This window comes from Lontra canadensis, unplaced genomic scaffold, assembly GCF_010015895.1.
Source record: "Lontra canadensis isolate GAN:19392208 unplaced genomic scaffold, GSC_riverotter_1.0 scaffold65, whole genome shotgun sequence".
NCBI lineage: Eukaryota > Metazoa > Chordata > Mammalia > Carnivora > Mustelidae > Lontra > Lontra canadensis.
In genome coordinates, this window is record NW_022631059.1 from 10493471 (window position 1) to 10554418 (window position 60948).

Consider the following 60948-nt stretch of genomic DNA (forward strand, 5'->3'; position numbering starts at 1 on the left):
TCCCCCAAAGAGGCTATAAAAAGGCAGGGGGAGTGGTACGGGGGGCTGGATCTTGTTTTCACAACGGCAAACATGAAGCTGTGTTCTGCCTGGGGTCATGGGTGCCCGGCTCTCCTGCAGGCAGAAAGCCTGCGACCCTTGTGCGTGTAAGAGCATGTCAGACGCAAACATGTCATCCTTGACATCTGGTAACATTTTAGGCGTCTTGACTTGGGCTTACAAATTGAAAAAAGGTCCATTAAGGTGTGATCTATTTGTCATCGAGACAATGCTATTGAATGCTCACAAAGTGATTCACTCTGCTGGGTCCACAAACCCCGACTCCTTGGGCCAGACCTGGCGAAGGCATTTGCAGGAAGGATGAAGCTGTTTCTCTGACAGCCAGGGGAGAGCGGGGGCCTAGTGCGCCGGAATGGAGGCTGACAAAGAGAAATGAGCGGCTGCCAGATGATGTATGGCCGTTTACCTTTTAACACGTCTGTGTTGCGGCCATGGAAATAACTTGCTTTGGCTAATGGGAGATGTGTGCAATCAGGAGTCTCTCAAAGCCATGAGCTTGGAGCCATGAGGAAGGATTATAATTTCCAACAACTGGGGCTTTGAGGCCTTAGGAATTGTATGCTCTGTCGGCATAGAGAGCCAGGAGCCTTCTCCAAGCCAGTGAGCAAGTTGGAGGCCCCTGGGCAGATCAGGGGCTCCCTAGGAACAAAGCCAGCCTGCAGAACTTTGCCCCCCCACCCCAGAGGGGTGGGATGGGGGATGTTAAGAGTTGAGAGAGTGGCTAGCAAGTGTGTAGGAGCCAGCCACATCACAGAGAGCATTGCCCCAAAGCCAGACCTGCCTGGGTTCAAATCCTGCCTCTCCCAACGACCAGCCAGGCCTTAGACAGCCCCTCCGTAAAACAGGGATTCTAAAAGAACCTACACTGGAGGTGTACGGGGATTTCCTGAGCTAGTGGCACAGAGAGAGTTCTCAAGAATGCTAATCATTGTTATCATGCTGGGTTGCTGGGGTACAGAGAAGAGCCAGTCAGGACAAGAGAGAAGCAGCGCTGTGCCTTCTGGCTGTGGGTCTAGGGGCAGGCTCCTAACTTGCTGCACGCACCCGGTACAGGAGGTTTCTCCCAGTTTTTGCCCCTCGGGGCAATCGGGAAACCAGTAATAATGTTGGCTGTCACCCAGCTCGGCCAGCCAATGTGCCCAGAATCCAAGAAGTGGGATTAGCTTGAGTAGGGAGGACCCAGGAGGAGGGCTAGGGCTAGAGCTAGAGTTACCATGAGTCACCACCTGCTACAGGTGGGCTGTCTGTGGACTGCCAGTCAGTGTGCGTGCCTGCAGACATTAAGGGTCTGATTCATGCTCCCAGCTCAGCAGTGAAAAGAGGACAGACAACAGCCATGTGGTCCCTGTGCCCCTTCTGCCCAAGTGGCTCCAACCCCAGATGAGACGGGGGATAGATGTGTGCATCTCTGGGCCCTTAAAACTGCGGAGATAGTTAAGAGGTGGCCATCACAGCGGGGCCAGCTCAGATTTGGGGATCAGAAAGACCTGGGGCAGGGAAGGCTGGACATGCCTCCAAGTAGAAAGTTTGTTCTGACTTGAAGTCAGGCATCTGTTACCCTGTGAGGGCTGAAGGCTGACCCTCGCCGCCCCAACCCCCAATCCCCATCTCCCTCAGGACTGACTGCCCAGGAGCAGTGGCCAGCTCATGGTACTCGTCCCAGCTGGCTGCGGTTGTCCCACGAGGGTCAGTTTCTAGAGCTATCAGATGCTGTGGCTGCCGGCTTGTTTGTCTCCACAGCACCAAGCCTGGCCAGCTTTTGGGCAACAGCAGCTCCATGGAGAACACAGTCCACGAAGGAGGGACAGCGGAACCCCGAGTGGGGATGGCTAGGTGGCGGGTAAAAGATGCTGGGCACCCGGACCGCAGGCAGATCTGAGCACTGGTCCTTTATTTTAAGTGAGCTCTCCACCCAGTGTGGAGCCTGAACTTACAACCCCCGGATCAAGATTTGCAGGCTCCACGGACAGAGCCAGCCAGGCACCCCTGAGCACTGGTCTGGGTCCCCAGGAGAAACCCACTGGGACAAAGTGAGGGTAGAGGTGGGGCTTCACATTGGGGAGGGACCTTCCTGGGGGACCCGGCAGAGCACTTGGCCTTGTGGCAGCTACTCAGTGAGGACTCCCCCCAGCCTCTCTCTGCCCGACCCCTCGGGCTTCATTTCCTGATTCTGTGATCTCACTGCTCCAGCCAGCTGTCCCATTCCTTCATTTGTTCATTTTCCGTCCTCACAATGAGCCCAGAAGGTGGGGGTGCACCAGTTATGCCACTTCCGAGATCGAGGGACACACATGAATTTAAGCAGCTGGGTCGGGGCACAGAGCTAACAAGGGGCTGGATTAGTTATCCGCCGCTGCGTGACACATGTCCCCACAACTAAATGCCTTAAAACAACACAGGTCTCTGATCTTACAGTTTCGGCAGGTCGGGGTAGAGGCGCGGCGGCCGGGTCCTCTACTTCGGGCTCTGTCACAGGCAAGGCAAGGTGTCCGTGGGGCTCCACTCGTCTCAACATTGAGAGGCAGGATCCGCTACCCGGTTCGCTCAGAAGTGCAGGAGTCACTTCTTGCGGTGGTGGCCCTCCGTTCCCGACCACGGGACCCTTCTCCGGCATGGCCGGTCGCTTTGGCCAAGCGAGCCCGCCGGGAAGGTGCCTGCGAGAGGGGGCATGTGCGCATGCGCGGGAGCGTGTGCGTGCACGTATGTGCGTGCGTGTGCACATGCGCACAGGTGCCTAGCGTGCGGGTGTGCGTGCGTGCAGGTGTCTGTGGACGCGGATGAGTCACCGATGGTGGAGGTGGCGTCACTTTCTATTAAAGCAAGTCGCTGGGTCCGCTGGCCCCGAGGAGGAGAGCGCGAAGGTCAGGCGGCGGGAGCCCTGTCCGCCCCCCTCCCCGGAGGAAGCCGGGAAGAGCACCCCCTCCCCTGTCCCAGACCCGCGCCGCCGGTCCGCCACTGCCCAGTCAGGAGTGAACGGCACCCTCACTTCTTCACGGGGTGTTTGTGCAGCGCCTAGTGCATTTCGGACAGGGGCGGTTCTGTCCCCAGCAGCCGCATGCTGGTGACGGACCTTGAGGCTGCATCTTTACCCACAGCATCATGTGCCTCTGCAAGGGGGGGAAAAAAGTCTTCATTATTTCCTGTAACTGAGCTGAGATTTCTCACAAACCCTAGTCCCAGGGCAACAAGGAAGAGCACTCGATTTAGTCTAATCTGGTCAATTTAATCTGACCCAGTGCTTGAGCTCTTTAGGAAATGTTCTGTCTCAGATATCCTTCTGCTCCATCCTTAGCCCTGCCAAGGTGGCATAGGGTCTGGAGACCCGAGGCTCGCTGGTGGAGCGGGTCGGTGTCTCTAGCCATTCTGTTGCCCAGGATCACTACAGGCCTTTCTGGCACTTGGGACTGAAGCTGGCGGCTAGAAAAACACACGCTCTGGGCCCGGAGCCCTGCCTGGCTGACTTGTCTCTTCACTGGCTCAGAGCCCTTGTCTCCACTGCATCTGACCCTGCTGGGGCTGTCAACCCCTCCTAACACAGGGTCCCCCCTATGAAAAGGGACATCCTGGGTCCTATCCCAGCCATGGGAGGAACCCGTGTAGCCAGGGAAAGTCCAACATTGGGGAAAGTTTCCTTTCAACCTGGAGCATCTGCACTGTCCCCCCAACTTAAACTGGTGGGCAGTGGTCCCAATGCAGCTTCCGCCTCAGGTCTCCAGAGGGTCACTGCAAACCCCTGCCTTTGGAGCAGGTTTTCCTTGTATTGAACAAACAAACAAACACAATATAAATAAATAATAACATGAAATAGAAGTAGCTGATACTTAGAATGCTTGTAAATGCCAGAGTCTACACTAAGCATTTCACACACTTACACACATTCATAACAACTCTCTGAGAAAGTTCTTCGAGTCCCATTTTACAGCATGTGGAGACAGGGACACAGAGATGTGAAATAATTTGCTCCCGGTCCAAGAGTTCTTAAGTGACAGAGCTGGGATTTGAACCCAGGTAGCCCCTGCATCCCTTCTCTGCACCACCACCCTCCTCTATGCCCCTGTGCTCTCTGTGTGGAAGTGAAGAGAGGAGAAACAGAATGTCCTTCCTTCTTCCACACATGTTCTCCTTCTGCCCTAGGTAGCAACCCTGAGGTCGTGGGTGAAGGGAGACCTCTATTTTCTTGATGGTTTGGGAAAATATTGTGCTTTTGCTATGTTTGTTGGCACCTAAAGGACTTTAAGAAAAAAAAAAAAAGGTTTTCTCATGGTGGTGAGTTTTAAGTCTACTGTTTTGTGGCAAAATTTGATTTCATTAGATCGTGGCAACTGAATATTGCCACGATCCTGCTGTTTGTTCCTCTATACGAATACACATTTTCCCCAGCGGATGGATATCTGAGGACGAAGGGGAAGGAGTGTTTACCCAGAGAGGCATGGAGGAAAGTACAGTCCTATTTTTCACACTATAACTTGTTACAGAAATTATCACACAATTAGAGTCGTGGCAAGTGTGCTGAAGGAGAAACTTCCAGAGCAATGAGTGTGTTTAACAATTGCCTTTGTCTATTAAAAAAATATATCTAAAAAAAAAAAGAAAAAACAATTGCCTTAGTCTGTTCAGGTACTGTGACAAAGTACCATGGACTCAGTGGTCAGAGTCTTCCATCACAGCTCAGTCCCTATCGGCAGATTCTGGGACATGGGCAGAGGGCCAGCCTTGGATTCCCCACCCGGGGAAGAAAGGGCCATCCCTCACCTCAGAAAGGATGAGGCGGCTGGGTGTCCAGAGTGTGAGCAGGCATGTGGTCAAGGCTTGCTGTCAGGACCCCCCAAGGCTGAATGATGCCAAAGTTCTGAGATTGCTTACTCTCCATTGCTCTCTCTCCTCCATCCTCCTTCATTCCCGCCCTGGTCTAAGCTGATCTAAAGGAGAGAACCACGAATACTGATGCTATAACCGCCGCGGACTATGTCAGGCTGTCCGAGCACTCGAGTGTCAGATTCTCAGAGGTAGCCCCACACAGTGGGTGGTATTATCATTTGCATTTTATGGAAAGCCGAGGCTCAGAGAGGTGAAGCAACTTGTCCACGATGACACAGCAAGAATGCGGCAGCCTCGGTTTTGTCCCCAGGTCTGTCTGACATCAAAGCCTTTGCTAGGCTTCCATTGCTGTTGTGCCTTCCAGGTTCCTGAATGGAGGTGAGGGGTGGGGGGAGAAAAGAATTTGCTCCCCCCCCACCCCCCCAAAAATAAAAAACTTCCAAGAGCCAGACTCCGGAAACGCCCAGAGCTGTTAGTTCCCTGTCGTGGTCCCTGCCTTCCCCTCACCATGGAGGAGCCAGGCCAGGAAGCTGAGCTGCGCGCAGATATGTGAAAACTTAGAGCAGACACCTTCTGAAATGTTCTAGAACAAGCAGGGAAGTTTCCTCTGGGAACAAGGTGGAGACGTTCCAGTCCATTTAACTGGAGGAGACGAGGTGGGCCGGAGGGACATTAATGTTGCTAGTTGGTGGTTAATGCTCTCTCCCGAGGGTGCTTATGATTTATGCCCAGGTTTTTAAACAAACTTCAACCAAGCTAGAGTCAGTGTCCCAGGAAGCTAAGGAGAAATCATTCATGGAGACGACACTTTGAGGGGGATAAAAGGATATCCCAGACAACTTGCCTCCTTTTAGACTCTGCTTGTCCAAAGCAGAGGCTGTCTTATCACAGGGATCCCTTGCAGGTGTTTCCCAGGTCTCTGCATTTGAAGAAACTGGCATCTTTTCTCTGCATTCTAGGCCTCTTGCCTTGGCTGGATCAAATGGGAACAAAAACAAAGTTCCAAATGTTCTCACTGTCATACTAGCCAAACCCTTTTTTTAGTTCTCTGTGCCTCAGGACTCTGTGAGTTATAAGTGATGAAAGCCCAGCGGAAAAAAAGAGAATGTGTTGGCTCCTATAACTTAAAAATCTAGAATTAGATTTCACGTCAGGTATGGCTGGATCCAGTGGGGCGGTTGAGAGTTGGGGATCATAGGACTGATTTTCAGTGAGCTAAGCTGGTGGAGATCGCCTTAGCTGAGCCTGTCACAGTGGCTATAAGGATTTGGGGGTCCGAAGGGGCCTCCACGGTGGGCACTGACAAGGGGTAAGGGAGCATTCACCATGAGATGCCTGTGGTGCTGTTAGAATAAGGTCAAATCAACAGAGAGATCTTGAGTTTTGTGTGATCCCAGGAGACCTTAAGACTGAGCCATTTCAAGCTTTGAGGAACTTTACAGAGCACCTGGGTTGGGGAGGCAACTCTATGACAAGTATACCATCCTTCTCATCCTTCAGTTCATGGAAGACGTTGCAAATTGACCACAGCACTTCTTCCTAGTGAGCCCCAATACAGCCTCAGAATCCATCTCAACTACACTGGAACCAACCTCCATCCACCAGTTGGTGTTAGAACATGAGCCAAGATTGATCTGCAATTTCTCTTCTCAGCCCATGGAGACAAGAAAACAGAAGGTCTGAGGTTTGGTTCGCCCAGTGTCATGTGGGAACTCAGTGACCGGCCCTCCTAATGCTCGGGCAGCCTCCTCTCCTGTGTCATTCTCCTGATTCTAGCCTAGAGGGGAGGTCTGTCCCTTAGTGGAGATTTCCACTCTGCACAGCTGCTGCACAGGGAAAACAAACAGACCTGAATTCAGGGAAAGGCAGAGAACTTAGCCGCTGACCTCTCTCGCCGCGTGCTGTCTGGAGCTGAGTGCAGCACGGGGGAGCCGGGCAGGGTAAGTTGGGGGACCCACTGGTCCATCCACAGACATCTTAGTGGGCTTTTGGAGGCCCCACCTTAAATGCAGTAAACCCGGGTAACGTGCTCTACTAGGCTGACGTTCTCCAGTGGGGGTGATGCTGAAGTTACTCCCTTTGGGGGTGGGGGCAGGGTTGTCTTGGGCGGGGACACATGGCTGGCAACCAGTTTAGGAAAGCCAGAAAGTAGAGAGAAAGCCCCGACATTGCTATTACTCGCCAGAGGTGCCCCCCAGACCAGCTGACGATTTGACTGGAGGAAGGTAGGGGTGTCCTGACCCCAAGGAGTCTATCGTGACATATGTGATATATGGACTTAATGGTTGTAGTGGGCCGACATGGGGCTCGCCGTGCACCTCTCACAAAGCCTAGAGCTTTGCATCAGTTAATTCAGATTCACAAGACAATCCTATAGAATAGGTGGAGTTATTGCCTGGGAACAGACATGGAACCAGAGGCTTGGAGGGAGGGGACAGAGCTCCCCATGGCCACGCTTGAGTAAGGGCAGATCCAGGCTTGAGGTCAGGTCTGCCTGAGCCCAGTTTTGAGAGCTGCACTCCTTGGGCGAGCAACTGTCATGAAAGGGAACAGAATAGAGTATTCGAGTCACTGGAGAGCCATTAAGCACATCACTCCCCACAGCAGCTCGCTCCGTGCAAGGTGCTGGGTGGGAACGGAGAAGCCCGTGGGATCCCTGCCCTCATATCATTCCCGGAAAGGGTGGGGTGTGCACTTGGGAGAATGTCACCACCGAGGCTGAAGAGCAGAAGTAAATGCCTGTTCACGACTCTCCCTGCTGAGCTCATGGCCCGCAGATGGGTGCAGTCCACAGTCTGGAAACTTCTGGGCTATGACAAGCCCCTAGTGTGCAGGTGGGAAAACAGAGGTTCAAAATGAATCAACATCCCCCCACGTTACACAGCCAGTGAGCAAGGAGGACAGGACGCCAATCTGGTGCCACTGACTCGTCTGGGGGCCCGTGAAAACCAGTAAGAACCGAACAGTGGAAGTGGAAGGGCCCCTGAGAGGAGGAGCCTGGATGGAGAACCCGCCACAGGTGCTGGTCCCGATGCCTACAGCCGTTTCACCCCCGCTCCCCCAGGGTGGGGGCGCCGTGATTGTGACAGCACCCATGATGTCCCCTACCCGGGCTTAAACCCGAGCCCAGCGCCTGCCTGGCCCTTGGGAAGCCCCCAGTTTCACAGATGGGGCCAATTATGGTTGGAAATTCATCTTTAATTTCTCTGGCTTGCTCCTTCTCTGGGGGGTCTGGTCCTCATCAGGGCAGCCTGTCTGACGACAGAAGCAGATGTTCCCAGGTAGGCCGGACACACCCACGCCTCTGGTGGGTCTGGCAGAGGCCGGAAGGAGAGTCAAGGTTGTGGCTAATCCTCTCCCTCATCAGCAGTCAGCTCCCCGGAGCCCCTGGGGAGGCCGTGGAGCGGCTGCTGATTGCAGAACCAGCTGCAAGGGAAATGTGCGGACAGATGTGGCCACAGTCTCAGAGCTTCACTGCGGTGAACTGGAAATGGTACCGCATGCGGAGCCATCAGACGCCAGCGTGGATCCCAGGGCCACCACTGGCTGCTAAGCCCGTTTGCCTCAAAGAGACCCATCTTATCCCCAGCAGCGCCTTTAGTCCTGGGTCACTGCCTATCCAGTGAAGGCTACTTGTCCCTATTATTGGCTAACCTCACTGTGGACAACAGCTGTACTGTGGGGGCCCAAGGGAAACGGAAGACATATTTCTGCCCCAGCCCCAGACCCAGCCCACTCTCCCAGGCCCCTGACCTGCCCTCAGCCTCAGGAGTTCCTGGCTTCACCCTTTGTCCAGGACCTTCAGAGAGATTCTGATAACAGTAGCTCTGAGGCTGAGAAGGGGTTGTCTTGAGGACAGCATGTCCCTGCAGCCAAGTTCTAACCTCCCGGCCCCTCCTTGGAGTGTTTCAGACCAGAGAAGGGGAACTCGTCACTCGGGACGTGCAGGGACACTGCTCTGAGTCCTAAACTCTGCCAAAGTGCTTCTGCCTGCCTGGTTCTGCTTTGGTGTGGTCTGTTGGGTTCTGTGTCTTAAATCTACTCTGACAATTTCAGGTAAAAATAGGACACCTTGAGAGGTTATAGAGCTGCTCCTTTTGGTCATAAAAAATAAAAGTTCAGAAAACCTTAACAAAAGTAATTTGAACAAAGATTTTGTTGGCTCATGTAATGGAAAAGTCAGTGGTAATGTGGGTTTCAGGTAAAGTTTGATCCAGCCACTCAACACTCTGGGAGCCAGAGTGCCACAACACCTACCCCTTTTCTACATACATCTGTGTGCTTATGCCCCCAGAATGGCCACCCCATTCCAAATATCCCTAACCTTTCAGCTCAAGTATCTACACCAACTGGAGTGCTCTTCCATGTCTCTTGGTTTACATTCCTGCAGGAGGGAATCTGATGTCCAGGTTCATCCTTCCTGGCCAGGCACCAGAAGTTTTATGTTTCTGGCCAGTGAGTGAATCATTTCTCCGGGGTCCAGTGTCCCAGGCTTGTTCAGATAGTGGTGGCTAGACCACAAGGGGCACATGTCTGTCCCACCTCAGTAGAGGCAGGATGTCCGAGAAGGGGTCCTGGACCAGTCAGCCATCCTGATACCTTCCAGAGAAGTGGCAACTCAGCCCCAGCAAATTCCTCCCTGAATTGGAGATGATCCAAGCACTCTAATTTTGTTCTTAATTAATAACTTCAAGAAAACTTTAAGTTTGGTTCTGGTTAGAATTTCTTTGCCTCACTGTTTCCTGAGGCTCTGTTTCTGCTTCTTTCAGGAGGAGAAATTCAGACTCAGGCTCTGTGACATGTCTCTGCTATCAGTGAGTCCCGGGTCACCCTAGGAGTGCCACGGACAGGAGGTAGGGTGACTTCTCCAAACAAATCTGCATTATTTTATTACTTTCATACCAGGAAAGAGGCTTCATCTTCAAAACAATGTACTCACGTCATCGATTAGGCTGGAAGAACTTGTTTGGCCAAATTTAGAAGCCACAAGAAGGTCAGAGAATAAATTTAGAACTGAACTCTGAACCTTGAGGGCCCGTCGGTCATGGTTAACTTTTCCTGCCACCTTGAGTTGGATTGGTTTCCCTCTGACTCCTGTGTCCACAGAATTCCACCTAGGCCTGGCTCTTCTGCTTATAAGCTGTGTGACTCTAGGAATGTGTTTAACCTCTCTGAGCCTTCCTTTCACTATCTTTTAAAGAATGGAGGAGGGGGGGCATTGGTAATAAAAACATCTACCTTACAGGATGTTAGGAAGATTGATTAAGACTTTTTGTTCTAGGAAAATATACATAACATAAAATTTCCCACCTTACCCATTTTTAAGTGTACGGTTCAGGGCATTAAGCACATTCACGTTGCTGTTCAACCATCACCACCATCCACCTCCAGAACATCTTCATCTCCTCCAACTGAAACTCTGTCCCCATTAAACACTAACTCCTCGATCCCTCTCCCCCAAGCACTGGCTCCCACCATTATTCTCCTCCCTCCCTCCCTTCCTCCTCCTTCCTTCCCTCCCTTCCTCCTCCTTCCTTCCCTCCCTCCCTTCCTTCTTAAGATTTATTTATTTGTTTGCTTGTTAGAGAGAGGGGAGAGAGCGAGCTTAGGCACGCAAGCTTGGGGAGAGGCAGAGGGACAGAGAGAGAGAATCAGAGGCAGGCTCCCTGCCCAGTGCAGAACTTGGGGCCAGGGGCTGGAAGGGGGCTCTCGATCTCATGACTCTGAGATCACAACCTGAGCCAAAACCAAGAGTGGGATGCATAACTGACTCCGCCCCCCAGGCACCCCCACCACCCGCCATTCTACTTTCTGTCTCTAGGACTTTGACTGCTCTAAGGACCTCATAGAGGAGGAATCATACTATAATTGTCCTTTTATGACTGGCCTCCTTCACTTTGCATCATGTCCCCAGAGCTCATTCATGTTGCAGCCTGGGTCAGAATTCCCTTCCAGTGTAAGGACGAATGGTGTTCCCGTGTACAGGGAGACCACATTTGTTTACCTACCCATCTGCTGATGGGACACGGGTTGTTCTGCCTTTTGGCTACTGTGCGTAATGTTGCCATGAACACGGGTGTATGAATATCTGGTCAAGTCTGGGTATACACCAGGAGTGTGATTAAAATATTTGGTGGAGAGCCCTTAGCCCATGCTTGGCGTAGATGAAACATTCGGCAGTGTAGCGAATAAAACCCATGTTAGGAAAATAGTGGGTGAACTTTTTTAAAATGCAAATTAAAGAATGGGTTGTCAGATTAGCAATGACTAAAAAATAATGTTACTCAAGCAATTGGGGTACAGTGAGCTATGTAATAATGTATAAAAATGATATATATTCCACCTATAAAATAGGTACCGTTGGTGGATCATTTACTGTGTGCCTGAAACAAAGCTAAGCTCTGTGTATCTTCTCACATTTACTCCTCCCAACAACCTAAAGGGGTGGGTCTATTATTTCTCCATCTTACAAATGAGAAAACAGAGGTCCCAAGTGGTAACATGGCTCTCCAGGTCTCACAGCCAGCAAGTGGCAGAGCTGGGATTCAAACCCAGGACCACGGCTCTAAGAGTAGAAAAGCCAAGGAAAAAATTGCTTTCTAAAGGCTGACTGTGGCCCCTAGGAAGGATGGGAGTACTTACTTTCCACGTCGCATTTGTCTGTGTTTTTTCCCTAAACCAGGGGGAAAAAGAGCATATTAGATAAGAAAAAAAAAAAAAAAGAAAGAAAGAAAGAAAAGGAAGGGAAGAAACAGTTGTCTCTTGCAAGCAGGCATCTTTGATGATAAAACATCTATGTCTTGTGTCTCCTGCCACAAACTCAGTTTGTGTCCATTTTTTTCCAATTGAAGAAGAGTAGAGTGTTCTGGCTGTGTCTTCTGGCTGATTGCTTAATAATCATGGACACACACACACACACACGTGCACATGGGCGGACACAGGAAAAGAGACAAAGCCAGCAGTAGCCAAAACTCTGCTAGATCGATGTGGACTGTTACAGGCACAGCTTTCCAAAAAGCGGAGCTCAGTGAGATAAATATTTTTCCTGTGAGAAGAGGCTTAAGTCGGCGATCTTAACAACCCCCCAATTCATTCCAGATCTGCTCAGAGCGGCTGGCGTCAGGGCGCCCATCTTGATGTACTTAGGATCACTGAGTAACTGCAGCGTGCCTGCGTGTCTGGCTGGCTTCTCCCACGTGGCAGGGTGCCACGGGGTGCCGGCCAGGGCGGGCAAGGAGTCTGTCTCCAGAAGATGCTCTCCCCACACCTCCTGAGCTCCCACAACTTCTTGGGGTCCCTAACTTGCTTCTCCTGGGAAACCAACACTATTTGTTCTCAACCGGAGGCCTGAAAGAATTTCAGCCTCTTTTCTTGGCAAAGACTCTGTACTTTTGGTTCCGGAGACAGTCTGCAGGAAGAATTTAGAATTAGGGCCTTCGGAAACCTATACACATGAAGAAGCCTGGGTTATCTCAAAGACTGGAAGCTTCACTACCCAGGCAGAAATTCGTTGACTGATTGATTCATTCCCTCCCTGGGTTGTACACTCAACAACTGTTTATTGGGCTCCTCCCAAGGGTTAAGATTTGGTACGGAGCTGGAGTCAAGACAGTACGAAGCTGCTGGAGGCACAAGATCCATTCGGTCATCCGTGCACCAGTTCATTCATTCAGCAAGTATTTACTGAGTCCCTCCCAGGGGCCAGGCCCTCTCCTGGGAGGGCTGGTCCATTAGGGCGTGCATTCTCTCTGGAGGGACAGACGGGAGACAAGGAAAATGTAGTGAAGAGGATATCTGCTGGTGTGAAATGCTAAAGAGAAAAAACCAAGATGGGGAATTGGGAAAATGGAGGGGGGTAGGGCTGGTCCCACTGAGATAAGTAGCCCGGGAGAGGCTCACGAGGAGGTGATATTTAAGTGACAAGCTGCGGGAGAAAAGGGAAGATGATTCAGGGGGCAAGCATTACTCACGGTGACTCACGGATCACGCAAGTCCCCTTTCAGTGATCTCTCAGTCCCGATTATGCCAGTTAGAGTCTTTCTGTTGTTAGTATGTCTTTAATGCCTTGAGAAGACCTACTGATCTCCGGACCTTAAAGGAATGGGCTTAGCAGACAATGTGGCTACCTGCACTCGGACACAGCTTTGTGTTCAGTGCGACTATCTCCCAGCTCCAGCTTCTGTTCTTTTGCCATCATTTGATGGCGAATGATGCTGGCTCTTCATTTACAGCCACGATTAAATTGTCCTTTCAAAATATGCTTATTTTCTGAAAAGCAAGGTCATTATTGCAGCTTGCAATACAGGAGGTAGTCTGGTATGGGGAAGGGGGGATGTCAGGAAGGCAATAAACGTATCAAGTCTGGGACGCACGACAGCAGGACAAGCTGCTCGGAGCCTGGCTTGGGACTTGAAACCTTCTGGGTGGGATTCAGCCTGCCATCAGTGAAGGGGATGGCGCCCCCCAGGAAGAGGGTGGATCTGGGCAAGGGGCTCAGAAGAGGCGCTATGGGGGGCAGGCTTGAAGGCAAGGGCAAGCTTGGACTTACCCACGAACGACATACAGGGTGTTGGAGGGAACAGCGGGAACATCACACGCCAAGTGGTGGAAAGAGGAAGAAAATTGGCCGGGCAGGATGGGAATATGGGAGCAGAGTTGCCCGAGGAGGCAGACCCTCAGAAAACCACCTTAATATATCTCGTGCAGCGACTAATCCTAACATGAATTCTAAAACTTCCTTTCATTGAGCACTGCTTTCTTGTATCTTCTTAGGTCATCTCAGCAGACCCACGAGGTAGTGTTGTTGTTATGGCCTCATTCAACAGACGGGGAACTTCGGGCTCAGGCCAAGTCACTTGTGCAAGGTTAGGCAGCCAGTGAGAAGCCATCAGGACTTTTTTTTCAACCTATTTTTTTAAAATGGAGATAAAGCCCCATAAAACTTACACTCTTATTTTTTATTATTTTAAAAGATTTTATTTATTTCTTTGAGAGAGCAAGCGAGAGAGCACACGAGCAGCGGGGTGGGTAGAGGGAGAGGGAGAAGCAGACTCCTTGCTGAGCAGGGAGCCCGACACAACACGGGACTCCATCCCAGGACCCCGAGATCATGACCTGAGCCAAAGGCAGATGCTTAACTGACTGAGCCACCCAGGCGCCCCTAAAACTCATACTTTCGAAGTGTACAGTTAAGCACATTCACAAAGTTGTACAACCGTCACTACCATCTAATTCCAGAACATTTCCACGCCCCCCTCAGAAACCCCATCCCCATTAGCGGTCACCGCCCCCATTAGAAGTCATCCTTCTCTGCTCCCAACCTCCAGCAACCACTCATCTGTGTTCTGTCTCTATGGATTTGCCTATTCTAAACATTCCATAGAAGTAGAATCATCTGCTCTGTGGCCTTCTGTGTCTGGCTTCTTTCACTCAGCATTCTGTGTCCAAGAGTCATCTACGGTGGGACATGTACGGCTGCCTCACTTCTTTATATGACCCAACACTGTCCCACTGTCTGGCTGCACCATGTTTCACGAACCACCCGTTGGTGGATGAACACTTGGGTCATTTTGGCTTCTTGGCTTCAGAGAATAACCCTGCTGGGAATGTTTGCGTGCGTGTCTTGCACGGACACGTGTTTTCACTTCTCCCGGGTGTACGTGGAGGAGTGACAAAGGCCCCGCCGACTCGTAACCGTGCTGAACCCCTGGAGGAACGGCCAAACTGTCTTCCAAAGCAGCCGCCCCTGCTCCGCCGCTTCCAGCCCACAGGGTCCGAGGCTCCAATCTTTCCAGTCCTCGCTGGTGCTCATTGTCCGTGCCTCAGAGGAGGGTCAGTCGTCCCAATGGTGGTGAAATGGCATCTCGTTGTGGATTTGATTTGCTGGGGGAAGCAGTCAGGGGGCGTTGAATTCAGAATGTATGGTCCCCACCGCCTGGTGCTGCCCGTCTGGGTCCAAAGGAACAGAGAGGGGGAAGATCTGATGGAGTCCGGACATGTGGGTGGGTGGCCAGGGCTTGGGACTGCTCCGAGGATGGGGGAGAAACATAGGAGCAGGGCGGTGGGCTGTGGGGTTCAGAGACTGGGAGAATTTGGGGGTACAGTAGCGTTGGTGAGGGCACATGCCAGGAATAGAACTGGGAGATTGGACACCCCTGTCTCCCTGGGTCCAGGGTCAGCCTCTTCCAAGGATAAGGCCTTGGCCTCAGGCTTCCTTTATTATTATTTTTATTTTTTAAAATTTTGTATTTTTAATTTAAATTCAATTAACATACAGTGTATTAAGTTTTCGAGGTAGATTTCAGTGAGTCATGAGTCTTCTAGAACACCCAGTGCTCATGACATCACACGCTCTTCTTAATGTCCATCCCCCAGTTACCCCATCCCCCTGCCCCCCTCCTCTCCAGCAACCCTCAGCTTGTTTCCTATGATTAAGAGTCTCTTATGGTTTATCTCCCTCTCTGATTTCGTCTCATTTTATTTTTCCCTCCCTTCCCCCTATGCTCCTCTGTTTCACTTCCTAAATTCCACATATGCGTGACATCGTATGATAATTGTCTTTCTCTGATTGACTTATTTCACTCAGCATAATAACCTCTAGTTCCATCCATGTTCTTGCAAATGGCAAGATTTCTGTTTTCCATGGCTGAGTAGTAGTCCGTTGTGTGTGTGTGTGCATGTGTGCGCGTGCGCGCATTTGTGTATCACATCTTCTTTATCCATCATCTGCTGATGGACATCTGGGCTCTTTCTGTAGTTTGACTATTGTGGGCACAGCTGCTATAAACTTTGGGATGCAGGTGTTCGGGCTTCCTTTAGACAGAATGAGACCGAAGCTGAGCGACAGAATTCCTCCTCAGAAAAGCTAGTGTGAAGGGGATCTCGAGGACGGAACTCTACCAGGGCTCTCTGTGCCAGCTAAGGGTGTCATGCCGTCCCACCTACTGTCTCCAAAGTTGTGACTTTCAGGGTCCTGCTTCCCCAAGGGTCTGCAATTCCCAGTACACTGGGTCAGGGTTCATTCCCATGTCCCTGGTGTGGGGGACAGGGTTCTGAAGACCACAGGTGCACTGTTGATAGCTATCAGCTGATTTCTAATCATTAATGCATACAGTGCTCCTGTTTCTTGAGCATTTATTACACACCCTTAATGACGTACCCTGCCCCAATGCTTCATGCATTTAATTTCCATCCCCACTTTACAGATGAGGAAACAGTTTCTGGCAGGTGAGGGAGGTGGTGTGGCCGACATCAGGCTGCCAGTGAGCTGTATGGTCAGGGTCTGAACCTTGTCTCCACCATGCACCCCGGGAGCCTTCCATTTTAAGGCTTCCTCGACAGATGTGTTGGTTTTCTGTGTAACAGATTGCCACAAACCCAGCCGCTTAGAACAATCCCCATTTATGAGTCCTAGTTTGGTGAGCCAGAGTTGATGGGGCCGGGTTCTCTGTCGAGGGCATTGTAAGGCTCGATTCAAGATATTAGTCAAGCTGAGTTGCCGTCCAGAGGGCCTGGGGACAAATCCACTTTCAAGATCACTCTTGAGGGTGTCATTTGGTTCCATGTAGCTATAGGACTGAGGTCTCTTCTTTATGACCAGCGGCCAGCCGGGTCACTTTCAGCTTCTGGAGGCCCACCATATTCCTTCCCATAAGCCTCCCCCATTTTCAAAGCCATCAATGGAGAGACTCTCCCTCACATGGAATCCCTCTCTTACTTTAAACCTCTTTTGACTGGAAGAGCCAGTTCTGTTTAAGGGCTCACCTGATAAGGTCAGACCCATCCAGGATAGTCTCCCCTCTGCCACAGAAGGTGACACAATCACAGGAGGCATATCTCATTACATTCACAGGTTCCGTCCCACTCCAAGGAGAAAGGATTATGCAAGGTCACCTTAATATTCTGCCTGGCCACAAAAGGTCTTGGGTTTTACTAAAAAATGGTCATGATAGCAGGACTAATACTGGTACAACCGTTCATTGGTTAGAGCTTCACGGTTTTCAGACTGATTCTATGTCTGTACTCCTGTTGGAGCTCAGAGGCGGTGCTGTGACATATGTGCTTTATCCCCATTTTGCCCATGAGAGAGAGAACGCCTACCTGGCCCAGCAACAGCTCAAGTCCAGATTACTGACCCCCAGCCCAGGGCTCTTGGCATCCACAGGACCCCTGCCTCCTCTTAGAGCCCTCAGACCTCATCACGATCCTTGGAAGGGGGGAAGCACCATTTCCAGCCAGCCCATCCTTCGGGGAGTGCCTCCCTGTCAACTCGCCACATTGGGTCATCAGAACTCCAGCTTTTACGGGAACTGCCACCGGGCTGGGCAAACCACCTCATTTAGCAGGGAAAACCAATAAAGCCTGAGGGGCGCAGAATCAAAACAGCATGTGCTCAGGAAGGGCCCAGCTTGGCAGAGGCCCAGCCACGCAGCAGGGGAGGCGGTCTGGCTCAGGCTGTGGTACACAGGCCAAAAGCAAGGGGCCACCCGCTCCGGGGGTGGGGGCAGTGTGTCAGGTAGCAGTCACCACTGTCCTCTATCAGTGGACACCAGGCGTTTCCCTGCCCTGAGTGTCAGTCTCCGGATGCCCACATCTTCCAGACTTCCCATAGGGTACCCCCCCTTTTAATATGTAAACCAAGGCCCAAGACTCCAGTGAGAAATCCAGGACCGTGGGCCCCGTGACCCCTAAGGATTCTTGAGGGTTTCAACATTTCTTCTAGATACCTTTATGCTGATATGTGCTGATTTTGAAAAAATTCTCTGCTCTTCTGAAATCACTGTCTTTTCTCCTTGTATCCCATGCTGGACACTGCTCAGGTTCTCTCATTTTCCCTAAAGTACTGCTGACACAAGCCCGCCAGAGTGGGCTCTAGAGATAACTGTTGTGAGCCCGTGGGAAAGGATCTGGCTGACTTGAGCTTGAGGGGGTCTCCCGGAAGGTCACTGGGAATGTGCACAGGCCTGGAAATGGGCCTGAACCAAGAGCTCCGGAACTCAAGGTGGGCTCACAGCAGACATTCCGGCCAGGGCCCCATTGAACCAGAATGAACGAAATCCAATGTGTTCCATCTCCTGTCTGCCCGCCCCCGCTTTCCTTTTCCAAGGAGGCTGTGCCTGCTTCGCCTGGTGTGGCTCTTGGGCCTGTCCTTGTTAAGGGGACCGTGGGGCTCTGGGGCCAGGCCCGGCAGACCTATAGCAGATGGGCAAAAACTAGGTCCTCAGAAGGAAAATGGGTGCCATCAGGAAGAGAGAAAGTCTAGAGAATAGGGGGAAATGGGAAGGCGGTGGGGAGCACATTTGGGAATAAATTTAAGAATCCCCATCCTAAGATTTCATTGCCTGGAGACTTTCATGTGTTGTCCCCTCCCATCCCCCAAGTCCTCCTTTCCCCTGCTGTCCATTATCAGCAAGTGCATTTCTGTGCTTTCTTATACTGAACTAGTATTCTCTCCCACCCACCAATGCTTGGGGCCCACCTTGATACATCCAGAGTCTCCTTAAACTGCTGGATTAAACGAAGTGTTTTCTACCTGAGGTTGAATTGTGTCCCTCAAAAGATCTGTTGAAGTCCTATCCCCTTGTCCCTGTGCATGTGACCTTATTTGGAAATAGGGTCTTTGCAGATGTCGTCAGGTCAAGGTCACTAGGGCGGGCCCTAGTTCAGCGATGGTGCCCTTATAACAAGAGGGCAATGCCTTGTGAAGACAGAGACCACTGGGACAAGGCTGCATGACCCCCCTAGGCAGAGATGGGAGAGGGGCAATGGCCAGGTAAGAGGCGCTGAGGACGGACAACCACCACCAGAAGCTGGGAGAGGCAAGGAGGGACCCTTTCCTAGATTCCTAGATCTTTTAGAGGGGACACGGCTCTGCTGACACCTTGATTTTGGACATCTAGCTTCCAGAACTGTGAGAGGTTAACGTTTCTGTTGCTTTAAGCTACCTGGTTTACCGTATACTTTGTTACAGCAGCCGCAGAAAGCTGATACACATCCTCAGGGCTCTAACCTTGGGATGCAAAACAGTAGACAAAGCTATACATTGTAGCTTGGTTTTTCCTTTTAACAGAGAGGGAAAAAGGCATGTTCTTGCGACTGTAAAGCAAGTTATAGAAGGTAACATCAATGATTCCCTATTTTACAGATGGAGAAACTAAGGCTCAGACTTGTCTAAGTCACAGAGCTAGGAAGAGGCAAAGTATGGACTTAACCTTGGTTGTTTTTTTGTTTTGTTTTGTTTTGTGTGGTTTTTTTTGTTTTTTGTTTTTTGTTTTTTGTTTTTAAATTGAGGCTTACACTCCTCACCTTCCTGTGACTCTGTGGACGTGTAGCTCACAGATTACAGCACAGTCCCCACATCCCCGTCCCCAGAGGTCCCCTTCCTTATTCCATGAGCTCAGGACTTCGTACTAGCCTCGTGCGTATGGGAACCACCTGTTCCAGCCACATCTTCTGTAACATGAGCCTCCCCAAAGTGAACCCTCTTTCCCTGGTGATTTTCATTACAAAATCGGAGAGATGCAATCCCACCAAACTCCTCTCCCAGTAGGCCAAGTAAGAATGTTCGGCAAAGAAGGAATTAATTGATAAACAGCTTGTAGAACACAAACTCCAGAGTCCGCCTGGGGTGTTTTGCAACACTTTTTGGAAACTCCAGGATTACAATTCCAGCACAAACTGTTTATTTCAGGCTGTTAAGTCACACACATGTCTTGCATGCCTGGGAATCCACTGGCTTTGCTCTGAACATCGGAAACGGATCCCCTCTCTTCTGTGTGGGCATTTGCCACGGCTGGTAGAGCAGGGCTGCAATACCTGGGGAGACCAGTAGGGGTCTTCTTCCAAAAGGAAATGGATTTTAGGCTGAAGATTCTGGAAATTCAAGACTTCAGGTTCTAGAAAATAAAGCTGTTCCTTTGGGAGGGAGTCCACTCTCCTTACCATGTGGGTTAGCCTCTGGCATAGAGTCACTCAGCCCTGAGGATGGGGCAAGAAAAGTTTCCCCTGTCCCAGGGAAACACAGGAGCTAGGGCCTGGGTGCCTGGGACAGCCTCTGTCTCTGCAGTTGGCACCAGAAGGGAGAGGAAATGGCACATCGCCTTGTAAAAAGAAAAACTGAAACGGCAGGCTGGCTACATGTGTCTTTTGTAAATTGTTTATCTTGGGATGACCAGATGGCTCATCTCTGGGAGAACTCCTGACCATTTCCAGTGCTGCTAACAGCCTCCATCAGCAAACAGTCCCCCTGATCCAGCCCACGTGCCTATGCAGGAGTCCCAGACCTGCTGGCGGGGGACCCTGGGCATTCCTGGAGTCTGATTCTGCCCCTGAGGGACCTGGATCCTCATTCAGATGTGAGCGCCAGGTTAGGAGACTTCCAGGACTGCGCAAGAACAACTTCAGTGGGGGGGCTTGAAGTGTTAATACCTGCTGGGCTCCCCAGTAGAGCCCTAGCCCCTCACCCACCCAGGGTCTCCCAGTGAGGTCCCTATTCAGCCTCTCTCCTCACGTGCCACTACTCAAGTGCTCAAAATGCGTTTGAACGCCAGTATTTCCTCCCTGCCAGACGTCTCCACCCACCCCCTTCCCCCGGCTGTGTGAGTGTGGTAAAACCACTTGCCCTCGCTGAGCCACAGCATTAAGCTGTAAACAGGGTGAGGGGCTGACACCTCTTCCTGCCTGCCTCCCAGGCTGGGTGAGAACGGGTGGAGGTAGGATGGGTTATGTGAAGACACTGCAAGTCTTCCTCAGCCCCTGCCTTTACTAGAACAAGATCAGTTGTGATTCATTCTGGCGGGGGCGGAGGGAGGAGAAAGGGCACAACAGGTGCTCTTGCCTTCCTGGGCAGAGGATAGGGAGCTCTCGCCCGTCCCTCTCTGGGCTCCATCCCGAGGCACCCCTGAACGAGGCCTCTCTTCGGAGCCTTGCAGGTACAGTTCCAGGGGTAAGATTTCAGTTCTAGGTGTGTCCAGAAGCTGCAAGCCTGAGGAGGGATGTCAGAAACCTGATGGACATTTTTAGAAGCTCACTGTGGTTTTCATGTTGGGGCAGAGGGCCAGGTGGAGGCAGGGGGACCAGTGAAGACCAGAAAGGTGGCAGGGGTGGGGGCCTGGCGCTGGGGGAGGGGATGAAAAGGAGGGAACCGACTCAGGGTGTTTCTGAGAAGCAGAGCAGATAGTGAAATCTCTTGGCCAAGGCCCTCTGCGGAGGAGGGAGAGGCTGCTGAGGACTTTACAGCCTGGCCGGGAAGACGAAATTCTCACCCAAGGAGCTAGACTTCAGTGGTCTACAGAGTAGAAACTTAATCTTAGAGGTGCAGAGAGCAGGTTCCAAACTCTTAAAATGTAGAAGGACAATGCTGACAGATCTGGTCACATAAATATTTGGAGCTTTTGCTACACATACACACACGCACACACAGACACATCATGAAGAACAAGAAAAAGGGTGAGTGAGGGGCTGGAAGAAAACTAGAAGTCACCGAGAAAAAGCTAGGTAGCTGGGACAAAAGAACTTGAACTGGTAAGTTCCAGAACGGGAGATGCTAAAGATAATGAGTTTACAGAAATACTCTCGATCTCAGGAGCAATCAGGGAGAGGAGGGTGAAAAAGCCCACTTGCCCACGCCCCAGAGAACAACACGCGAATGAGGTGAGAGGAGGAGGGGATCCAACTGTCCAAGAAGGGGAGAATCTGAACAGGACTCAGTGGGAGACTGGGGGTGGGGGGGGGTCCAAGGCTCAATGACGTCGGCAAAGCCCCTGCCAGTTCCGGAAAGCTCTCAGTGAAGGCCTGTGGATAAGAGGCTGACTCGGAAGTCGGGCTGTCTGGGCTGGAACTTCTAGATCCTATGGGCCAGAACAGGACAAAGTGGCACACATGGCGTAGCATTTTGGTGAAGGTCAAAAGAGTGTATTCAGGTGAAGCACAAGGTCAAGGACCTGGCTCTCTCTCGGGTCCTCTGTCTCTGCGAGGCTGGGTTAAGGTTAGGGTTAGGGCCAGGCTGAGGAGCAAGGAGGTGGGGGCGGGGAAGGAGCTAGAGAGGGAGCCTTGGGGGGAGAGGGAGCAGCACTGTTCTAGGGAGGGCGGGCAAAGGGCAGGGTCCATTTACGACTGAATTGGTATAAGGTTGGATAAATTCCATTTAAAAACACATGCTATTAATATGTAGCACGTATGATATCATATAATAAGACATTCTGTTTAACCTACAGATACATTTCTTTTTTTTTTTTTTTTAAAGATTTTATTTATTTATTTGACAGAGATCACAAGCAGGCAGAGAGGCAGGCAGAGACAGAGAGAGGGAACAGGGTCCCTGCGGAGCAGAGAGCCCAATGCGGGACTCGATCCTAGGATCCTGGGATCATGACCTGAGCCGAAGGCAGAGGCTTTTAACCCACTGAGCCACCCAGGCGCCCTACAGGTTTATTTCTGATCTTCTGGTTTTAAAAGTAATCCGACCATTCCCGTGGGCCCCACGCACAAGCCCCGCGTGCCCCGTGACCTCGGCCCAGGGCGAGGCACCGGGCCTTTCTCCCGGCGTCAGCAGGCGGGAATGGCATTCTTGCTCCGCCGTCGGCAGGGTTAGGAGAGGCCGCTGTAATGCTGTGTGGGTGAGCAGCCGGGAGGGTCTGTGTCCCCAACTGCAGGGTTCAGCTCATTCAGTGCGGAGCTGAATCCAAGTCCTGCCTGTGTTAAGTGAACCCGGGCCGGTGTGTGTTCATCAGTGGTCAGGGTCTTTCGGATGAAACGAGTAGGCTGCCTTTGGGCCTCTCTTCGCTGCCAGGCGGGGGTCTTGCGCAGGGCTCGGATGTGACAGCAGATGCCCGAGGAGGCCCCCAAGCTCTTCTCCGAGCTCGAGCCGTCGCTCTCAGTCCCCAGGCCCTTGGCCACATCCCGGTGTGAGGGTGTGAGTGTGCGGGTGCACGCACGGGGGGTGGGGGGGTGCAGAGGCTGTGGCCCCAGGGCCCCTTCTGTAGCTTTTGGGCTGCTGGGCTCCCCCATTTTTAACCAACAAAGTAAGTCCCTTCACTGCCATTTTCAGCAGCCGCGGAAATGATCCCTGACGCCCACGACGCTAAATCACTAGTCCTTGAGCACAGACTGAAGCGCGGCCTTGAACCCAGTGGTTTCCACTGGAGGCGATTCTGCCTCCCGGGGGACACGTGGCAGTGTCTGCAGACACCCCCAGTTGTCACCCTGGAGGGGGCAGGGCTCCTGGTACCCAGCAATGATAAATACACAGGACGAACCCCACGGCAAAGAATGATCTGGCCCAAAGGGTCAGTGCTGAGGCCAAGACCCTCCCACACCCAGCGTGCGGCGAGGGCTTCTGGGTAGAGTCCTACACATGGTGCTCGGTCATGGCCAGGGTGTGCTGGGTGTGCACACACGCTGGAGGCACACTGCCCACACGTGTGTTTGCAGGGGAGTTACAGTGACATGATGCTGCCCCTTGTGAGTTCCGGCCACTTCAGCTCCGCAAGCCTCAGTCTCCCAGTCTGTAAAATGGGGGTGGTAGCAGTGCCCGCCTCAGAAGGGTGCTGTGGGAGATGCCGCGTGTCCAGGATGTGCGAAGGGGGTGCCGCTCAGTGGATCCAGAGCGCCATGGAGGCCAAACTCTCTGGGTACCAGGGATGAAACGAGTTAATTCTTAGAACAGGGCAGGGATACACAGCAAGTGTTCTCATAGTGTTGGTTCTCATTAGCAGTATTACCGCTCTCGGTTTTTGACATCAAACAGGTGCCTGGCCAGGAACACTGAGCCCTGCTTGGCCTCACCCCGACCTGCCAATGAGGACAGCACCAGGAGGGGTCTGTCTACACCATCCCTCTATCTTGGGCCCTCCCGGCCGGCCTCTTTTGCTTTCTTCCTTCCTTCCTTTCTGCCTTCCTTTCTTTCAAGATTTTATTTATTTGACAGAGAGAAAGAGAGCGAACGCATAAGCAGGGGGAGCGGCAAAGGGAGAGGGAGAAGCAGGCTCCTTGCTGAGCAAGGAGTCTGCTCTGGGGGCTCGATCCCAGGACCCTGGGATCATGACCTGAGCTGAAGGCAGACGCTTAACCGACTGAGCCCCCCAGGAACCCCTCGGCCAGCCTGTTTTCTAGAGCTGATCCTACAGCCACAGACCAGTGTGGAGGCTGCATGTGCAAGGGGCTTCAGCTGCCCATCTCGTGCTTCCCAGAGGATCAGTTCTCGTGCCCCCATCTCTGTTATCTTGCCTCCAGGCCCTGTCTTTCCCAGCCACGTGCCCCAGCTGCACGCACACTCTTACCCCCATGGCGGCCCCAAGAGGCCCCTTCCCTAAAGACCTGCCGTCTTTCCCAGGGGCCCCGCGCACACCAGGTGATGGGAGCGTGATGGGAGCCTGTTGGTGGCGATCAGATCAGTGAAGGGGCCATTTAAATCCAAACACCCTCTGGATATTTCACAGAAATTCATGAGTCATCTTTACCTCCTAAAAGCCCAGCGGAGTTGCCTGGGAGTGTAGATAATATTTGTGGGCCTTCAAAAAAAAATTGTTTTTCTTTCTTTCCTTCTTTCTTTTTAAGAGGAAAGTTTCTCCTTTGACCCCAGGTTCATCCTGAAAAGCAACATTCTCCGGGTCAGAGGACAGGCAGTCAGCCCTGCTTAATTACTATGCAACCAAGGACATGGCAACCATGTGTTCTGTTTTCTTCAAATTAACATTTTTTTTTCTAACTATGAAGGAGTTCATGTCCTCTGCAGAACATCGGTAAGGTATCGTCTCAAAAATAAGATTGAGGCCAGGTCGTATACAGCTTACCTCTCGGTCTTCTTACACCACATCGTACTTTGAACACCTTTTATTTTCCCATGTCATTATTCCTCAAAACCATATTCCTACCTCTCGTGGCCACATAAATTTCCTCCGTGCGGCTGAGACATTTGGGCTACTGAACCTCTCCCTCACTTGGCCCTTTGCGGCCTCACCTGAGGTTCTCATCTGTAAAAGGGTCACAGGTGTGCTGTGAAGACTGGGGAGATGGTGCACCTGCCCCCCCCACCCCGTGACTGGTCCCTTTGAGACTCTAGGCTTCAGCTGGAGCAGGTCATGGACACCTCGCAGTACTGCCCTGGGCAGGAAGGTCACAGGGGGCTATAGGCTGTGTGATAAACTGAGGGAAGGGAGCCTCTTGGATCCCGGAGCCTGACTCCCATGCCTGGTCTTGAACCATCAGGAAGTTTCCATTTGCCTTGCAGCCCTGGGACAACAAACTCTGGGGGGACAGTTAGGGCTCCCTTCCACTAGAAACCAGCGCTGTCCGCACATCTGGCTCTCCATCAGGCCACCTGCAGAGACACACCTGGGTTTCCCATCCCCCCTTCCCCCCAGCTAGCGGTCCTATTTCCACAGGGGGGGACCTAGAAATGTGGACCGCCAAGAAGCTGGGTTCCTACCTGCTCTACTGAAGCCAAGTGTCCTTCAAATCCATTACTCTTCATTTAAATGTGCTATTATTTGTTAAAAAACACTTTCTATCATACAGAAGACAGTTTGTTCTAAATAGGAGGTTACCTTAAAAGAAATTCAACAAGAACCCTGAATAAAGCTCAGCTCGTCCCTCTCCTGCCTATCACGCTGTGCTTGGGGCCAGCTCTGTGCTCGGGTGAATGAGGGGTGACAGCGTTAGATTGCTGGGGAGCCAGGACAGAAAGTGGACTGAGGCAAGGGAGTCACGGTGTCTACTCTATGTTCCTTACTTGGCCCAGAGTGGCCTGCGCTTGGGCGACCCTGAACTCTAGTCCTCCGCAGTCCTCCCACTTTACAGACAGGGATGCAGAGGCTCAGAGGGGAGGGAACTTATCCAAGATCACATGCAGATCCCCTGGTCCTGCTTTCCTGGCTTGGGAGAGATGAACAGATCCCTAGCAGTGGGGAGAGAAGCATCTAGAAACATCTGGTAGGAACGGGGCCCACTGGGCTCAGCAGAGAGAAAGAGGTGCCCAAGGTGGAGGAGACCAGACCTAACATGGCCTCTGTCCTCTGTGGGTTAGCTATGGGATCTTCCCTCTCAGGGGACTATCAAATGTCTGGGCCTTGTTTGTGGGGGAAGCAGGGGTGGGTGGGTCAGGGATTGACTGCGGAGGGCAAAACCCTAGCTCAAGCTGGTATAGGTGGTTCAGAGTGTCTGAGCTTCTCCATAAGTGGTGGTCTGTGCTGGCCCAGGAGGCATGGACCTTGGGCCAAAGGGGAAGAAGTCTCCCCAGTGTGACTGCTCCCAGCCCCTGGATGGAGGTGCCATGTTCAAGGGCTTGGCATGCAGTAGGCACCCTGTAATTGCCTACTGAGACACAGCATTGCCCAGCAAGGTGTGCAGTAGGGCATAGCGAGTAAGTGAAGGAAATCAAAGGGCACCATTCCCAGAGCCAGAGGGTGCTGGAGGCCTTTCCTGCATATTTCTCCCTGGATGCAGCTTAAACCCCCACCCCACCTAAGTCTGGTTCCAATAGCCCCTCAGGGAGTCTCTTTTGTACCCAATGCTCCAGCCACACACATTGAACTAAGTTCATCTAATTGACCCCATCTCTTGCCTCTGAGCTTTTGCACATGCTGTTCCTGACACCTGGCACACACTTCCAGCATCCTATCTCTCCCAATTCCTCCTCCTCCTCCTTTAGATTTCAACATATGGCTTCCCCCAAGGGGTCTCCCAAGTTACTCCCCTTTGGCTGGGTTAGGGAGGGGTCCTTGTCAGCTCCCCAGGCCTCTTGTTCCCCGTCACAATCCAGCTTCATTTCTTCATGTCCTAATTCCTGTCTCTTGATGGACTAGTTCACAGCCATATGCCAAGTGCCTGCATTCAGTCGGCACTCAATACATGTATATTGAAGGGACAAATCGAGTGAAGGAATCCTAGGGACAGTTCTGAAGAGACGTCCTTCCATTGTTCACTTGTTCAATCAGTCACTTAGGAACCAGTACTTTTGGGGGTCCCCTTAGTTGATGAGGTCCTGGACATACAGCTGTGAGCGAGACCAAAAAGTCCCCTGCCCTGTGGAGCTACGGCTCATGGAGGGGCCTCACAACTCCCAAGCTGCTGACCAGACAATGTGGGACGGCAAGGACTTGTCTGAAGGATTTCAGACAAGTGAGGAGGGAGGCCACTGTAGCCCGGGGGGGCTGGGGAGGGCCTCTCTGAGGAGGTGACGTTTTTGCTGGGACCTATAGGCTGGGAGGGAGCATCAGGGGTGACTTACAGGAAGGGCACGCCAGGGAGGGAGAGGCCACGGCCTGGATGTGGCTGCAGCCATGGAGCTGGGCACTGGGCTGGCCCTTCCATTCACTTCTGGGCCATCCGGGCCAGTCAGGGGGCTCACCGGTGAAATGAGGGAGTTGGCCTCCATTGGGCGCAGACAGTCTGGTTCCCAGCCTGGCCTCCTCCGGCCGCCCATCCCTCTTAGGCATAAACTCAACATCCTGGCCTATTTTGCCACTTCCTTTCGTGCTAGACCAAAGGGTCTATTTTGGAAACTCCTATAAGCAAACTAAGCCCTGCTTGGCATTTGAGAGGATATAAAAGAGCCCTAAGTGAGGGACTTAGGCCTAAAAGCCACCCAGCCCTGAGAGCCCACGCTGTTAAATTTAGAAGCCTCACCTCCAAATGAGGTGAAATTGTAGGTTCCCTGGACTGGCGGGCGGCTCTGGCCAGCAGTGAGCTGGACAGATTTAGCGGAGTGGGCTCGGGCTCCCTCCAGCTGCGTCTCGGGGGCGGAGGCCCAGGACGACGGCCCCGGGTGTCCGGGGAGCAGCCGGTTGGGTGAAAAGCCCCTCCAGCTCTGGCCACACTCACCAGCTGTCTCCGAGCCGCCCATCCAAGAGAGCACTGCCCAGGGTGCCCGGCCAGAGAGAGGCAGCGAGGGACGCACGGGGAAGACGCAGTCCTGTCTGCCATCAAAGGTTTGGGACCTGCATGGCTTCTGCGCCTCTCTCCTCTGCCCAGGCATGCAGTGAGGGCTCTGGCTTCTCTCTCATGCCCTGCACAGTGCTGGCTTTCCGGAGCTGCTCTGGGCCTCTAAGTGTCCCGCCCTGGGGACTTTCCAGACTTGCCCACAACCTAGCAGCGAAAGGGTGAATGCCAGCCACCTCAGGGGAAGGGGAGGGGGTCCCCAAGGTGCCCAGTCTCTGTTCTGAGTGGTCAGTGCCCCTGTTGTGTCAATGAATCAACATTAGGAATATCAGCCTCGGTCAGAAATGACCAACACTCATGGGGGCTTCTCAGGAGCTACCCATTGAAGGCTCCTGTCATTCCAGGGGTCTCAGCTGGACCATCCTGTCCCCAGTCCATAAGAAGGGAGATGCTTTTGCAACAAGAAACCCTGCTGGGGGAGACTGTAGCAGTCAACGGGTCAACCACCAGGGTCTGCCCCATCAGGGCCTAGGGGAAGGGCTGCTGGCCCCTCTTTGAGAGCAGCTGAGCTGACTGGGAGCTGATGCTGGTCCCAAGAAGCTCATGCAAACCTGGGTTCCCACACCCTGAAGCCTGCAGGAGATGGGCCTTGATTTTTCTTGGCCTCCCCCAGCTCACTGCTGGCTATGTTTCTAGCTTGGCAGGTCCCTTTCATGACCTGTTTCCCTTCTGGGGCCCCCTCTCTACCCTTCAGCCTGGGTCTAGCTCAGGAGTGGGAGCATGTCCTCAGGCCAGGCTCCGGGGGGCAGGGGCAGCCCAGCTTGAAGCGGCCAGGCTTTTAAGACCTGTCATGCCTACGTCCAAATCCCAGCGCTGGCATCTCCTACCTGTGGGACCTTGGTTGAGTCCTTTCCTCTCCTCTCCGAGTCTTAATTTCTTTATCTGTAAAATGGGGATATGAAGAGTACTTACTTCATATAATCTTGGGAGAATTAAGTGAGATTTTACATGGTTAGAGCAGGTAGCAGGGAACGTGCTGGCTGCCCGGGGTCAGAGGTAGTGCTGGCCATCTTGGGGGTCATTCAGTAAGAGCTGAAGCTCTTGAAAGGCTGTTTCTGAGGGCATAGCCATGCTCATCATTTACATAATGTCTCCGGCGGCTTTTGCTCTAGAACAGGAGAGCTGAGTAGCTGTGACAAACAGTATACGGCCCGTGAAGCCAAAAACTTTAGTATCTGGTCCTTTACAGAAACTGTTCATCTGTCCCTGCCTTGGAGTCTAGCACTTAGTGGAAATTCTTATCCTTATCCTTCCTCTTATCTGGCACTGGGCACTGCACAGCCTGGTACAGCTGGGGCAGCAGCCCCAGCCCGTCAGGCCTTGTTCTCTGGGCCCGTAAGGATGTGCTGTGACTGTTCCATGCACCAGGGAACACTGCAGCCCTGCCTGCAAGTCGCTCTCTGTCTAGTGGGGACACACAGAAGTCACCGCTCACAGACCACTGTAACTAGTGGAACGGGCGGTGGGGGAAGGGCATTCCAGCCCCCCCGCCCCCAGGCTGGAGCCAGAGTGCTCATGCCCGCCAGTGACCTTGCTGGTCCCCCTCCCTCCTCCCCCTCATCCCCCTGCCCAGCTTGGCTGGGGGCTCTCAAGAGTTTGAGAAAGGTTCCCAGCGCCACCCTGAGCACCTGCTGATAGTGGCAGGACAACGGGGTGCTGTTAAGTGTCTTAGCAACATGCAGGGAAAAACAACAACACCCCCCCCCCCAAAAGCAAATTTGTAGCATCTGCCAACATCCACGGTACAAATACTCCTACCGGGCTGAGGCCGAGCTACCCAGATTCCAGAGGGCGGAACAGGGGACTCGTGAGCTGGTCCAGGCTGGCAGCAGCCCAGCCCAGGTGGGGACAGTGGGGACCTCCTTGTGGGGCCTCTGTCCCTCATCCATCAATCCATCAGCGTAGGTCAGCCAGAGCTCCGATGCCTCAGGGATCATGGAGATTTAGTAAGATAATTTTCGTAAGGCGTTGCGCGCAGGGTCAGCTTCACAACGAGTACTTGGTAGATAACGGCTCCCAACAGGGCTGGTGTTCACATACCCACACACGGCATGGGAGGGTCCCTGGCGCTGGGGGTTGCCAAACAGTGAGTGTTCAGCAAACACTTGTCAGCTCCCCCGCCTGGTCATGGCTGGAGGGCGCTCACTGGGCTCATCTGTCTCTGCAGTCACCCCCAGGGCTGCAGCCCGGGTCAGGCCACTGCACCGAGACAACCATTCTTCCCGTGCATCCCCTTCTCATTGTGTGCCCTCCGCACCTTGTCTCCTGGGGCCTTTTCTGACTTTCCATTTTGCAGCAGTGACCACTGAGGCCCAGAGCCAGTGAATGGGACAGCTGGGATTTGAGCCCAGGTCTGGGTTTTTGTTGTTTCCAGTGCTCGCCTATGTACAGCACACTCGGTGTGGGTGAGGGATATATGGGGGGAGGCGAAGGTTTGTGGGGGCTGCACAGATCTGCTGGGGGGGCTCTGGAGCCTATGGTGGGGACTGACCATACGCATTGGACAGATGTGGCTCGAAAGAGAACGTTATGTTTGGGGGAGGAGGCCCCAGTGTGAGCAAAGGCATGGACACCAGACTCTGCTGGCCGGAGAAGGGACATCAGGACGCAGGCGCAGTACCACCCAGGGAGAGGAGGGGGCGGTGCCGTGCATCTTGTCTATAGGTGTGGCTTGGCCAGTAGGGTCCCCAGAACCCCTGGACTGACTCCAGCCTGGCTGAGGAGCAAGGTATGAAACCGTAGCTGTGGAGACTTAGGTTAGATACAGAGAACCTTCCTCTCGTTGCTGCTGGAAGACACTGGGTGATATTCCCAAAGGATGTCGTGGCATTTTTCCAATCTAGCGGTGGTTTGGAAAGAAAGCAAAGACAGCTGGGGTTCGAGGGTGGTCTCAGCGTGGGCTGGGTTAGAGATGGGGCAATGTAGCCGGGGATGCCAGCAGCCTGGCCTCCTGTGAGATGGGCTTTGTCAACCCCTGCTCAAAACCCTCTGGGGGCTCCCAGTCACTCTGGCCCCTTTGCAAGGCCAAAACCTTCCCTGGGGTTACCAAGGCCCTCCATGACCTGCACACTGTGGGAGTCTCCAGCCTCGCCTAGAGTCATGCCCAACCTGCGACACTGCTTTCTGTTTCTGGATGACACTGATTCTTCTGCACCCCCTGGCCTTTGCCCATGCTGTTCCCTCTGCCTCAGATATCCTTCCCTCCCCTCCTCAGCCTTTCCCTCTCAGCCCTTGGTCGCCTCTTCTGTGGCTAGATCAAGTTCTCCCTGGGCTCCCCCACTGCTTTGCCAGAGACTTCCTACTGTAGCTGGTAGTTCATCAGCTCCCTGCCAGACTCGGAGCCCGGGAGGGCAAGGGCTTTGTCCGTCTTGCTCAGTGCGTGTCTCCAGCAGGGTGTCTGGCACACAGTGCTCAGTGAAGGTTGTGGAGGGGGGTTACCGGCAGCGAGGAGTAACTCAGAGGAGGTCAGCAGCAGGTCTGGTTTTAGGAGGAGCAGACGCCCCCCTGCTGGAGGGCTCAGGATTGCTCCGGCATTAAGGACCTGAGCGCAGAGTACAGAGACCTGGGTTCGAGCTTCGCTCCTGCCACTAGCTCCAGGCAGGTTCCCTAATCTCACTGAGTCTCAGTTTTCTCATCTGTCGCCTGGGGACAGTACCAGCCGCCCCCTCTCTGCGGCTATCTAACAGCCCTGGGGGCCGTGGTGGCGGGGGCTGGCCGCGGTCAGCACTCACCAGATGGCGGTGCGAGGCTGACTCTCCTGTCCTCTCCCCGTCTTAGGTGACGGCCATGTCGGTGAGGCTGCGGTTCCTGTCCTCCGGGGACGCGGGGGCTGTCGGGGTCGTGGGCCGGAGCGCCTCCTTCGCGGGCTTCAGCAGCGCCCAGAGCCGGAGGATCGCGTAAGTTCTGCCCCGCTGGAGGGTGCGGGGCTGGTTCGTCTCCCGGTGCCTGTGACCCCGCGGGCAGCTCTCCTGCCAAGTCCGCAGCCCAGAGCCGTGCGTGCGTGTGCAGACGTACTCATGTGTGCGTGCGTGCGTGCGTGTGTGACCCTTGGCGCTGGGAGAAACCTGTAATTTCCTTGAGACCCAAATGGGTATCATCTCAGTTGGTGTTGGAAGTTGCAAATGCCCGAGCTTATCAGACCCACTTGGCAGATGAGAAAAAAGGCTCAGAGAAGAGGAGCGGCTCACCCAAGGCCACACAGCAAGACTGGTTCAGAACCGGAACTTAGGCTCCTGGGGGCGGGGTTAGGATGGAATGTTCTTCCTGTTTGACAGAACAGACGTGGGGCCACCTATCCCAGCTCTATGACCTGGGGCCAGTGACTTCACCTTCAAGTCTCGGTTTCCTCATCTGTGAAATGGGGATCATGAGTGTCCCTCCCCCACATAGCTGTCATGAGAGTACAATGAGGTGACACGTAGCAAGCAGCCATTACATGCCGGAGCCCTGCAGATGCTTGTGGAAATTTTCAAAGGAGCAGGAGATGGACCTGGGGTCAGTGCAGACCTTCTAGACACGAATGAGTTCATGGCCACTCCATGTGTTTCCTCCAGGTACAAGTAATCCCCAGGAGGAAGGTTCGTTTCCACTCCTGGGGGCTGCTGCCTGGTCCTGGGCTTCCTATCAGGCAAGGCGCAAACCTGGGGGGGCTGCCTGCCAAGTAGCGGGCCTGGGGTGTGGGGCATCCTGAGGGGTCCAAGCACTTTGCCTGTCCAAGCCAGTGTGGTAGACAGGCAGCTCTCCCAGCCAAGCAGGGCTCCGAACTGGTTGGTCAGTGAGTCAGTCAACAACCAAATCTCATGGCCTTCTCTTGCCTGAAGCTTTCCACAGGTTTCCAGTCACCTAGAAAACAATCCAGTCCCCTCTCCTGGCCAAACAAACAGCTCCTTAATCTCCTTGGGCCCTTGGCTTCACTGCCATGTCCTGAGCCCCAGACCAGGTCTGCCTGTGGCTCTTCCCTGGGGTTCCACAGCTGCACACTCGACCCCCAGGGATGCCTGGCCCCTGAGGTCAGGCTCTCCTGGCTCGCCCACTTGTCTCCTGGCTACTCAGTTCCAGCATGTGCCTGGGAGGAGTGGCATCTCAGGGCTGAAATCCTAGAGTGTCCCAGTTGGAAGCACCCTTAGGAATCCCTAATTCATTCCACAAATATTTATGGAGCACCTCCTCGGCCCAGGCCCAGTCCCAGGCTTTGGGGACAGACCCAGGCCCCGCCCTCCTGTCAGGGCAGTGAACAAGCAGCCAAATGTAATCAAGATGGATTCAGCTGGTTTCAAGTGCTGTGAGCAAATTACAACAGGGGGCTGTGGGAGGGCAGCAGGGGTCTCAGTGGAGGCCCTCAGCAAGGCAGTGGCACGTTTAAAGCCAGGGAGAAAAGCTGCCTATTTTGTGCAGACAACTGGGGAACTCCTCCAGGTAGAGGGGGCAGCCAGTGCAAAGGTCCCGAGGTGGGGATGAGCTCTGAGGCACAGGAAGTGCGTGTGTCTCTGTCTTGTGGGATAGAAGTGAGAGAGGGAGAGCTGCAGGGCTTTTTGGGAGACAGTGAGGACAGTGCAGTGTAAGGGGAGCATCAAAGAAGCGAAGCATGAGAAACGGAAATTCCCAGAGTGAGTGCCCAGTCCCCCGCCTCGAGCCTCCAAGAGGAGAAAGTGTGGATGTCACTCTGGGGAAGGCATACAGTAGGCACTCCATAAGTGCTGCTGAGAGGGGCTAAGTAAACTGGCCAGGGAATGATGATGTTCCTTGATGGCACCGCCCCCACCCCCAGCTGCCTCTGTTGGACTTTATCAGGGCCCCCACCCCATGGGGTCTGTAACCAGGGCTGCTCGGGTCACCCGGCTAAGGGGGTCATCCAGCCACATAACCCTCCCAAGCCGTGGGCCCTGGCGTAGAGCTGGTCCACATAGCAGGTGCCTTTCTCTAATTCACACAGTGGTACCCTGGGGACTTTGTTCCCGTGGCGGGCAAGGGTGTGGGCGTTCCACAGACCCTGCAGCCAAGGTCAGCTGCATGAGTGTGCCACGTGTGTGCGCACTAGCGCCCCAGGCTCAGATGTAATGCTCTGCTATTCCATCTCGAAATCCTTAATATGTTTTGAAAAAAAGCACCCTGCATTTTCTTTTGTACTGGGTCTCATGAATGGTTCTGCCTGTCGCTCTCCCCCTGCCAGAACTTTGGGGGCCTCTGGACTTCCTGCATCCATGGGAATGTTCCACAGGTCCCCAGTCAGGATCTCTGCCCAGATAACATCCCAAGATGGGTCCCTGGCCTCTTGTGGCCCCATTCCGGGATTCCTGGGGTCAGCTCTCTGGGTGGGAAGAGGACAGAGGGCATCTGACCCAGTCCCACGAGGGCTCATTGGCATCAGCAAAGACAAGATCACATCTCACAAGGTCTGCGTCCTAGTCTGAGAAAGATGACCTGATGGCTGGATCTCTCCTGGGGGCTGCTTCTTCTGGAGGATCCCTTACTCGGGGAATTCTGGAGAATTCCCAGCCTGGGTGGGTTCTAAGGTCCCTGAGTGACCACCACCTGGCCTCAGTCTCTTGGGCCCCCTTGTCCGTGGGGAAGGAAGAAGCTGCCCACAAGGACAGGGAAGCAGCACATCTATTTTTAACTTCCTGTCTCTGTCCGACTCCCAGGAGTCTGGACCCTTGGCTCTGCGGCTGGACGACCTGGATTGGGTTTCAGACCTCACCTCCTGGCCTTATTTCTCCGGTAATCCAACCAGGCTGAAGCACAGCCACGCTGCAGAGGCAGGCAGGAAAAATAATCTCAGGAGAGCAGAAGATCGAAGCTCACTGAGGCCCCCCTTGTCCCCAACCCCCGCCCTTGTCCTGGCACCTGAAACCCCTTTGATTTTGGCCATAGCTTTTTATTCCATAACCAAAGAATTCAATTGAGGAGGTGATCTATCTGGTGGGGAAATTTTACACTAAGGTGTGAATGATGGCTATTAAGGGCGTATCTAAATACATATATAAGAATGTAATAAGAGGCCATATGGACTAAGGCGGGGAGAGGAAGTAGAGGGCCAGGCCCTGATGCTATCCCATTCTGCCCCAGTTTATAGGCATGGCTGCTTTTAACCCCTTCCTGCCACTCCTCGGCCAGTCAGCTCTCCCCCAGGTTGTCAGGAGGGCACCCATCTGAGCTAGGAGCCACTGTCCTGGCCACCCTGGGCGTATCTCTCTTGGGATGGCTGGGGCACGTGGTGGTGAAAACTGACCAGTAGCCTTTGATTTTCAAGGAGAAGTGGCCAGAGAAAGAGGAGCGGTTAGGGGTGCAGGTTCTGGGGCCAGAGGCAGTCACGGGACCCGTTTCCTTGACTGTAGAGACGGCGACACCTCAGACACATGTGTAAGAAGGGGCTAGGCCACATGAGGCTTGACCTCCGAGCGTGCCCTGTGCGTGTCACACACCCTCCCCGCCCACCAGTGACCCCAGCGTTGGGAGAAAAGGTCAGCTTACACCATCGGCGCACCGGGTTCTGGTCTGAACTGTGGGAGGTTGGTCTTATAATTGTCCCCCGCCCCGGCTGCAGCCAGCTCTGCCCGCCTCCAGACCCCGCACCTGCAGAAGCGGGTGCTGACAACCCCAGGTGGAAGGACCATCCTGGTGGCCTCACGTGAGGGTGGGGGCCACTGGATGGCACATGGCCTTCTGGAAGCTTGTCTGGCATGCCAGAGGCTGTTTCATACTGAGTCCTCCCGGAGCTGGTAAAACCTCCGCCCCCGGAGGCCACACCCTCCCCCAGCCCCTGTGTCACTAGGCCCGCCTGATGTCACCACCTGAAGGACACACACACACACATATACACACATACACACACACATTGCCTTCCCAGGCTGAGCCAGCGCTCAGAGCGGCCACCACGGCTGGCTGCCCGGGGAACCTCAGACAAGAGCCCTGAACTCACAGCCCCCGGCCCCCCCTGCCCCCCCCCCCAGGCAGGCACAGCTGCAGCAGCACAAGGAAGTCTCCAGGCAGATGGAGGCGGGGCCCGGCCAAGGGCACCCACCTCCTGGGGACTGTGGACCCCCGGGAGCTGGCAGGTGAGCAGGGTTCCTGCAGCCCCCCTCAAAGTGGCTGCCCCCGCCTCCCGCCCCCTGTCTCCCCGCCGGCTGGCCAGGGCCCCAGCCTGTCCAAAGCCCACCTCCGCGAAGGCCGCAGCCCGCCTGTGTCTGCCAGCCTGGAGATGTCAGCTTCGTGGAGGATCTGTTCCAAGAGGTGGGTGAGGTGGCCTCAGGCAGGGTGAGGGAGGAGGGAGCACAGCCCCTTCGCCGGCCTCCAAAAACGTAACTTGACATCATATACGAGTACGAGCGAAAGCAGGTAGGGGATGAGTGTGCGGATATACCAAGCTTGTGCCCAAGCTGACTGGAGGGGCCTTCCCAGCTCACCCCCACGTAAATTTAAATTTATCATCCTGCTTTTATTTTTGCCCTTGGCGTTTAGTATCTTCTCTGACTCTGACACATACATAACACTGACCGTTTGCACAACTCAAAGCTCTTTCCATTTATTTGTCAAGTTAGGCAACTCTCATGTAGCGACCTTTTTCTCTAGTGCCCATTTTACAGAGGAGAAAACTGAGGCACCGAAAGGTTCAATAACTTAGCCAAGATCACACGGCTTATAAGTGGGGTTACCATAGAGACCCTGGCATCTAGCTCCAGCACCTGGGCTGGCTGTCCAGGGGCCCCCCCACCCCCTAGCTGGCCTGGCAGCTCCCCAGGACATGGGTTTTGTCTGTTTCGGTCACTGTTTTACTTCCAGCCCCTAGAGGGATGTTGGTGTGCACTTAGCGCTCACCAGTCAATATCTGTTGAAGGAATGACTGTCTCAGGACGGTGCCATGGGGTCAGTCCTTTTTACGGATTGGGAAACTGAGGCTCCAGGATGCTAAGTACCTATGACCTCAGGCTGGGACTAGAACATGGGTGGCTAACCGGGGGCTCCTGTCTCTCAAGACAGTGCAGGCTCCCAGGCTGGCGAGGCCCCCAATCCTCCCAGACTCTTCCTTGCTGCAGTAGCCTCTGGGACCCATTTAGCACGCTCAGGCAGGGCCCGGCATCTCTGTTTCTCCCACGTTGGTTTGTGATGTGGCTGCACAGACGTGGCAGGAACCCAGCCGGAGCGGTGGCCGGGACGGCTCCTGTCTCCTGAGTCAGCAGCAGGTGTCTATGTGTGTGTGTAGACCTCGCAGTGTCTGGCTGAGCTGGACTTATAGCTGGGCTGCCCGCGGATTCTCCTGGGGTGCCAGTGAGCTCCTCTCGGCCCTGCCAAGGGAGGGAGCCGGAGATGTGTCCTGTTTGCCCCTGCCTGTGTCTCCAGACCACAATCCTCCCCTCCTCCCATGGACAGAGAGAGCCTTTGAGGGTGGGACCCTGGCCCCTTGGCTCCCCTCACGTGTCTGACTCAAGAAAAGCCCGGCTCTGTGAGTGTTTGAATGAATGAGTCCCAGACCCTTGGTTTTAGGTCTCAAAAGTGCAGGAAACTCTAAAGGACACCCAGGGAGAGAGGCATAGCTGGGTTTCCGCCCCCGAGTGGAGAGTGGAGCGTTAGTGAATCCCCTCAGACAGCGGGCCTTGGATCAGCAGCACTGGCAGCCCCGAGGAACATGTGAGAAATGCAGATTCTCAGGCCTAGCCCAAGACCTGGTGACCCTGAAACTGTGGTCAGGGGAGGGTCAGATCAGATGACCCCGAGGGCCCAAGGGAACCCTGCGCCCCGTCCCCAGAATGGTGCTTCACCTCCCAGGCCGGGTATCTGCCCACGAGTGGGTTTGGATCCCAGCTCTGCCACATGCATGATCCAGGGCAAGTGACTTATCTGAGCCTCAGTTTCCCTACCTGGCAGTAGGGTTAAAATAAATGTTTATATAAAGCCCTCAGCAGGCAGGGGAAGCAGCAGATGCTCAGAGAACACCTTCTTTCCATGCACCCTCGTTATGCTCCCCCATTGTCATCCTCGAGGTCTTTGAAGCTGGGGAGCTGGTCATCTCCTCCTCCCTCCCCATCGTGGGTTCCCCCAGGCAGGGAGGACCCCCACATCCAGCTTCACCCTGCTTCAGTCAAGCCTGGCACGTTGCTCTGCGCCTGCCGTCACACACAGATCGGATGGCTCCTCCTCTCCTCCCTGGCTCACTCTGACCCCCCGAAACACCCTTCTGGGGCTCACCCCTCATCCTGTTCTTCCTCTGAGGTCCAGCTGAGTGCTTAGGTTCCCAGACGTCTCTGCTCTCTAGTCCCCACATCATGCTGTATTTCCTTGCCTCATTCTGTTCAGGTCAGCACTTACTGAATACCTACTGTTTTCCAGGCTGTGGGTACAGGGAATGATACAGATAGGATATGATGATTATAACAGTAGGAAACACTTATTAAGCGCCTACTGCCTCCGCTGGGCCAAATATTTGACCTGGTGTCTAAGAGAATTCTCAGCACTGCTTTCTGGTTTAGGGTCTATTGTTTTCCCATTTAACAGAAAAGTAACTGAGACTCGGGTAGTGCATTAGCATAGAGGTGAAGTTCCTTTGACAAAGAAACTCCCCCAAATATAGGGACTTAAATAAGACTGCTTATTCTCCCCTGCACCCCTCCTCACCTCCCACTTGGCGCATGCTCCCCTCTCCCCCACCTTTCTCTCTCTCCCCTCTTGGCTTCCCCCCACCCTGCACCTCTCTCTTTGCCCACCCATCCCCCACACCTCACCCCTGCCCTGGACCTTAGAGCACAGGTTGAAGCTGACTCCTTAGCACACCTGGGAGGAAGACAGGGAAGGAAGAAGTTGGAAAGAAAAGCTAGTGGCTCCTTTAAGAAACTGACCCAGATGTTAGTCTGAGTGTCATTTCTACCCTAGTTTCTTCTGTGAGAAGGGAGTCGGTGAAGCTACACAAGGTGCAGAGTCATCTGGGAAACAGGGTCTTTAAAGGCTGAGCCTTTAGAGGATGGACTAAAGCCTGCCCGGTGGTGAGTGTGTCAGCTCGCCCTGGTCTTGTACCTAGTGGATGAGACATAGGATCACAGGACTCTAGAAGGTGCTCAGATGGCAGTGAAGCAGCTCCTAACTGTAATGAGGGAACCCTCACCTTGCAGGACTGCAGTGACTCCTGACATGCTGCTCTATCCCTCAAGGGCTGACAGACACAGCAGTCACTGCCAGGAGACATCACTTCTTAGGATCATTCAGTCCACGCCCCCAACTCCAATAGGCTTAGCAAAAAAAGAGAACCAATTGGCTCATGTAACTGAAATCCCATGGGCAGGTCTAGCTTCAGGCATAGCTGGATCCAGGAACTCATCATTATGTGGATTTGGCCTGCCTACACCTGCATCTCCATGTGTTGGTTCCATTCTCCCTACCATGATGCAAAGGACATGGCTGGCAGTTCTGGGTACATGTTCCCCCAGAATAGCACCGCCAGAAGAAAGAACCATTTGCCTGCCTGTGAATTTGGAACCAAACTCCAGGCAGGGTTACTGGCCAGACATGGGTCCTGTGCCTCTCTCTGAGCCAGGGGAGTGGAGTCTGTTGACTAACCCAGGTCTGGGATATGCGTTTGACTCAGAATACCTGTGTGTGTGTGTGTGTGTGTGTGTGGTCATTTGTCAGGCTACCTCCCTCCAAACCACATGTATAAAGAGCAGAGTTAGGGAGATGCCCCAGAGGAAAACTGAGGTGCTCTTCCCAGAAGGAGGGGCATGGATCCCAGGCAGACTAAGCCAACAGGTGGCTGGGCTACGATCTGGCCTCCCGGCTTGTTTGCCTGTGTAGACAGAGCACACTGTATAGACACTGTATAGACAAACCACTGGCCTTTGGGCTGCTCGAATATATTCCTCACCGTGTTAATTTCTCACGTCAAGTTCTTCATTGTCTTTTTTTAATCTTCAAATGCAAGCCTTCATTTTACAGATGAGGAAACTGAGGCCCAGAGTGTCTTAGCAACTTGCCTCAGATCACATGGCACCCACATGGGGTGGGACTCAGCCAGTCCTCCTGACAGACTGGGGTTTGGTCACTGATCCCAGAGCGCCTGTCCCTGGGGAGGGCTTTGTCCAACATCCCTGCTCTGACCCTCCGCCCTTCTCACAGAAAGTCCATCCATGGGAACTCCGTGAGGTCTCGGATGCCTGCAAAATCCTCCAAGATGTACGGCACGCTCCGGAAGGGGTCTGTCTGCCCCGACCCCAAGCCGCAGCAAGTGAAGAAGATCTTTGAAGCCCTCAAGAGAGGCCTCAAGTAAGGACCCTGTTTGTTGCCCTGAAAGTGCTCGTCCTCTGTCCTCGCCTCCTCTCTTCTCGGCCCCTCACTGAGGAACGCGCTTGGGTCTTGTCCGAGGGACCCAGCTCCTGCTTATTCCTTTAGCCCACGAGCATATCCTGGGGACAGCCCCACGCTCGGGCCTGTCCTTGGGCTCTAGGGACACAGTGCAGGCTGTCAGAGGACGCTGGTCTTGTGGCACTTATGGCGTAGAGGGGAGACAGCAACATGGGAGTGACGCGGTCGACAGTAACTGCCACCAGCCCTGAGGGCAATGAAGGAAGGGGACGGCGAGGCAGCGCGTGGAAGGCCTAGCCGACAGGGTGACCGGGGACACTAGCCGAGGAGATCCGGGTGGTCGTGTTGGCCTCTGGGAGATAAGCATCCCTGGCAGACAGAACAGCATAGGCAAAGGCCGTGAAGTAGGAGCATGTAGGACGGGAGGCCAGGGTGGCTGGATCTGAGTGCAGGAGAGGTGGACTGATTAGCTGGGCAGAGCCCAGGCCGGGAAGATTCAGCCACTCGCTCCACACTTTTTGCTTGAGGGCTTTTGAAGCGCTAGGCACAGGGTGTGGGAGTGAACACAACCCAGAAATCCCTGCCCCGTGGAGCTTCCTAATGGGAGACAGACAGACAACAAACAAAATACAGAGTAAGTCAGGTGGTGGTAAGTAAATCAGGGTAAGAAGGCATGGGGCTGATTTTAAATAAGAGGTTCAAAGAAGCTCTCATTAAGAAGGTGACATTTGAGCAAAAACCTGAAGGAGTGAAGGAGTGCGACCAGCAGATAATGGAAAAAGAACATTCTAGGCCAAGCCAGCCACACATGCAAAGGCCCCGGGGCAGGAGCGTGATGAGAGCATCAGGGGTGTAGTAAGCAGGCCAGCTTGGGAGCTGAGAGAGGGAGGGAGGGGTGAGGAGGTCTGGGGGACAATGGGGACCAGATGTTACGGGGTGAGCTGGGAGCCACGGAGGGTTCCATGTGGGGGAAGGACCTGATGATCCTAGTTTGGTTTTAATAAGATCCTTATGGCTATACGTGAAGAATGGACTGCAGGGGCCTGGGGCAGAAGTGGGGAGGCCGGTAAGAAGGTGACTGCAAAGGCCCAGGTGGGAGACAATGGTGGACGTGGCCAGGTGGCAGCTGTGTGGTCAGGGGACAGGGTCAGTTTCAGGATATATTTTGCAGGTGAGCAGACAGGATTTACTGAGGGAGGGGTCGGAGGTGAAGAGGGAGATGAAAGGAGGTAGTTGGGGCACAAACCTGAGGTTCACGGAGGAGGTCAGGGCTCTGGTTTAGGCGCGGTGCTGCCCCATGAGTAAGTCACAAGGAGGGCCGCTGCCAGTAGTTCCTCCCTGTTCTTCAACCCCGAACTGGGCATCCAGGGCCATCTTGCTGCAGTCCTGGGCCCGCCCCTACCCACCCCTTCCCCACTTGCCACCTTGCTCTGCTCAAATCTCTCCCATGGCTCCCTACTACCCTTGGGAGGACATCAGGGTCCTTTCTGACCTTCCATCTTTCTAGACTTTTCTTCTGTTATTCACTCCCCATCCACACTGGTCCCCGGATATGCCATCTTCCTTCACGTGCCTGTGCCTTGGCTCTTGCTGAGCAGGAACTGGGCAGCGGGGAGTCTCCGCAGGCCGCTATTCGCCCATGTCCCTAGGTCAGCACACATGCACGCTGTCTGAATCCAATGCTGTTCCTTCCTGCTGGGATGCCTGTCCCTCCCCAACCCCTTGTGATCCTGCTCTCCGTGCCTCACTAATTAGTAACAGTGACAGCAGCAGGTACGGCTTATTCGGGACTTCATACACATTGTCCCCTCGAATCCCTGAAGAATTCTCTCAGAGAATCTCCTAACCTCCTCCTCCCCTCAGGAGAGGAAACTGAGTCCCAAAGTTGGGAATCAACTTGTCCACAGTCCCACAGCCAGGAAGCAGGGCATAGGGCTCCAGGGCCAGTGCCGACGTGCCCTGTGTCTCCACCAGCTCAGGGTAAATGTCACCTCCCCAACTTGCCAGGTCCTGACTGCCAGCACAGGGGGTATCCAGTACCCTTGGCCCATGATGCGTGCTGCACGACTGACCCAGTGCCGGTGCAGAGTGGCAGTGGGGAGCACATGTGCCTAGAGCCCGTCTTCGAGGGGCTCATCTCCCGGGACTCCCTCTGGCGATTCCTGTAAGGAACACACATTTGGAACTTGTCTGGGCTCACTCAACCCTTCTTCCTGGGGAGCCCAACCCCTGAGTAAGCAATGGCCTGGCCAATGGTGGTGTAAGGGGGCCCAGAGAGGGCGAGTCACCTTCCTGGGGCGGCCCAGTAAATCCATGATGAAGCAGGATGGGACCTCACCCTGGCCCCCAAGTCCAGACTTTAGGCTTCAGGTCTAGGACTCTTTGGCTGGAAAAGAACATGAAATGTCCCCTCCAGGCCCACAGCTTTCTCTGTGCCTCCCAGAATGGGTCTTCCAGCCCTTCTCTCCTCCTTGGTCCTAAACATGCAGGCACCAGGACGGCCTGCTTTTGTCGGGGAGCGGGGCGTGCCCTTGTTGAACCCTCCAAGGGCTGGGGTGAAGACAGGGGCCTCTGAAAGTCACTTCCTGGTTTCAGACTTGGGTCCAGCCTCTTCCCTGTTGTGACTCTGGGCTGAGTTCCTCGCCAGTTTTGAGGGTCAGTGTGCCCATCTCTAAAATGGGTATAATAACAGTAGGACCTATTTGTGCCACTGTTTGGTGAACTAATGGACAGATTTTCCCTTTCGCACAGCCCTGAGCACACAGCCCTCAGCATGTGGGGTCTGGAGGCTGAGCGAGCTGGGGCCAGGCTTCCGGAGGGCGGGATGGCTCTGTCCCTCTGACCTCAGGTCTGTGCCTCCACCAGGTCCTTTCATCTCCCTCTTCACCCCCAACCACCGCTGTTCCTGTTGGCAGCTGTGGCCGCCTCGGCTCCAGAACACGGGTCACCTGGCCATTTCTTTTCCTCTTCTTGTTCCTTGGCAAACTGCTCTTCCTCATTCTCCTCACAGGGAGTATCTCTGCATCCAGCAGGCGGAGCTGGATTACCTGTCAGGTCGCCGCAAGGACACCCGCAGGAATTCGAGGCTGGTGAGACCTCTCCCTGCCCCTGCCCCTTCCCACCCAAGCAGCCTTAGTGGGGTGCAGAGATGGGCTCCCCCTCGCCCCCGGCCTGCATCATGGGTGTAAATCTCCGTCTTGGAGCTCAGAGGCCTAAGGGATGGACTGTCTGTATTTTTTGATGATCCCACCTCACTTGGCCCCAGAGGGATTTCGCCTCACGGGTGGATAGGAAGCGCTCACCCTCCCTCCCCCCACCACCCCCCACCCCGTTCAAGCAGTTAACCCCCACTTTCTGGCTCTAGAAGCAGTTGTGAGGTAGGCAAGCGTACAAAGGCTCCTCTGGTCTAGCTGCTCCCACTTCACAGATGGGCTCACTGAGGTGAGGGAAGGGGTGGCCACGCTGGGGATCTGGGGTCTTGCCTCCCTGGACACGGCTGCTTCTCAGCTTTCTGCCAGTTCCTTTTCCTTCCAAAGGCTTGAGAATTTTCCTATTTCTCTATAGCTTACGTGGAGTCTTAACTCCATTAGCACACACGGACCACTTCTCATAAACGCAAATGTGGGAAAACACACACTTTGGGGGATTTGAACCCACCTGTTCTTTTGCTTGACACCCCCTCCTCCCCCGTGTTCAGTGTCCCACCCTGTTTCACCCCTGAGAACAATCTAGGATTTCTCTTTCCATATTTTTCTCCCTGGTCACGTAGTCATGTAAGCTCACGAAAGCGTCGAGAAGGTTTTGGTCAACAGTTGTCTTAGAAAGACGAAGTTACAACCTACCCACCGTCCCACGTCTGGCTTTCTCTCTCTAGTGAATCTCTGACCTCGTGGAAATTCCTCCCGGCTCAGGCAGGGTGATTTGAGCTATGTGGGCAAATGAGGGCCTGTTTGGAAATAGAGTTTATCGGCACATGGCCACGGCCGACACTGACATGTTGGGTGTGGCTGCGCACGGACCACGTGGCAGAGACCACGTGGACCCCAAGGCCGAAACTATTTCCTGTCTGGTCCTTTATACGAAGATCTGCCCAGCTGATATGTTCTTTTTGTGGCCACCCCCGGCCGGCCCCTGGCATGACTGGGCCAGTCTTGATTTGCATTTCCCCAAGCCTGAACCCCCTGCCCCTGGGGCGGCCCCTCCCTCCGTCGCTCTGCCCATGGTCAAAATCACCCCTTAAACAATCAGACTGTAATGGTCCCCATTTTGTCGAGGGCTTACCGTGTCCTTGACTTTCCACGGCAACCTTATGGGGCAGGTGCTCTGTGCTATGGCCACCCCATTTTGCCCGAGGAGATGGAGGCTCAGAGATGTGTAGTAACTGGCCTGGGACACACAGCTGGGAAGCAAAACCAGGCTGAGAACTGCCTCAGCCCAAAGCCCATGTGTTTATCGCTCTTCCCCCGGACTCCAGACCAGGCCACTGACTGCAGGCCGCAGAGGAGGGAGTGGCTGCTGGTTTTCTGTCATCTGAGTTCAGGGGCCCCTGAGATGTGGCCTCAGGGTCTTGGAGGAGCACCTGGAGACCTGACAACCCCCTCCTCCCCCTTCTTTTCTCCCCCACAGGCTTTCTATTATGACCTGGACAAGGTGAGCGAGACTTTCTGTCTGCAGGGCCGTAAGCAAGGTGGGCCGGGGCTGGGCCCTGCTGGGTGAGAGGGACCATGTATTCCACCCCTCGGGCTGTCCTGCCGGAGGCACTCCTGGGTTTCCTCCCTATTTTACAAATGGGGAGACAGGTTCAATGACAAGCCTTCCTTGAGGATGGTGAGGGGCTGGCCTGGCTTTGAGCCCCATTCTAGGTGTTAGGACCCAGAGGAAGGGGCAGGGGCTGGCGGCCGGGTTGGGGGGGGGGTGCGGCCCAGACTACTTTGAAAGCACCTTTTTTTTTTTTCCCGGGAGAAGCAAACTCGCTCTGTGGAAAGGCATATCCGGAAGATGGAGTTTCACATCAGCAAGGTCAGCCTGCCTCCTGGAGGTCATGGTGTGGGGCTGGGACTTCCTGGACTTCCAGTGGGTTGGCAGGGGAGAGGCTGAGAAGGAGCAGAGTCTGCAGGGGCTCAGCCCTGAGGTTGGGGTCAGTGGGAAAAGGGGGTGCTGGGCTCCCCAGGAGTGTGGGGTTTAGAGGGAAAGGTCTTATGCTCCATTTTACAGGGTGAGAAGTCTGAGTCCAACCACCCCATTGCAGAGATGGGAGAGTAGAGGCCCAGAGAGGGACAGGATGGGCCCAAGGTCACACAGCAAGGCCTTTAAGCTTTATACTCTACCAGCTCTTCCATGCCCTTGCTTTACTCTCCCGGCGGCCCAGTGGCTGGGCAGGGAATCACCAACCTACCTTCCCCGTTTTACAGTCCAGAAGTTGGACAGGGAGAGGGGAAGTGGTGCTTTTGCCCACCCAGTTCACTAGTTTTTACTGTGCACTGCTAGGCGCTGCGTGTAGAGTGCGTAAGCAGTGTGGTCTCTGACCCTGGGCTCACATTCATGGGCGGGGGACCCCAGGGCCGCTGACCCTGTAGTGCAGGGCTGCATGGGGCCCCGCGCCCCGGCACGGACAGCACCCGGCAGCCCGTGCACCTGCCGCAGGTGGATGAGCTCTATGAGGGCTACTGTATCCAGTGCCGCCTGCGGGATGGAGCCTCCAACATGCAGAGGGCCTTCTCCAGGTGCCCGCCCAGCCGCGCCTCCCGAGAGAGCCTGCAGGAGCTGGGCCGCAGCCTGCAGGAGTGCATCGAGGTGGGTGGGCAGTGAGGGACGCAGAGGACAGCCTATGGGGGGGGGTGCCTGGACCCCGAGGAAGCATCCCTCTCTGTCCACCCCCCTGCATCCCCCGGGCCTCTGGCTGGCAGGATCTGCAGGCCCCCTTCCTCCCACCTCACGTGGCCCTGGGCTGGTCCATGAGCCACGTTGTGTGGGGCTTTGCAGGACATGTGGCTCATCGAGGCGGCCTTGGAGGTTCACCTGGGAGAGTTCCACATCAGGATGAAAGGTAACAGAGCTGAGAGCGGGAGGGGGCAGAAGCCAGTTTGGGCGGGGGCCTCAGGCCTTCTTGGGGGCCCTGGGACTTCTGCTCAGGGTGGGGCTTTGGTCAGAATCCCAGGGCTCCAGGCAAAACTCCGGGCTTCCTCTCATGGGACTTGTGACCTCAGCAGAGGCCCGTCCCCTGAGTTGGACGTGAGGGCCCAGTCCTGTCCACTGCCCGTCCTGACGACTTATCCCTCCCTGAAGTGGACACCCACACTTGGGTAGGGGGTTCCCCAGTGAGGGCCTGAGGTCCATGGGGTGGGGGGCAGAGTAGGCCGGAGAGGAGATGAGCCCGTCTCTGTGTTCCAGGCTTGGTGGGCTACGCACGCCTCTGTCCCGGAGACCAGTATGAGGTAGGGCCACCTCTGCTGTCAGGCCTCAGGGTTCCTCCCCACCAGGCCTTAGGGGGTTGGGAGCTCCTGGGAACCAGGGTCCCTGCTGGCGGACCCCCAGACAGGTGGCAAGGGGGCGGGCCTACCTGGGGCAGCTGACCTTTCCCTTCCTGGCCCATGCCCACAGGTGCTCATGCGTCTGGGCCGCCAGCGCTGGAAGCTGAAGGGCCGGATTGAGTCAGACGACAGCCAGACCTGGGAGGAGGAGGAGAAGGCCTTCATCCCCACCCTGCACGAGAACTTTGAGATCAAGGTGGGTGGGGCCTGGGGGACGGGGCCAAGGTGTCCAGGGACTCAGCTCAGATGCCATCCACAACTGCCCCCCACCCAGGTGACAGAGCTGAGGGGCCTGAGTTCACTGGCAGTGGGCACGGTGACGTGCGACATCACGGACTTCTTCACGACCAGGCCGCAGGTGATCGTGGTGGACATCACAGAGCTGGGGACCATCAAGCTCCAGCTGGAGGTGCTGTGGAAGTAAGTGGGGGCCTGCTGCCTTCCAGGGCTTTGATGCCCCGCCCCAAGGCCAGCCCCAAATTCCCACCCACAGGACTCCCACCCGCAGCGGGAGCCGTGACGGGTCTCCCTGGCTCCCCCTGGTGGTCGGACCGCAGCCTACCACGCACCAGTGGGCATCCTGCCCTTATCCTGCCCCACGGACAGGCTGGAACCTAGACTCCTTCGTAGCCTCTGCCCACCTGACCTTCCCCGCCCTCTGCGTTCTCGTTCCCGTCTTACAACTAGAGACCCGTGCTGGCCGGGACCCTTTCCAGGGGCCTCCTGGGCTGGGTTCTGTGAGGGAGCCTAGTCTCCGCCCAGGAGGACTCACCTACAGCCCCCTTCACTTCCTTCCCCTGCAGGCACAGGCGGAGCACTCGCTTAGCTCCCATGGACCAGGAGCCCATGGATGGGGGACACTCATGAAAACAATCCCTGCCCGGGGTGGGGGGCTCGCCATCAGGCATCGCAGGGGGCAGGGGTTGTTTCGGGCCGTTCCCTGAATGCTGGTGGTCTGCACGGGCTTTGGGTTTGCTCTTCCTCTAAATGAAACCTATTGTTTGGAGAGAATTTTCTTCTCTTCGCTGTGCACGGCAGGTGCTGCGGGAGCTGAGGGCTGAGGCACGCTTCCTCCGGGCGGGTGCTTGCTCTGACTCTTGGGGCCACTCTCTCCAGTCTCTTCTTCCTGGGGTGGGCATCCAACCCTGGGTCCCTGCTGCTGCTTTCTCCCCAGTCGGGTGAATTGGGGCAAGTGAGCACCCCCAGCCTCAGTGTCTTCACCTGTCTAGTGGGGGCGGGGGACACTTTTTCCCCGGGAGGCCCCTTGAGCCCATAGGGACCTCCACGGGAGGGAGGCAAATCCAAGGCTGCAAGCCCACGGCAGGCAGAGAAGGCTTCCCAGGAGGCGCCTGCAGGGTCTGGGCCCCACAGAGCCAGAGCCAGGCCTTTGAGTGAAGGAGAGGGAACCGGTTTCTGTGTGGTAGGGAGATTCCTAGACCTCCTGGCTCCCAGGGCAGGCTCAGGGAGGGCCCGGCTGAGCCCCACTTCCCCTGTATTTCACACGTTCCTTTTGGATTCCCCGCCTTACCTGTGACCAGGACCAACAGAGGTCCTTTGAGAGATAATGGTGCCCCTTGTACAGATGAAGACAAGAGGAATGGTGATGTCGCTGACCCAGAAAACGGCAGAACCGAGTGTCCACTGTGCCTCTGCTGAGCTTCTCAGGGGGACCTCCAAAAGGGGGTGCCATTCACATAAGCCATCTGGCTCAGGGCCCTCAGGGTGATGGGAGTCTGGGATGTTCCCAAGGGGATTGAGCATGTGCACCTAGAGTCCCTATGCTGTGCCTGTGACCCCAGGCCAGGCCCCCACCAAGCCTCTATCCCTCTTACAAGCCCCCCAGGTCTGGTCTGTGCTCTGGGGTCCTCCCAGGCGTGGATGACACCCTGCCCTTCTGCTCTCTCCTCCAGCCCGTTTGATACTGAGAGCTTCCTGATGTCACCCAGTCCCACAGGCAAGTTCTCCATGGGCAGCAGGAAGGGCTCCTTGTACAACTGGACACCCCCAAGCACCCCCAGCTTCCGAGAGAGGTATTACCTGGTGAGTGAGCCTTCCCAGGGCAGGGATGCTGTGGTCACGCCGGGATTGCGGTTGGGGGCCGCTCCCTGGGGGCTGGCATGCGGGGCTGGGCCGAGCAGCCTGGCGCCTCAGGAGGTAGTAAGCCCTGGACTCAGCCTCCCTTGTTTTGGGGTCATCTTGGGTGGGTTTCGGGGCTCTTCCTTCCTGTCAGCCCTCCGTTCTGGGGGCCTCTGGGCTCAGTTCCGGGCTTGGCTGGTTCTCCTGGAGGCCTGGAGTCATGTTGTCTGGAGGTTTCTACCACCCCCATCATAGCCTTGGCCTCCAATTTACTTGTTTTAAAATTAAATTTAATATATGTTCCTAGTAGGTAATACCTTGACATAGTGTATAGTAAAACATCTCTTTCCCGTGACCTCCAGAGATCTGGGTCCTTTCCTTAGCACAACTATCGTTGTCAGCTTCTTCCATATTCTGGCCATGGTGGGCCTGGCATACTTCAGTTAAAAAAAAAAAAAAATCACATCTGGTCCAGAGTATGGACTCTGCAGCCAGACAAGCGGGGCGTCAAATTCCGTTTATGCCTCTCACTTGTTGTGTGACCTTGGGCAAGGCACTCAACCGCTCTGGTCATCAATTCCTGTATCGGAGAACTGAAAACAACAGCACTGCTCTGGTGGCGGGTTGCAAGGATTAAACGAGGGAATCCACGAGAAGGGCTTGGAAGAAGGCCTGATGAGAACGGCTGGTGCTGTGGGAACATCAACAGTTACTAGTGGTCTAAGGGGAGGGAAGGGCTGCAGCAGAGGGGGCGAGGGCTCGCCCATTCCCATCACCCATTCAGAACTCTGTGCCAGGCCCTGTTTTAGGCCAGGTGAGGACGGTGTCCTCAGGGAAAAGGGGGTAAGGACCTTGGGAACATAAGCCAGGAAGGGGACTCTGGGGCAAGGTGGGACTTGCTCCTTAAAATAGGGTGTGCAGGGGAAGGTCCAGTGAGGGTGCCATCTGAGTGAGGGCCTGAGGGGACAAGGGCACGACCACAAAGATCTAGGGGGAAGAAGGTTCCAGGAAAAGAACACAGTCCCTGCAAAGGCCCTTGGACAGGAAGGCGCGGAGCCTGGAGGTCATGAGCAATGGTGTGATGGCCCCAGGGACTGGAAAGGAGTGAGTTAGAAGGACGATGGGGATCTGGGCAGAGACACTGCAGGGTCCTGTCAGCACCTCCCGGCTACTGGTCGCCTTGGTGGGCCTCAGTCACGTCGACAGGGTGGGTGTCTAGGGAGGGAAGCGCCGCTGGGGGCTTTGTCTTGGTTCCTGGTGACAGTGAGGCTGGTCCTGTGTCCCCTCCCCAGTCTGTCCTGCAGCAGCCAGCGCAGCAGGCTTTGCTGCTGGGTGGGCCGAGGGCCACCCCCATCCTCAGCTACCTATCTGACAATGACCTTCGGGGCCCGGGCCTACGGAGCCAGAGTCAGGAGCTGCCTGAGATGGACTCCTTCAGCTCCGAGGACCCCCGAGACACGGAGACCAGCACCTCAGCCTCTACCTCGGACGTGGGGTTCCTGCCCTTGGCCATTGGCCCCAACACCTCCATTGAAGAGGAGGCCCAGGAGGACCCCCAGCCCCTGGGCCTCCTGCCAGAGATAGCCCATCTGGCTGGAGCCGCCTTCGTGGAGCAGCCTGGCTGGAGGAATTTGGGAATAGAGGACCCCGACCTGGCAGGAGGCTCCCCAGGGCACAACCATACAGCCCCGGGCAGCCAGAAGGACCACGACAAAGGAGAACCCGAGGACAGAGTGGATGGGCCAGAGGTGACCCTTGAGAGGCCCCTGCAAGAGGTCCTGGATTTACTGCGCTCCGTGGACCCCCAGCCACAGCTGCGGGAGCTGGAGTACCAGCTTCTCAGCTTCAGGGACCGGCTGAAGGTGGGTGTATGCGTTTACCAGGGCCTAACAAGGGGGAGTCGTCTCTGGGGGCAGGCGGCCTGGGCCAGCATCGTGGTCACTGTCTTCCCTCTGAGCCTCAGTCTGCTCATCTGTCAAGTGGGGAGAACAATGGCCCTCACTGGCTGGGAGGAGGATTGTAAGAGGAAGTCGGGGATCGGGGCAGATAACCTTCTCTGCGCCTGGCCAAGAACCTCATCTAGCATCTTTTTTTTTTTTTTTTAAAGATTTTATTTATTTATTTGACAGAGATCACAAGTAGGCAGGGAGGCAGGCAGAGAGAGGGGAGGAAGCAGGGTCTCCCCGGAGCAGACAGCCTGATGCGGGGCTCAGTCCCAGAACCCTGAGATCATGACCTGAGCCGAAGGCAGAGGCTTTAACCCACTAAGCCACCCAGGCGCGCCCATCTAGCATCTTCTGACCCAGGCACGTGGGGCTGAGGCTGGGTGTTCCATTCCCAAAGCTGGGGTGTGTTTGGGGCCAGAGCTAGTGTCACAAAAGGCCCCACACACCCGCACCCCCTCCCCTGAGCCTAGTTCTCGGCAGGGCCCATGGCAGCGGGGGTCATCCTCAGGTGGCTCTTGGGGGCGCTGGCCTGGGCAGGTCATTTTTTCCAATGACACAATTTTAAATGTGCTGACAATAAAGCATAACGCCAGCACCAACTTTAACATCAGTTAATTTCTGCAACCACCGTCTGTGGTTTCAACACATACTAGTATTGAAATAGTTTCACGGCTCTCCTCAAAAATTATTCTGGGGGGGACTTCCAGACTTAGAATGGCCCAGCCGCCGTGCTGGAGAGCGGCCTCGTGCTCCCGAGTGCCGGGAGGCCGTGACGGGCCTGGGAAGCTGCATGCGCGAGCACAGCCTCGTTCTGGCATGAGTTATGGTGCTGGGGGCGGGGGAGCTCCGTGTTAGTGAACCGTTGGTGTAAATTCAATACGGTGTTTTCCCCAGAAACACACATAAAACGAGGTTCTGTGCTGTAAGGGTTGATGAAAATGTTGTGACCAGAGGCTCAGGGTCCCTGCATTTCTCCTAGGAGTGATGCTAGATACACCGCGCATTCTGAGGAGTGACTGTGTGTGTGTATGTATGTGTGTGTATGTGTACACGCATACACACATACACACACATTTTTTTTTTCTATCAGGCGAGGGAATCTCTGGACTTAGCCTTGTCATTCTCTCGTTACTCAAGGTTTTCTCTGTGGCCTCCACCTTTGGGAAGCCTCGTTCTGGCCCTCGAGGCGGAATCCGGGGACACTCTGTGTGGGACAAGGCCTGGGCATGCTGGGGATGGGGACACAGCGAGCCCCAGTGTCCCACTGTGAATCGAGAGGAGGCCGACATCTCCCACAGGGGATTTCTAGATGCTGAGGAGGGGACCTGCCTTGGGGAGACTTGACTGGTGCCAGGAGCCGTGGCACCATCACTCTGCCAGCCAGGGGGTGCCTCGAAGGTCCTCTCCTTCTGCATCTCCCGGGGAGAAGAGACACTTGAGATCTAGAGGCTCACCTCGCAGCCTATGAGCCTCCTGAGGAGGTGCTGGGCCTGACCCACGCCATCTTTTTAAAATTATTTGGGGGGCGCCTGGGTGGTCAGTGGGTTAAAGCCTCTGCTTTTGGCTCAAGTCATGATCCCAGGGTCCTGGGATCGAGCCCCGCATTGGGCTCTCTGCTCAGCGGGGAGCCTGCTTCCCTTCCTCTCTCTCTGCCTACTTGTGATCTCTGTCAACTAAATAAAAAAATAATAATAATAATTTGGAATTGGTGGCCAATATTTAAAAATTGGCAGCTTCCCACAAAAATCTAGATTTCCAGCTTTTTTTCTTTTTTTTTTTTTTGAGAATTGAACAATCTGACAGCCCTGGCCCTGCCCTGTGGGCTGTGAGCCAGGTGAAGCTTTTCAGACCTGTGTCCTTTGTGCTCCTGCGCTATCCCTTGTCACAGGCTACCTGCCCGTCCTTCACTGGGGGGTTTCACTGGGGCAGTTGAGGCTCGCACCCCCGTCCTAAGGGTCCGAGCTGAGGGCTCGCCGCTCCGTCCACAGCCCCGCGGAGCTCCCCAGGAGCACCCCTCCGCCGAGAGCCTGATGGAGTGCATCCTGGAGAGCTTTGCCTTCCTCAACGCTGACCTCGCCCCGCAGGAGCTGTCCCTATTTGGGGGCTGCCCGGGTCCCCGGTAAGTGCACTCCCCTCCCAGCACAGACCCAGGGAAGCAGCCTCCATTCCAGGCCTCCTGTGGGCTTCCAGCCGATGCCATCTATGGCCCTGGGCCCGATCTGCACTTACCTCGTTTGTCTGTCATGCTCCCCGCCCCTGCGTGCCCACCGTCTGGCGCGGAGCGGGCCGGTACTGACCACTGAGTGAATGACAGTCCCCCAGCATGGTCTTCAGCTCTGAGCAATGGGCTGTTTTAAAAAATGACGGTAAAGCACACGATAGAACCTCTGTGCTCTGCCTCACATACGGGCAGCAGTGAGCAGTGACCCACGCTCCCCGTTCTTCTGCACAATTCGCCCTTACCTCTGACATCCACCTCCTCAGCTCAGCAGCCCCGTTTGCCCCGCTCACACCTGGCTCCTGGACCAAATCTCAGCGGCAGCAAAGAGGATACACAGTAAACTTTGTCTCCTCCTCTCACGACCCCATGGGGAGGGGCTGGCACTCCCACCCGACATGCCAGGGTCACCATGTCCTTGGGCTTTGGGCTCGGCTCCTACCATGAAGTCAACATGGTGCCAGGCCAGCTGGCTGGCAGGGTTGCCCTCTCCCCTCATTGCCCTGAGCTTGGTATTCCTATCCCCACTTTACAGATGAGTACACTGAGGCCAGGAGAGCAGACCAGTCCTGAGTCACTAAGGATTAGTTTGTGACCAAGTCCCGAGCTAAGGATTAGTTTGAACTTCTGACTTCAGGTCGCCCACCCTGGAAAGTGTCCCCGACTCCCCCTGTCTCCAGGACCCTCACCAAGCCAGCACCTGTTCTGAGTTGCTGCTGGCTTTTGCGGCTTTTCTCTTGGATTTCTCCTGGGTAGAACTCTTTCTCCCTGGGGCCTGGAGTGAGCCTCCCTGATCAGAGCTCTCCAGGAAGGGAGGGTGTCTTCTCTCCTCGGAGGGAGCTGGGCTGCTAACTGGAATGGTCACCCAGTTCTTCTCGATCCAACACAGAAAGGACAGGATCCCGCTGCCCCCAAGGAAAGCGTCATCTAGGGGGCTCACGGCCGGCACCCTGGAGCTGGACAGGCTGCTCACGATCCACCTCCAAGTCTGCAAAGCTCTGCTGCAGGTGACTAAGGGATGGGGATGCCTCTTTGCACAGAATTGATCTTGACAGTGGTGGGGAGCACGTGCAGGGAAGACAGCCCCACCCTGAGAGCCAGGGAGACTCTGATTCCTCTGTGGAAGGTTCAGGCCTGGGAGAACAGTCACGTGGCCCTTATGCATCCCAAGTGCTGGACCAAAAGCAGAGGCTGTGGCTCCTTCAGCTGCAGACACCAGGCCCCCCATCCAAGCTGGCTCAACCAGAAAGAACTTTCTGGGTCACAGAATTGAAAGTCCCTGGAGTAGGCTTCGATCAGCTGGATCCAGGCTTTCAAATATTGTCTCAAATGGGTCTCTCTCAGCTCTGCTTGCCTGCACTGGCTGGCTTCCTCTGCCAGGGCGGCCCTTTCTGGGGGCAAAGGTGGCCCCTGGCAGTCGCAGCCTGCATCCCACCATCTCTGCCGCCTTGGTGCCTCAGAAATCCCCGGATGACAGTCGGAGAGCTACTGTCAGGATAGAAAAGACGGGCAGCGGGGAGGTGGGAGCTGCAGTCGTGATCTCGGACCTCAGGGGGCATGTTCTGGGCTAACAAGGAGCATTGTGGGCTGCTTTCCAGAAACTGGCCTCTTCTAACTTGTCGAGGGTGGTCCAGGAGAGCCTTCTGGAAGAAGCTGCGCAGCAAAAGCAGGTTCTGGAGATGCTTTCTGTGCTCGATTTTGAGAAGGTCAGCCAGGCAACATCCATCGAAGAAAGTAAGTAACTGCCTGCCACCCACGGGCCGCTCTTGTGAATGGCAGGAAGCGAGGGGCTACGAAGCCCAGGGGGGCCTCGCCTTGCTTCCTGATTGACGTTCAAAATTAACTGGAGTCCGGCGGGGGGCTGCGCGGGGGTGGCGGCGGCCGGGCTGAGCGCTGACAGACTGTGGACTGTGGGCCGCCCTGAAGTCGGCGGCACTCTTGCGTCAGCTGTGTGACTCTGGGCAAAGGATTCACCTCTCTGGGCCTCGGCTTCCCCGTCTGTATAAAGGGGAGGCCCCTGGAGAGCGTTCAGTGACCTAATCCCCAGGACACCTCCAAGGCACAGAGCGTGCGCTAAAACACAAACCGTATCAGTGACCCCCAACCTGCCTGCCCCCCACGGAAACTCCGTGTGTCCACGAGGAGAGGCTGGAGGCCGTAGCTGTCCCAGTTGCTGCGGAGACCGTCGGGGAGAGGCCTGGGGAAGGCGCTCACAGCTGAAGCGGTCTATCCTCGTGGGTCATGTGGGACGGGGGAAGGGAAGCTGCATGGGGTCCGGTCACCCCTCAGCTCCCTGACCTCTCAGGCCTCCGAGCGGGAGGAAATCTTTGGGCTGCCTCGTTGCCGGCCCTTCCCCAGCATCCATGGGGCCCTGACCCGGGCTTTCAGTCATTCCCCAGGCCGCGCGGAGGAAGGGGTGCCTGAAGCTGTGGAAAGGGTGCACAGAGCCCGGCAGGGTCCTGTCCTGCGCCGCCACCGTGCTGCTGAACCAGCTCAAGAAAACGTTCCTGCACAGAGTCCGAGGGAAGTACCCGGGACAGCTGGAAATAGGTACCCCCGCTTCCCACAAGCAACGCTATGCTGAGTCCCCGGGGCTTGGTTCCAGCCCTGCCTGCATCCCCGTGTCTTCGTGGCACCAGAGGGAGGACATTTCTCAGCGGGCCCACGAGTCGCCTCCTCTCCCTGGGAGTAGGAAGGAGCCTGCGGAACCGAGGCTGTCGGCGTTAGCCCCTGGTCCCTGTCTCTGCAGATGGACTGTGTAGCTTCCACCAGAACCTTAAAGGGGTTAAGAAACGCTTATGGGAAGGGAGGCAGGAAAACAGTGTCCTCCGCTGTTGGCTGGACTCTTCTCAGAACGCAGAGCATGTCCCTTCCAGTGGCTCGGGAATAGGGCCGCTCTCACTAGCGCGGGGCTGCCCCTCGGCCTGAGTGTTCCCAGGCGCTGGCTGGGCCCGGCCCAGCTCAGCCCAGCCCAGGGCAGGGGACGCACCCCCAGTCGCCTATCTCGGGGTCTGCAGAGCCCAGCCACAGCACGCTCCTTCTGTCAGGCAGGGGAGGCCGGGAGGGGCATCGCCCACAGGCCATTAGAAAACCCTTTAAACGGACCCAGCCGCACCTGGCGGAGAAGCTCCAAGGCGCCTGGTCTCCCCTCACGGCCTCTTCTTGTGCCGCCAGTGTGCAGGAGGCTCCTGGAGCAGGTGGTCAGCTGTGGGGGGCTGCTCCCCGGAGCCGGGCCTCCCGACGAAGAGACGGTCACCTGGTTCCAGTTCCACAGCTACCTGCAGCGGCACAGCGTCTCTGACTTGGAGAAGCATTTCGGCCGGCTCACCAAGGAAGGTAGGGGCTGGAGGCCGCTGGCCTCCAAGCAGCACGGTGAGAAGGGAGGAATGCCCTCCTTCTGTCCTGGGTCCTGGCTCTCTGGAGAACCCAGATTGGACGAGATGGCACATTCTGGAATGAACGAGCTCCAAAGGAAGGTTTTACAAAGCACAGAGCCGAGGGCCGAGCTGGATACAAGGGCAACGTGCAGCTGGCCAGTATCTCTGAAGCACAGGCTGAGGTTTTATCATTTTCAGGGGCTATCTGAGCCCTTGCTAGAAAGCCTTCCTAGATTCCAGGAGGCCCTTTGAAACCAATCCAGACTGAGCCATGGTGATCACACGGGCCTGCCCTGGGATCTGTTTCCCCATGGCTACAGGCAGCGGCCAAAGAGACCTGCAGCCACATCGCCGACGGCAATCAGAGGGACTCTGGCCCACTTCTGTCTTCCAGTGACACTCGTCGAGGAGCTGCAGTGTGCAAGGCAGGGCAAGGCGGTCAGGAAGCTGCAGGGGAAGCGGCTGGGCCAGCTCCAGCCCTTGCCCCAGACACTGAGGGCCTGGGCGCTGCTCCAGCTGGACGGGCCCCCACGAGTGTGCAGGGCAGCCAGTGCCCGCCTGGCTGGCGCAGCCAGGAACAAGAGCTTTCGGGAAAAGGTATGGTGTGAGGTTGGGAGGCAGCAGCCTCCTGGCTACGTGTGTGTGAGTTGCGGGGAGGTCGGTTTTCTCTCTCAGAAAGATACAAAGGATGAGATTTGAAGGGGGCTGCATTCGTTGCAGGATGTTTTGGTTTTTAAAAGATTTTGTTTTTTTAAGTAATCTCCACACCCGCTCTCATTTACAACCCTGCGATCAAGGGCTGCACACTCTACCCACAGAGCCAGCCAGCTGCCCCAGGACATTCTGCTTTAGGGATACTCCAATGGCGTGAGCATAGCGCTTCTCCCACTGTGGCCCCCAGAGACACCAGTCTGGCGGGGGGATCCAGGCTGGACTGGGCTGGGGCTGCCAGGCCACCACCAGAGGATCCTACAGAACCTCACACCACACTCTGACACAACATATTCTATCCCTGTGATCTGTCGCTTGCATGTAGAATTAAAGGGGCAAGACCGAGGCCTTCCTACGGTCTCCTGGGCCACCCCTTAGCCAGGCGCCTTCTCGCATGCTTCCTAATGAACCTGTGCCATTTCGGGAAGCCGGTGGCAGCTCTCCTCTGGCTGAGGTGCCCGAGGGGATAGGGCCATCGCTGTGACCGGGAAAGGGGGCTGAAAAACCTGTTTTGTCCTCGGGCCTCAGGCAGCAGCTCAGCTTTCGGCCCCCAAGGCCACCTCCCTCTGCATGCCCAAGTCTTCGGTTGGCCCTGGCTGGACATCTGATTTCTCTGATGTCACATTTTATCTCGATTTGGGAAATACTATTAGACAAAAAGAACGTTCTTCATTTTGATTACCATGAGCCCAGGGACCAGTGTCTTTAGAGATAAACCAAATGCTGCAGCAGACGCCCCGAGACCGGGTGGCCATAGTGCAAAGATGACTAGATCAGGGCCCGATTCTTGTTTAGAGAAAGGTAAGCAGGGCGCGACTTACTGCCAGCACTGGGAGGCCTGGAAGCCCCCTACTCACAGCGACTTCATTCCGCAGGCTTTGCTCTTCTACACCAACGCTCTGACAGAGAACGATGCCAAACTCCAGCAGGCCGCGTGTGTGGCGCTCAAACACCTCAGGGTGAGTCTAACCTGCCCCCATGAGGGCAGGGAGAAGCCTGAAGTCAGTTCGTGTCAAAGGTATTTCACCGGGGAGCCCCTCCACCAAAAAAAAAACTTACCGCCAGCAAAACAAACAATCAAAACACCCAAAAACCAAAAAACAACCCCCCCAAGCTCCCCCAAAACCAAAAAACTGCCCCCGAAGAGATTGTTTTAGAGAAGCAGATGTCCGGTCTGCCTGCAGAGGCCCCACAGCAGCCGTCAAGGAGCGTTGGGCTCTGGCTGTGCTCGAATAAGTAAGTGGCCCCAGAGACTCGCTTTGGAGGCCCTGGATTCTATGTTGTAATATTCTCAATAAAAAATTTCTAAAAGCACCATTAGCTCATTGTAGGGAAAAAAAAAAGAGTGAAACACAGAAACACAGAGTTTAGTCATCATCCTAACACTTAGTGGAAAGTACTATTGGCATTTTGCTGTGTTTCTTCTGTTTGTGGGTGTGTGCGAGCCTTTAAGATTGTTGATCATGCTAAATGTAATTTAAAAGCAGTGAGTTTAACAGGAACTCTTAGCGGCAGGCGGGCAGCACTCTCGAAGTCTCTATGAACGGGCCATCTTAAGTTAAATGGACTCCCCCACTCTTGTGTGATACCAAACTGAGGTTCACCTTCCATTTTTATTATAAATAGTATCATTATGAGCTTAAAAAAATATATATGGAGTTCTGAATGATCTCTTTAGGCTGAACTCTTCTTGAGTGTGGAGTGTGACTCCAGGCCAGAGAATAGGAAACGTCTGGAGCCTCTAGATACAGCTCAGCCACTTACGCTCCCAGAGGAGATGTGAAAGGATGCCCATCTCGCCTCCACCTCACCTGCATCTGGAACTCTCATTTTAGAAAAACCATTGCCAATCTGCTGGAGGAGAAACAGATTAAACTTACTCACCCCATTCACTCTGGAAAGAACCAGAGAAATTCTAAGAGGACCATATGGTTATAATCAATCAACCAGTAAGGGGGTAGGGGTGGGTGCTCTGTAGAGGAAGGCAAAGTGTGCTCTGGTCCTTGGCCCCGGAGGTGAGCAGCCAGGGTGGGCTGTGCCCAGACCTGATGCTCTCAGTCTGACCAGGAGGGGACAGTTAGGAGAGGAGGAGACAGGAAGGTCTTGAGGGAAGCAGGTCTTCTCCTTTTCAAAAAAGGCCTTCTAGAAGGTATCCATAAAGCTCTGCCAATGGCCTGGCTCATGGGCAGGTGTCAGGATGGGAAAGGTGAGGCACTTCCAAATGCACTCCTGATGAACTTGAGACCACACAAGAAACCTGTAAGCCTTCAGAAAAGGAGGGGGGTTGAGGCCTCTTGGTCCGTGCCAGGGCTGGGGTCTTGCCGAACTTACAAAAGTAGATTGCACTTGCTACTTAAAATGTCCCCTAAGGGATCCTCTTCCCCCTCCCCACCTCCAACAGGGCATCGAAAGCATCGATCAGATTGCCAGCTTGTGCCAGTCTGACGTGGAGGCCGTGAGAACAGCAGCCCGGGAGGCCACACTGTCATTCGGTAAAGTGTGGTGCAGTGGGGCACCCGAGGACTTCCGGGAGGTGGTGTCAGAGAGGCCGCGGCCAGCCCTCCAGGATGCAGGATAGCACATGGGCTGGGCACTGTTAGTGACCCATTTAACTGCATTTGGCCAAGATAGGTTTCCTTCATGGTTGAGGTGGCAAGAAGTGCTTTTATTTCCCTCTTAAACTTCAGTTTGTGATTCTGGGGAATGAACACCAGATGCGAGGCAGGAACACGGTTCAGCAAATTGTCGTGAATGTAGGGGCGAGGCACTGGGTCCATGAGAGTGGCCGGCAGGAGCTCCTCCAACGCTCCCTGCCTCTACCCCTTACAGGGGCACCCAAGACCCAGGCGTCAGCACTAAGGCCATCTTGGCTCACCAGAGCGGGAACACCAAGGTGGGGGACAATCCAGTGACAGGTCACCTTACTATTTCAGGTGAGAAAGGACGCTTGGCTTTTGAGAGGATGGATAAACTCTACTTGGAACAAAGAGAAGAGGCCTTCTGCCAGGAGGCGGATGTTGAAATCACAATATTTTAAGCCTTGGCTGATGAACGCCAACGTTGGCATCTTTGTCTTCGTTCCCACCCAGCCTTGACACAGGAACTGAGTTTGGGGTGGGGGGTGCGCTGCATGCTCCCCACTAAGTGTGAGCTGGCCTGCGCTCCTCCCTCTGTCTCCAGGCCAGTCACGACTTCTAGGGGCACAAATGAGGCCTTCCGTACTGGAGCAGAAGAGGCTGGCCAGCACTTTGAAGGTTGTATGACTAACCACATGACCAGCTTTTTGGTCCTGACAATGTGTCTGACCTTCCCCAGTGAGCTGCATGGCAAAAGGGCCAAGGCCAGGCAGGATGAGGCCTGGAGCGAAAGGTTCCAAGAGGAATGCACGGCACTTGGGGTTCTCCCTGCAGGTTCTGGTTCAGTAAGGACTGGGAATGAACTGGCAAGCGGGCGGACTGCTCTTGCTGAGGAGGACACGGCGGGTCACATCAGCAGCAGCGGGCTGTCCCCTCTGCGAGCTGGGGACAGTGGGAAGAGGGAGCTGGGGTTTCACAATTCACGCTCTTAACCCGAGCTGCAGCCCAAATGTTTCGCCGTGGAGCCTGCTGACCATGGACCTTATTCTCCCGTGTTCAACAGCACAAAGAAAAAAATGCCACCGGCTGAGAAACCCTGAGCGTCGTGTCAGGAAGAGCTTCCACCTTGACCTCTCCCATCATCAGGGAACAGAACTCTTGAAGCAAGTCAACGTGAGGCCTTTAATAGGGTTAGACAGTTAATAAACCGTTTTGGAAGCCATAAACTGGTTTGAAAAAAGATTTCACCGAAGAACATGTTTATAGAAAATTAGTTTCCTATTTAAATCTATTAAAAAACCTCAAAGATGCCCTGAGCTGTTTTTGTGCTGAGCCGTAGAGACAGCCTGGGGGATGAATGCGACTCCTGACAGTGGCACTGGGGACTCTGACTGAAGGCTTCTCACGTAAACTTCC

The 60948-nt window shown here is 54.9% G+C and overlaps 1 protein-coding gene and 1 long non-coding RNA gene across 2 annotated transcripts; one reads left to right on the plus strand and one right to left on the minus strand.

The window, feature by feature from the left end:
• Positions 1-6427: 6427 nt before the first annotated feature.
• Positions 6428-60623, plus strand: RIPOR3 (RIPOR family member 3). Its single transcript, XM_032878981.1, has 22 exons — positions 6428-6555; positions 31591-31709; positions 39913-40059; positions 43109-43187; positions 44725-44748; positions 45064-45117; positions 45742-45891; positions 46081-46144; positions 46489-46532; positions 46699-46824; positions 46903-47048; positions 48539-48668; positions 49997-50566; positions 52639-52769; positions 53758-53875; positions 54467-54602; positions 55257-55418; positions 56043-56204; positions 56640-56842; positions 57832-57915; positions 59358-59448; positions 59890-60623. Exons 1-22 carry the CDS (start codon positions 6535-6537, stop codon positions 59991-59993), a joined length of 2865 nt encoding a protein of 954 aa, XP_032734872.1. The 5' UTR covers positions 6428-6534; the 3' UTR covers positions 59994-60623.
• Positions 25291-31633, minus strand: LOC116880140. Its single transcript, XR_004385167.1, has 3 exons — positions 31545-31633; positions 28641-28695; positions 25291-25421 (listed from the first exon to the last, which is right to left on the minus strand). It is a non-coding gene; the product is annotated as an uncharacterized LOC116880140 (long non-coding RNA).
• Positions 60624-60948: the final 325 nt, after the last annotated feature.

Coding starts and splice junctions, on each gene's coding strand:
- RIPOR3 (XM_032878981.1), top strand. CDS start 6,535: ATGGAGACAAGAAAACAGAAG. Junction 43,188..44,724: donor CCCGCAGGAATTCGAGGCTG/GTGAGACCTCTC, acceptor TCTCCCCCACAG/GCTTTCTATTATGACCTGGA. Junction 56,843..57,831: donor ACAAGAGCTTTCGGGAAAAG/GTATGGTGTGAG, acceptor TTCATTCCGCAG/GCTTTGCTCTTCTACACCAA.